The sequence below is a fragment of the Macrotis lagotis genome, chromosome 2 (assembly GCF_037893015.1).
Source record: "Macrotis lagotis isolate mMagLag1 chromosome 2, bilby.v1.9.chrom.fasta, whole genome shotgun sequence".
NCBI lineage: Eukaryota > Metazoa > Chordata > Mammalia > Peramelemorphia > Peramelidae > Macrotis > Macrotis lagotis.
Genome location: NC_133659.1, coordinates 271,886,727 through 271,958,815, shown reverse-complemented (window position 1 = coordinate 271,958,815; position 72,089 = coordinate 271,886,727). Strand labels below are relative to the sequence as shown.

Sequence of the window (72,089 nt, the reverse complement as noted above, 5' to 3'; positions counted from 1 at the left end):
ACTTTATAGAAAGATTCTCTTTCTAACAATGCTTGTCCAATATATAGTACTCTAGTTAACGTCCTCCCATAAATTTTCCATAAACAGAGATCCATAGGAAGTACTTGGAAGCTTTTTAAAAAAATGCTTAACACCATTGATATTACATAGGCAGTAGGTAACATAATATCCCAGTTGTCTTTCTGTTTCTTCTTACTTTTCTTACATGGATGACCTACACACCTGCCAACTCCTTTTCTACTGAGATGTTAGATGTTTTGATTCTCAAAAACTTCAGTTTTGGCATATATTATAATTCAATTCACCTATCACACTCCTCTCCACATCCCTTTCAGTGATTAACAATTTTAAATTTTTGGAAATTTGTATTCCTTCACTCACTGCTATGCATTAGCAGAGTAATAATTGCATTTTTAAAAATGGGCTTCCTTTCAGAAAATACAAACAAAAACTTGGGCATCGCAAAAAGTACTCTTCAGTTTCCCGAATGCAAATGTAATGTGGTCTCCTCTTGACATTCAATTTGGGAATTAAATCATCATGTGTTGTAAGTTTTTGCCAAAACTATCTGAATTAATAATTGAGATTTATGAATTTATAATCTTTTTCATTTTTATTAGTTCACTTTTATGGTTAAATTATTATTACTTTTAAAATTATTGTTATTGTTAAAATTCAGTGGTAAATAATATTGAGGATCAATGGTTCCCAGGCTATTTTAGCTAAGTTTCGCTATGGGTAGTTTAAGTTGATCACTACTGGAATGGATTTGGATATTTATAAGGTCAACCAATTGGTTTTATTTGGTTACTGGAAATCACAAAGCCTTAATAAATTAGTTTGTCTTTTTTAATTTATTTTTATTAAAGATATTATTTGAGTTTTACAATTTCCCCCCCAATCTGGCTTCTCTCCCCCCAACCCCCACAGAAAGCACTCTGTCAGTCTTTACTTTATTTCCATGTTTTGCCTTGATCCAAATTGGGTGTGATGAGAGAGAAATCATATCCTTAAAGAAGAGAAGAGAAGTCTAAGAGGTAACAAGATCAGACAATAAGTTATCTGTTTTATTTCTAAATTAAAGGGAATAGCCCTTGCACTTTGTTCAAACTCCAGAGCTCCATCTGGATACAGATGGCACTCTCCTTTGCAGACAGCCCAAAATTGTTCCCAATTGTTGCACTGATGGAATGAGCAAGCCCTTCAAGGTTGAACATCACTCCCATGTTGCTGTTAGGGTGTACAGTGTTTTCTGGTTTTGCTCATCTCACTCAGCATAAGTTCATGCAAATCCCTCCAGGCTTCCCTGAAATCCCATCCCTCTTGGTTTCTAATAAAACAATAGTGTTCTATGACATACATACCACAGTTTGCTAAGCCATCCCCCAATTGTAGGGCATTTACTTGATTTCCAATTCTTTGCCACCACAAACAGGACTGCTATAAATATTTTTGTACAAGTAATGTTTTTACCCTTTTTCAACACCTCTTCAGGTTATAGACCCAATAGTGGTATTGCTGGGTCAAAGGGTATGCACATTTTTGTTGCCCTTTGGACATAGTTCCAAATAGTTCTCCAGAAGGGTTGGATGAGTTCACAGCTCCACCAACAGTGAAATAGAGTCCAAAATTTCCCACAACCCTTCCAACAATAATCATTATCCTTCCTGGTCATATTGGCCAATCTGAGAGGTGTGAGGTGGTACCTCAGAGAAGCTTTAATTTGCATTTCTCTAATAATTAATGATTTAGAGCATTTTTCATATGGCTATGGATTGTTTGATCTCCTTATCTGTAAATTGCCTTTGCATATACTTTCACCATTTGTCAATTGAGGAATGGCTTTTTGTTTTAAAAATATGACTCAGTTCTCTGTATATTTTAGAAATGAGTCCTTTGTCACAATCATTAGTTGTAAAGATTGTTTCCCAATTTAATACATTTCTTTTGATCTTAGTTACAGTGGTTTTATCTGTGCAAAAGCTTTTTAATTTAATGTAATAGAAATCATCTAATTGGTTTTTGGTGATCTTCTCCAACTCTTCCTTAGTCATAAACTGCTCCCCTTTCCATAGACCTGAAAGCTAAACTAATCTTTGATCTTCTAATTTATTTATAGTATTGTTTTTTATGTCTAAGTCCTGTAACCATTTGGATATTATCTTGGTAAACTGTGTGAGGTGTTGGTCTAATCTAAGGTTCTTCCATACTAACTTCCAATTATCCCAGCAATTTTTACCGAAGAGGGAGTTTTCATCCCAATGGCTGCACTCTTTGGGTTTATCAAACAGCAGATTACTATAATCATCTCCTGCTTTTACACCTAGTCTATTCCACTGGTCCACCACTCTATTTCTTAGGCAATACCAAACAGTTTTGATGCCTGATGCTTTATAATATAATTTTAGATCAGGTAGGGCTAGCTACCTTCTTTTACACTTTTTTTTATTAAGCTCCTGGCAATTCTTGACTTTTTATTCCTCCATATGAATTTACTTACAATTTTTTCTAACTCATTAAAGTAATCTTTTGGAATTTTGATTTGCTTCTATTTTTTCTATTTTTTGATTTTGTTTAACTGACTCTTGCTGTCTCGTGGAGTCATTAGTTTCCTATAGCCTCCATTCTTTTTTTTGGAGGGAGGGGTTTTCTTCATTAACCTTTGCAACTCCTTTTCCAATTGGTCAATTCTACTTTTGAAAGAGCTTTCTATTTGACCAATTGAGGTTTTAAGAGAATTAATTTCTTTTTGAATTTGCTCATTTGAGGATCTAAGAGAATTATTCTCATATTTTATTGGTCCAATTGATGATCTGAGAGATTTATTCTCCTTTTGTATTTGTCCAATTGTACTTTCTAAGGTTTTGTTTTCTTGTGCAAGGTATTAATTGTCTCTCCCAAATTTTTAAGCTCCTTCATTATTTCTTCAAGGAAGTCTTTCTGTGCTGGAGACCAGATTGTATTCTCCTCAGAGGTTCCAGTTCTCTCTGAGTTAGGATCTTTCCCTTCCAGGAATGTTTCTATGGATCCACCTTTCCGCTGACCCTTCTTCATTTTGCTAAGACCTTGAGTTGGGGTGGGTGGGGGGACTGGTTCACTTTGGCCTAGGATAGCTAAAGGCTTTACTCATTGAGTGCAGTTTCTCTGGCTGGACAGGAGGAGGTGTTGGTTGCTTTCTCTGGAGTGTCTGTGACCTTGGTTGAGGCATTCTCCCTTTCCTTGAAGGGAGGGGTTGGAGGTATTGAATTCTTTTGCCTTCAATCACTTGTGGGCTTTTCACTGGCCTAAGGTCATTCCTCAGCTGGGCTGGTTCTTCTGCTCACACACTTGGGCCTAAGGCAGAAGTAGTTTGCATTTGTTTGTTTGGGAAGAGGTCTCAGTGGCAATAGAGGTGTGGATTCAGAGTTCCTCAGACCAGAGGAGCCCAGGGATAGTGTCTGCAGTTCTTCTGCACCAGAACTCTCCCCTCAGCCCTGTCCCCAAGCTCCAGGGGGACAGCACCAACACCAGCACCTCTACTCCTGACCCAAGCCCCTGTCGTCCAGTCCCACTGCTGATCCAACAGGTCCGGCTCTCTGGCCCTCAGACTCCCAGCTCCAATTCAGCTGTTAATCTGGCTGATGCTCCAATTCAGCTGTTAATGTGGCTGATCCAGAGCTGATCCTCCCTCTGAGCCCAGACTCACCTACCTGAATTGGGCCAAAGCTGCTGCTGGAGACAAATCTTGAGGTAGATGTTCTTTCTCCTGGCTTTTCGTTCTGGTTTTTGTGGGTTAGATTTCTTTTAAGAGGTTTGTTTCATGTGATAGAGGGGGAAGAGATCAGGAGACTTTATAACTGTGCCTGTCTTCTCTCCACCATCTTGGCCAGAAGTCCAATTAGTTTGTCTTAATAAAGTTGTTCAGACAAGTGAATAAATTCTAAAGCCAATTTATTAATATAAACAGGAGCTATCATCATCAAGTTGACCAGAAAACTCACTTAAGTCAACCAATAATTATTTTCATAGTGAGAACCTTAAAATTTTTAAAAAGATAAAGTCAGAAAATTGTGACCCAAATAGAATTAGCTTAAGAAATTTGAGTGAAGATAATTGAAATTGTATTTAAACTATTTAATGCACACTACCCAGGATATTATATACCAAATAATTTTTTAAAAAGAATATTCATGTCAGTTAATCAAGGTAATTTCTTTTCTCTTAACTGTCCTTTCTTAAGTTAATGATTTTTTTTAATTTTCCAATTACATATTATGAATATACATGCATATTTATAGGTGACACAATTTTCTTCCACCTTCCTTTCCCATCCCACTCTCCTCAGCAGCAGTCTAGTGAACATTGTATAGGTGCATTAGTAATTAACTTGTTTGATTATTAGTCATTATTTGTATGAGGAATTAAGACTAAGGAAAAAGAAAGAAAACCATGGGACAAGGAAAAACAAAAGAGAATTTTTTAAAAGGTGAACACAGTGTTCATTGAGAATCTGTAGGGTTCTTTTATTTGTTAGTTTTCATCTAGATGTGAATGGTTTTGTCCATAACCAGTCTCCCAGGGTTGTTCTAGCTCTCTGAACTGTTGAAAGGACTGCATACTTCAAGTAGATCATTTTATAATTTTCTCCTTAATGTGTACAATATTCCCTTGGTTCTACTCCCTTTTCTAAGTATCAATACCTATAATTCATTCTATGCTTCTCTAGAGTCAACTATTCATGTGTTCTTATAGAATAATAGAATTCCATAATATTTATATTCCATTATTTGATGAATCATTCCCCAATTGATTGATATCCCTTCAATTTCCAGTTCTTTACCATCACAACAAGAGTTGCAATTAATATTTTGGAATATATGGGATTTATGAATTCTTTTGAATATAGGATAGGTATTAGTATTGCTGGGTGAAAGCATATGATCAGTTTCAGAATAGTTTGAGTAGTTCACAACCCAATCCATACTACATTAATGCCCTAGTCCTCCCAAACCTCTCCAACATTGATCACTTTCTCTTTTTGTCATGTAAGCAAATCTGATAAGTGCAAGGTGGTATCTCATAGCTGTTTTAATTTTCATTTCTCTAATCAGTAATGTCCAACCCTTCCAAGTACACTCTCACACTCTGCCCCTATTATATTACAAACTTCTGGTTGGTTGATAGGTTGATTCTCATCACCATGTTTTGGACAAATTATATTGTATCATCTTGTGGCTGATCAGACCAATATGAACACAGAATATTCTACCACTGATGGTGCACAAATAGTCCATGTGAACAACTGTGGTCATCCACTGCATCTAAAGTCATCACCAGATGTCTTGAGTATGTCTTACTATGCTGGATCATGATGACTTTGGAAAAGAGAATGAGGTGGTTGATTTCATGCAGCTCTACCTCACTTAAATCTAATTTATGCATGCAAAAAAAGACATCACTGAATTCCTCAAAGTCCTATGGTGACAAGCAAGTGATGAAACTACAGGTGAGGATTCACAAATTTCTATGTATCAAGTAAAGAAATTTGACTTCTCATTTAATTATATTTAGTGCTTCTAAGTACTGGGGCACCCAGAAAGTCTCTCTTAACAACTTTAGAATTGATTATAAGGCATGGAAAACACTGGCATATGATTGCCTAGCATAGGGTGCCCTCATCAAAGACAGTGCTAAGCTCCAGGAGCAGGGAAAAATTAAAGTATTTCAAAGGTGAACTGTGGTAGATCAGTTTTAGCTCTAATTGTTCTCATCTGACAAATTAGGACAGGCCGTAATTTTTTTTCATACATAATCTTCTTGGTCTTTTTTGGATGACAAAGAACAAGAAGAAAGCATACCCATATCCTCTATGTACAATCTCTTCAAATTTATTCAACCCTTTAACTATCCTAAGAAAAATATAACTTTCAAGAGTTATAAGCATGATCTTCCCTTGTAGGTTTGAATACAGCTTAATATTCTTGATTCACATTTTTTTCCACTTTCCATTTACTTTTTTTATATATCTATTTAAGTCTTGTATTTGAGGATTGAACTCTTTGTTTATATCTGGTCTTCGTCCAATTCAATGAAAATTCATGTTTTCCCCTGGCAGGATATACAGAATTTTGTGGTGTAACAAATTCTTGGTTATAATCCAAGGTCCTTTGCAGAAATATCATATTTCAGGTTCCTGTTGAAGATGATAAGTTCCATGTAATTCTGATTGTGCTTCCTTTGTATGTAAATTGCTTCTTTTTGGCTGATCGAACTATTTATCATTTGGCTGTGATAGTCCTTGGAGATTTGTCATAGGATCTCTTTCTGGAGGTGTTCAACATATCCTTTCAAAGATTATTTTGTCTTATTGATCGTCTATATTTGGACAGATTTCCCTGATAATTTTTTGAAAGACTTTTTCCAAGCTCTTTTTTATCTAGGTGTTTTAGTTAATCAATAATTCATAAATTATTCCTCCTGGATCTATTTTCCAGGCTCTTTGCTTTTCTTAAAAGGCACTGTACATTTTCTTCAGTTTTTTCAGTCTTTTGGTTTTGATGGATGGAATCTTGGTGTCTCATGGATTTATTAGTTTCTACTTGTAAATTTTAATTTTTAGGATTTTATTTTCTTCAGCTAACTTTTGTGATTCCTTTTCTAATTGGTTAAGTTTATTTTTGCTAAGTTGTATTCCTTTTTCTAGTTAGTTGATTTGAGTTTTAGATAAGTTGCATTCCTTTTCCAATTGGTTGATTTCATTTTTTGAAGAGTTAAATTATTTTTCCATATTGTTATTTTTACTTTAAAAGGAGTTGATTTCTTTGATCAATTTTTATTAATTTTCCTGGGCATCTTTCATTTCATTTTTCCATTTTTCTTCTTCCGCTGTTCCTTGGTTTTTTAATTCTTTTAAAGTTCTTCTATGAGATTTTGGGTTTGGTTCCTTTGAGACTGTCATTGTAGGCAATTTGTCTCAGCTTTCTGAGATGATATTTTAATCATCTCTATATGTAAATAGTTTTTTATGGTTAGCACTCTTAGTTTTGTGCTCATTTTGGTTGTTTGAGATCTTTTCCTGGGATGTAGAAAGTATAGACTCAAGTTTTTTGTGCTGGGGTTAGGCTGGCCAAGATGTAGCCAATGCAGCCCATATATTACCTATACAGAGGTTTGTTTCCTCCTTTACAGTCAGACTCTGCCTATACAGTAGTTTGCTTCTAACCCAGTATTGCTTTTGTCCCAGTATTCAGACTTTGTCTAGGTTTGGGACCCTCCCTGCTGCCTTGCAATTTAGCTGTTGGGACTTGGGCTGCACTGGGGTTATAAGCCTCCTGCTATCTTTCCCACTTTTCTACCTAGCTAGTTTTACCTAGTTCTCTTTCTCCTCTGAAGAAACAAAGCTTCACTTGAAGATCCTCCATGATGACTGCAATTGAAATTTTTTTGATCTTTATCTTTTTATTTATATTTGCATTCATTTATTATCATGTATCCATCTATTATTCATTTATTCATTCATCCATTCAGTTATATATTCATTCATTCATTTAATTATTTAATTAACTTATTTATTTATTTGCTCTGGAAGCATGCTAGATTCATATCACCATCTTAGTTCCACCCTGGAAGTCAATTGTCCCTTTTCTTTGTATTGTGAGTAATGCCTTTCCATTTATATTTCTCATTTATCAATGTCACTTTAAAAATTTAAATACATAAATTGTATTATAATCCCCTTCTTCATACGTTAGATATTACTAAAGATTACTGCCCTTGACTGCTTTCTAACAACATATAGGTATCAACACTAATTTCATCCATATGCTATTATCTTATTACATTCTAGAATGAATTGTGAGAGTTATCATCAATTCATAATTAAATACATATCATGTAAATTCTGAAAAGTCTCAATAAAAGATCACACATAAATGATTTTATCCCCTTTAAAAATGATACAACTGGGCAGCGGCTAGGTGGCGCAGTGGATAAAGTACTGGCCCTGGAGTCAGGAGCACCTGGGTTCAAATTCGGTCTCAAATAGTTAATAATTACCTAGCCATGTGGCCTTGGGCAAGCCACTGAACCCCAATGCCTTGCAAAAACCTAAAAAAAAAAGTGATGCAACTGAGAATTTCTTTGTTTCTTTTGTCCAGGTTTTTCCCAATTTAAGTTTAGTGTTTCTTCTGCTACACTTAGCTAGTTTCCAAGAGATTCCTAGAGTATATATTTATTAGTGTATGGATTTATTTAAAAGATCTGAGAAAGTTAAAAGGTACAGCTTAAGTATACATGAAAAAATGATGGTGCAGAGTGTCTAATGGGATTTCTTATAAGTGTTTTTCAATTAGCATATTTAGCACATGGAAGTGGGAATAGGTAATGCATGGGGAGAATTTGGTTCAGTGTTTCAGAGAAGAAAAGTTAATTAACAGTCACAAGGATAAATTATTAGTTTAGATTAAGTACTCGCTACCATAAATTTCTCCTCAGATACTGAGGAGACAATATGGCACTGTAGAAAAAAGATTGAATCAGGATCTGCTATTTATTGTCATGGTAACCTTGTTCCCAAATAACTTAACTTCTCTGGGCCTCATTTTCCCTATTTGTAAAATCAATGCATTACACTTTTGATGTTCCTGTTATAACGAAATTTACTACTATTCTAAAATAAGTTCAGTGGAAGACAAGTTCTAACAAGAGAATCTGGAAAGAATATGAGAATTTGGAAGGAATTCAAGTCCTTTTTGGGATATGGAATTTTCCCACACTATTGATACGTAATTGTATAGAGCTCTATATGTGAATTAGGAAGATTTGAAATCACATCATGTTTTGATAATTATGAGTTATAAGGCTCTGTCAATCCATTAAAGTTCTTTCTCCCTCAGTTTGTTCATATATATAAAATGGAGATAATTTAACATCTCCCTTCCAAGGATGTTATGATGATCAAATAAAGTAATCTTTTAAATGTTTTTCAATGTTTAAAGTTTGCTATAAATCTAATTATTTTCTGTGATTTAAAACACATCTAATAAGTTCCAACTATTACTCCTACAGACAGCAAGAATCAGAGACAGTATTTATAACCCGTTCTAAATTGTGTCTTTTTTTTTTCATTTTCTAGCCTAGTTATTTTAAAAGGCTTATCACCAATGATCACCAGATGAATTTTGTTTTGTTTTACTTTTTTAAAAATTTTGGCCACAGTAACATTAAATAACTATTAAGACCTTCAGGAATTGCAATCTCCATTAGTTAATAGAATGACCATTGTAAAGAAAGTATTGATCATTCAAAATATTTGAAATAAATAAGCTTATTTTAAACATGCTAAAACATTCAATAAAATTTGATTGATTTACTAAGTGCCTAATATATTTCAGGTGAGGGAACAGATTTTAGAAACAAAAAGACAAAAACAAAACAGAAGAAACTTATGTTCTACTTTGAATTCTACCATAAGCTTTATAAAGAAAATGTGAAAATATGAAATAGTGATGATTCTTTCAGGCTCCTGATTCCTTTAGAGATGTATTGCTTCATGTAGACCATAGAAAGTAAATTTAAGATTTCTTTAAAGATATATTACCTCATGAAATCTTCAAATGACATTTTTGTAGTAACTCCATTGAACTTATACATATTCAAATTTTTCCTCAGCTTAAGCCACTGTATTAGTCACAAACAGTAGAAAATAAGAGTGATCCTACCAAGTGGGAGGTAACAAAAAAAACAATGAGTAAATGAAGAATTATGATATAAATACTGGAATTTCTATTTTTATATAGAATAGAAAGGATTGTTTCTTGAATATTACATTTTTTCATGTAATCTTCAAATAATTCTAAGCTCATCACACTGAAGAAACTTTGAAAATACACAGTATACTTGAGATCTAAAATTATGTATGGTGATATGAAACTAATGATGATCAAATGGTAGGGTAGAACCAATATTACAAATCATTTCTAGTTCACTGTTTGTCTTGATATTTATGATATTTGTAGGGAAAAATCCTATTGGTATTTCCTCTAGCTTTCAACATCTTGTTGTGTTTACTAGATACCAGAGAGGGGATGATGTAGAATTAAAACTCCAGAGATAAGTAGACCATTAATGATATTACTAAAAGGAATAACAATTTCACTTATAATTCATTATGGGGGAACTGTGTATGGAAAATTTATTTTTCATATTCTAGTTCATAATAAAATATTAATATTTCACAATCTCTACTAATAATGAACTCTGACAGAATATTTCAAGATTTTTTGTTTTTTCATTCATTGCATCTCATCCATAAATCTGACAAATCCCAGAAAGTGGTTTGAAGAAATGTTGTATGGTAGTTAGTGCCATGAAATTCCAAGATTGTGTGGAGACAGAGTGATTGAATTTAATGTCTCTGTGACCTTACATTATCAAAAGAGTCGTATCCATCTCAAAGTCTATAAAACAATGTAATATTTTACATTATTATGACAATCTTTGTTAAGTATAGGGAGGTCATCCATGAGTGACAATATTTGTTCTTCCTTTTCCATTACATTGTTGTAAGCAAAACAGTTTTTAAACTGCTGAACTCTAAAAGGGTGAATTAATATAATAAGCTCAATTTGATAAAGGATATATTCTAAAGATGGAAATAGTATTGATGTGGTGGTGGTGGTAGAATACAACAAATTTTCTAGTATGTGGAGTTGTGCTGATGAGCATGATTGTCATTCTTATTTAGTCTCTCTTTTTTTGTGGGTCTTTTATACTCTCAATCTTGAATATAATTCTTTCTCTAAGTGCTCCATTGTCTCCTCTTCTGACATTTCCTCTAAAGAAAATGGATGCTATAAGCCTCATTTCAATTCTAATACCTTTGACATATTCTTTTAAAAAATTATAATCTTTTATCCAGTTGCTTATAAAAATAACTTCAAGGGAGGAGCCAAGATGGCGACAAGAGTGGATCTTGTCTTAGGCTCTCTGTCATAAATCTTAAAAACTAAGGATTTTAACTAAATTTTCGACAGACAGAACCCACAGAGGGACCCAGTGAGGCAGTTCTCCTACTCAAGGTAAGCTTGAAAAGAGCAGAAAGGCTCTGGTCCCCAGGGTTGGAGGGGTGGCCTGCCAAAGGGGTGGCCCACCAGAGCAAAAGAACTTCAGCCTCCCGGAGGCAGCCCCAGGGTGCTGGGAGCTGCAGCTCACAGCAGGGAGGGAGTTTCATGAACTACACGCCGGGGAGCATCAGGCACAAATTGGGGTCACAGCAGAGGACCTCTGCCAGAGCAAGCAAGTGAAGTCTAGCCCTCAGGGCACATAGCCAGCAGCTGGGCCACTGCATTCCAGATCCAGGAAACAGAAGCAGGCAGAGCCTGTAAGCTGGAGCCCCCAGGTCATGAGCCCATTGAACTTAGGAAGGGGAGTGAAAAGAGAGACTGTAGAGCTCTGCCCCTGGAACTGGACTCTGGGACTCTGAACACATTCAGATTTTGATTGCAGTCTAGGGCCCCCCCATAGAACAGCATGGGCCCCCTCCACCACAGCCCCATAGGAAAGGGGGGCGCATAATGTCATTCACAAACCAGTAGGGAGGACAGAGCCTCAAAAACTGAAACCCTTGTAGGAGTGTCCCAAAAGCTCAGGAAGTACCCCAAAAAACAGGCTTAGGCTGGGAAAATGAGAAAGCAGAGAAAAAAGAACACCATTGAGAAATATATTATCTATGATCCCAAAAAGGATCAATAAACTCAGTCTCAAGATGAGGAAACACAAGCTCCTGCATCTAAAGACTGCAAGAAAAACAGAAATTGGGATCAAGCTATGACAGAGCTCAAAAAAAAGACTTTGAAAATCAATTGAGGGAGTTAGAAGAAAAACTGGGAAAAGAAATGAGAGAGATGTAGGAAAAACATGAAAATGAAGTCAGCAGCCTAGTCAAGGAAATCCAAAAAAAAAAAATGCTGAAGAAAATAGCATGCGAAAAACCAGCTTAGGTCAAATGGATAAAACAGTTGACAAAGTTATGGAGGAGAAGAATGCTTTAAAAAGTAAAATTGGCCAGATGGAAAAAGAGATAAGAAAACTCTCTGAGGAAAACAAATCCTTCAGACAAAGAATAGAACTCAGGGAGATTGATGAATTTATGAGAAATCAGCACTCATTACTTCAAAACCAAAAAATGAAAAATTAGAAGAAAATGTGAAACATCTCATGGAAAAAACAACTGATATGGAAAACAGATTTAGGAAAGATAATTTAAAAATCATTGGAATACCTGAAAAGAGCCTTGACAACATTTTCAAAGAGTTACTACAGGAAAATTGCCCTGATATCCTAGAAGCAGAGGGCAAAATCGAAATGGAAAGAATCCACCGATCCCCCTGAGAAAGAGATCCCCCCAAAAAACTTCTAGGAATATTATAGCAAACTTCCAGATCTCCCAAGTCAAAGTGAAAATATTACAAGCAGCCAGAAGGACACAATTCAAATATCATGGAGCTGCAGTCAGGATCACACAGAACTTAGCAGTAACTACATTAAAAGCTCATAGAGCATGGACTATAACATACTGGAAGGCAAAAGAGCATGGAATGCAATCAAGAATCAACTACCCAGCAAAACTGAATGTTCTCTTCCAGGGAAAAAGATGGACTTTCAATGAATCAGGGAAATTTCAAATGTCCCTGTTGGAATGGCCAGAGCTGAACAGAAGGTTTGATCTTCAAATATAAGACTCAGGTGAAGCATAGAGATTGGAGGAGTAAAGGAAAATATGAGGGACTTAATGATGATGAACTGCATGTATTCCTGCATAGAAAAATGACACTGATAATACTCATATGAACCTTCTCAGTTAATAGAGCAGGTAGAAGGAGCTTTTATAGTTGAATCACAGGAGAAAGCTGAATTTGAAGATAAAATATGGTGCAAAAATGGATTCAACAGAAAAAAGGGAAATGTAATGGGAGAAAGGAAAAAGGAGAGGGGGAATAGGCCAAGATACTTCATATAATAAGATTTTTCTTTATTACAATGAGCTATTGCAATGATATGGAAGCAAGGAAGACAAGGGGGACTGAGGGAATCTTTGCTCTCATCAGAGGTGGCTAAGAGAGGAAACAGCATATATACTCAATGGGGTATAGACATCAGGAGTAAGAAGGACAAGGGGGCAGGGAGAAGGGGGGATATGAGTTATGGAGGAGAGGATGGACAATGGGGGAGAGTGGTCTGTTATAACACCTTCTCTTTTTTAATTCTTGAAAGGGGCTGGGATTAGATGGCCTGTCTGGGACCATAGGGCTAAGTGGATGCTGGGTCTAAGGGGTGGTAGAGGGGCTCGGGGCCTCTTGGTCCCAGGACCAGAGATCTGTCTGCTGTCCCACTCAGCTACCCTACAGCAGAGTCAGAGTGAAAGGAGAGAGAGAAAATATAATGCATGGTAGTGGAGAAATACGAAAGGAGGGAGTTGTGATCAGCAATGGCAATGGTGGAAAAATATGGAAGTAACTTTTGAGATGGACTTATCATAAAGAATGTGATCCATCCACGATGGAGTTGTTGGTGTTAGAACAAAGACTGAAGCACATTTTTACTATTATTATTATTTGGGGGGATGGTTCAGGGCAAATGTTGCTGGGTGACCTGCCTGGGGCCGCATAGCAGGGTGATCGTTGGGTATCTGAGGCCAGATTTGAACCCGGGTGCTCCTGGCTCAAGAGCCAAAACTCTGTCCACCACCCAGCCACCCCTACTATTATTACCATTTTATTTTATTTTGGGGCTTTTTTTCCTTTGCATGGTTTTTGCAGGGCAGTGGGGTTGGGGTGGCTTGCATTTCACATGGCTAGGTGATTGTTGGGTGTATGGGGCTGGATATGGGCTTGGGTGCTCCTGGCTCCAGGACTGGTGCTCTGTCCATTGTGTCACCTGGCCATACCTCCAATTATTACTATTTTTTTTAATTTTAATTTTTTTTCTCCCCCCTTTACTTTATCGCTCAACCAAGTGTATATTTTGGGTGGTAGGGGGTATTTTGTTTACTCTTAAACAAGAATATTTTATTAATGTATAAAAAACATTATTTGTACAAAATGAGACTAAATAAATATTAAATATTTAAAAATAACTTCAAGATTGCTTTTTTTTCAAATTATTAGTTTCAAATTTTCTTTTCCAACTCCTTTTTGAGAAAGTAAGCAATCTCAAATAGCTCATTGCTTTTCTTCCTTTTTGGGATATGTCTTTAAACCTTAGTTTATTCATTGCTAAGAGCAATTTCAGTATACATATTGGTTTTCTTTCTTAGGAAGTTGTAAAAAATAATGATTAATTTTACTTTTAAACTCCAAACCACCAAGCATTTAATTACTGTCATAAAGTAAAATTAAAATAAATAAAAAGTACTGCAGCTTCACCCACTTCACTCTTCTATCACCCTCTCCCAGAATGAAATCCTCGAGTCGTCTCCAGTTTTGACATATTGTCAAATCCTATTGATATGACCTTCTTAACATTTTTCTTACAGGTTCCTTTTTTCTGTTCTAATATTGCAACAAAAATGGTGTAGGTCCTCTTCACATCAAGCCTGGACTTTTGCAATTGCCTACTGGTGGGATCATCTACCTCATATCTCTCCCCACTTTATACTATATATAACATTTAACTGATAAATTAATCTTCTTAAATCAAAGAGCTAGCCATGCCACTTTCCTATTGATTTTGGAAGTTTTCAAATGTATAATGTTTTTTTTCTATTTTTTTAGCATTTTTTTATTTTAAATCTTTTGGTTCTAAATTCTATCCCTCCTTCCCCCCTTTTTTTTCCTTACTCCTGGACTGGTAAGCAATCAGGTATAGGTTATACATGTACAGTTATGTAATTTTGTACAACAAGATTCAAATAAAAATAATCAAAGAAGGTAATTGAAAAGTAACATACAGGTTTTACCCAAACAATATCAATTTTTTTTTCTAGACAGCGTAAGTTTTCTTAAGTTTTTTGGGATTATCTTAGATCATTGCATTTGTGAAAATAACTAAGTCATTCACTATCCTTCATCAGAAAATATTGCTGTTAGTTTACAACTTTCACCTCATTTTGTTTACATTTCTCTCAGCATCAATTCATGTATTTCTAAGTTTTTCTGAAATCATTCTGTTTGTCATTTCTAACAGCACAACAATATTCTATTACAAACTTATATTACAGCTTATTTAGTCAATCCTCTATTTGTGTATATTTATTAGATGTCCAATTCTTATTCACCAGAAAAGGAGCTGCTGTAAATATTTTTTGTATAAATACATGCTTTCCCCCCTTTGAGGGAATGTTTTTGGGGAAAAAACCCTTCAGTGATGTTTTGGGATCAAAGAGCATTATGTACAGTTTTGCAGTTTGGACATAGTTCTAAACTACTCTCCAGAATGATGAGATAAGTTCACAACTCCATCGACAATGTATTACTGTATCAGTTTCTCAAATGACTTCCAGCAGCCAACATTTTCTTTTGTGTTATATTAATCAATCTCATGGATATGAATTGGTTCCTCAGTCACTCTCCCATTGCTTAGAGAGTATGTTCTGATGAGAGAAGAGGTTTTTATATATACAATTGTGATGTAATATCAAAGTTATCAAGAGAACAGATTTTAAAATACTCAGGTATTATAAAACTTCATCAAAGGAGGTAATTACTTCACTGAAGATCAAAAAATTCATCAGTACTTAATGCATAAACTTAACAGTACCTATTAGTACTTAATAGTTGCTATTGTTCAAAATTCATTACCAATTTGGTAAATGAATCTCTTTGAAATTAAGAAGAAAATGCTCCATTAATATATTTATCTATCTGTCTGTCTATCATCTATCTATCTATCTAATTTTTTACCTTGGGGGGCAGACAATTAGCTATACAAAACCAATTCCCATTTCATCAGCTATGTCTGACACAGTATGGTAGTTCCATAACATTTCTTTTGAAAGGAATAGGGTTTATTTTTTATTCCTTCACCTCAAAGATGAATAATTATTGTTATATATCTATAAGATTAAATTGTCTGTTTTGCAATATTATTGCTATTTCATATATGTGATAATAAATCTTTTCAAATAAATTATAGATGTGGGTAAATGAGACTCTGAGTAATGATGTGACTTCTCCAGGATCACAGAAGTAGCTTGTGGCAGAATCAGAATTCAAACCCATGACTTCTAATTCCATGACTATTTTTTTACCCATTGTATTATAGAGCTTCACATGTAATTTCAAGTTAACAAATTCTTGCACAATTGTATTGAAGTATTGTTTAGACATGACATTTTTTCAAAAATATGAAATTATGCCTTGAGAATTTTAACATTATTATTGAGGGTGCTCTGACATTGTATGGAATATCAGAAAGACATTTATGCTTATATCTTGATATATAAATAAAAAAACAAAATCAATCCAATGCTCATGAAAAAATCATTATATTGAGGAGAAAATACATGTAAGAGGGCTTTGTTATAGAACAGATGAAAAGATCCAGTTTTTAAGCTGTATCAGCAAGCTAGATGATTCCTTATAAGACAATGGAAGGCCAAATGATAACTTTAGGGATACAGAGGCTATAGAGGTACACCAGATAGTAAGACAAATGGGGAAGCTGGGTGACCTACTATCTTATTAGAAGAGTGACTTTGTTTACTCAATGCTAATTCAAACTGTGCAAAAATGTGGCTGACCAGTAGCTATTAAATATCATGGTGTTTTATAAGAGAGTTATAGAGAAATCTGAGTCATGTCCAATGGAGGTGAAGTTGGGTAGAAGATAAATATTTATTCAATAAGGAATAATTTGAATTTGATGGGAATTCAGAACTCGGCAACAAGGGCAGGGGTAAAGAATCAACATGACTACTTTTGAGTAATGTTTTGGGTCACAAAATTAGTTAAGTATTGGGGCAGATGACCTTTAAGATTTCTTCCAACACAAAGATGATTTAAAACATAATGCACTCAATAAGTTCTGGGTGCCTTATACAATCTTTTGACAAAAATCCTTTTGACATCTGAAGATAAAAGGAAATCTTAACAATCCAGCTATATTACTGTTAAAATCCTCATGCATCAGATTTTATTGTTTCTTCCCTAAGTTCATAATGCTTTTTTATAAGTTTTTGATTCTTTTTTGATTTTGAGCCAACAAAATATTCTTTAAGAATGTTTATACAAGGATATTCTTGGGTGATGTTACATGCTACATAATTTTTATTAGTTTCTGAAAAAAGCAATAGTTACTTTTTCAGTTCCAGAAATTTGAAAAGAATTCTAATTTGAAAAGAATACAGCAATGGTGAGTGATATTAACCTAGAACTAGAAAGCATTTTCTCTTGATCTTTAGTATTCAGCTGCTGGTTGTTGGGTGAAAACAATGCATCTTATGAGTCAGAGTTTATTATCCACTCAGTTCTTTAAAACATGCTGATGTTTAATGCTGACTAGGCCCTTTGCTTTCTGACTTACAAAGGTGAATTCTGCTGATCATCTGAGATAAATATAGGAGTGGATACTTAAAAATATTATTTATACCTTACTTAGTATTAAAACAAAGTTACATAAATATTCATGAATTTCATTTCAGCATGAATATTCATGAGGCAATATGGTAATTTACCACAGTTCTAGAATTTACTGTATCTCCTCAGTCCTTTCTGATTTTGATATGCTCACTTTGCCAAGTTTATCTATGACAATATATAACTATGATTGTCTGAGAAAGAAGCAAAGTAAGTTTGTGGGTTCAGGTAATCCAAGCAGAAAACTTCAGAAATTATATATTGATTGCATTTGAATGTCTAAATTATTAATTCTCTCTTACTATTAAGGACTGGTGACTAAAAGATGATAAACCCCCATTTCATATTTCTTTCCTCTTTTGACTACTTAGAATTGCCACACTATATTATTTGTCTTTGTTTATTATAGTACCTTAGAAGACAAGCAAGAAGCAATTGTCAAATTTTTTTCATTTTACAATTAAGGAAATTGTAGTGTGGGGAAGATTAAAAATTTGCCAAAGATCATAAAGGTCATACACATGAGAGACAGGTTTTGACTTAGGAGAAAGTGTTCTTTTCATTGTATTATTCAACCTAATGCATCATTAAAAGTCATCATTTACACAGTCAAATTGAATAGCTAGGGTTACAACAGTGCTTCATAATAGGTATTCAACAAACATGTAATGGATTATTTACATAAAAAGAGTTATCTCCAAGACTAAATCATTTACATCTAGGTCTTAAAGGAAATTAATGAGTCAATTCAATATTTTGGACCATAGATGTAGAAAATTAGATTATTGAGAAACAAATAAACTAATGTGAAAATCAAAATAATGTAAATAAGGAAAACAAGTAAATGGGAGACTTAAGTTACCTAATAAATTTGGTTGTTAAATATGGGGCAAAAATCACCAGGCTGAGGGAACCATGCAAATGACAATTAAAAGGGATAGGAGCTGGAAAATAGTTCAACATGGAGGGTGAGTGTCAGAGAAAAGGACACCATGACTCCAGGTATAGTGATTATAGGGTAGACTATGCTGAGAAAGCATGACTTTCATTGCTATAAAGGTTGAGATCAAGCCTTAGGAAATGACTGCTGCATTGATGAATCTGTAGTTGGTAGCCCAGGAGAGTTGCTACAGACAAAAAAAAAAAAAAAACAAACCGGTTTTCCTTTTTTATTTTGTGGTAGTGATCCTATAGGTTTCAATTGTTTATAAGAATAGTTAATATTTATATAGTACTTTTAAAATTACCAAGAATAAGATTTGCATATTTTATTTGATACACAAAGCAACCAGTGTCATACAGGAACAAGTGTTATTAGTGTATCATTTTAGACATAAAACAATGAAATGAAGTTGTTTGTTCAGTATCTGAGAACTAGTAAGTATCTAAAGGAAGAGATGAACTTGAGTCCTTTTGACTACAAGTTCAGTGTTTTATCCACTCATTGTGCCAGGTCAGGAAATGGTTTTGTATTAAATAAAATAAATATCTTAAAATAATTTTTTAAAGTAGGTAGTAAGGAAATTATCATTTTTAGTTCAAGGAACAGACCTTTTAAAAATGTGATATTTCATCCATTTCATTGAAACTTTCCTCAGTATTTCTTAACTTTTGCTCTTTATTACCCTCTGGATCTTCTAAGACTCGGTCTTATGCTGAAAAGAAATCTATCTGTTATCTATTTCATTGGTAGACTTCCCTTTCATACTAGATTTAGTCTTTTAAACAAGCATGATTTTGTTAGGATCTAAGATCAGAGTTCTCAGAACACCCCGTAAAATTTGCGGTCTCTAAGCAACCAACTGGCATTCTCAAAAGTATATGAAACAGACTATATGAATGAAAAAAATTAGAGTTAGTGGATTAGAGATCCTTGATTTGTGCTCAAAACTGCTTGGACTTACTGTTGTCATTGGAATGATTGTGGTAGACGTAGACCAAAAATGACTCCTACAGAAAATTTAAAAGGGATTAATCAAAAGAATGTATTTTGCTTCACTTGTCAATAACTGCCATATGATACACCATGCATATCTTTTCTTGTTAGGACCCTTGAATTTCCTGTATAATTCCTTGCTTTTGCTCTGATCTTGTTTCTACCAGTTATCTTACATGATATGGTGGTGAAGGATCTAAATCTCTGTTAATGGAACCAGAAAGATCTAACTGTAAATTCTACTTCAGAAACTTACTAATCATGTTACCCTGCACAAGTCTCTTAATCAGTTTGTCTTAGTTTCCTCATTTGTAAAGGCAAGATAAGAATATCATCTACCTTGTGGGGTTCTTGTGAGGAAAGGAGATAATAATTATAAAGCTTTTACCACATGATAAATAGTATATGAATATTAATATTTCATCACCTAAGAGCCTAGTTCTAGGGTCTACCCTATTTCCATGACTCATGATGTCTTATTTTCAAGATGATTCAGCCCTACTCTGTAACACATCTTCCTAGTTGGTATTCTCAAGTCCCATCCTTTTTTTCATATTATGAACTCTTTCAGTCACTCATCTTTTTTTTTTTATATATACACAGATGCACAATAGATGAATAAGGAAGGGAACATTGATTAATGGAAAGATCATCTTTGAATGTGAATATTCATCCATTCATCTGTCAATCTATTTGTCTGTCCATCTGTCTTTCTGTCTGCCTATATATTTGTCTGTCTGCCTATCATCTGTTATCTTGTTTATCTCTTAAATAGAGATAATAATGAACTCCCTGAGAATAGGGGCTCTCTTTCTTCTTTCTTTTCTCCCAAAATTTATTATAGTGTCTGGCATATAAGTGTTTGATAAATATTTATTGACTGACAGGCCTATTTAATAGTGTTGTCCTAAGAAACAAATGAGATAATATGTAGCAAGCACTTTGCCAAAGACCCTAATGTCTATTCCATCTCTGCACCCTTGATCCTCTCAATCTCTTATTCCAAGATAGGTTCAGTTAAAACCATGTAGACATGGGACAGAGTTGTAGGTTGAAGAATTTAGTGGGTTAAATTTACACAGTTTCTCTTAAGAGTTCTGCTGTAATAATTTCTTTGACATCAATTTCTAGGACCAATTTTATGTCCGTATGACATTTCTCCATCAGTTAAGTTTGTGTTTCAAGGATGAGAAGTGAGAGAAACATTGCAAGAAAGGGAAAAAAACAGCCTCTTAATACATTTTTTATTTTTTCCTACCATTGTAAATGCTTATAGGAATGAACTTTGGCAACAGCACTTGGATCTTACAAGAAAACAATGGCCTGAGGGATGACAGTTAGTCCCTAGCAAGTTGAAAATGAAAACCACTTCTCATCAGAAGTGTAACACTGTGAGTATTTGCACAGCATTTTTCTGAAATTGAGATTGTCATTTTGAAGCCTGTAGAAGCAGCAAAGGTTATTTTTTTTATTCTACCCAAAATTATATCCACTGTTATAGCAGTAGCTCGAGAATTCTTTAGTGCAGACATTATCATTTCCACTTAAAAATTCAATATTGGCTATTTTTATCAGGGTAGCATTTTATAACAATGACTATTATATGATGCTAATTTGTAATAAACCATAATTCCTAAGAAAATGGAAGAGATAGATTGACATCACTTTGCAAGGAGAAACATAGTCTTTTAAAAAATGTTTTTATTTTCATTCATTTGTACATGTATATTTCCAAGTTACAAAATTTCCCTCCACTTTCTCTTCCACCCAACTCCCCTCGGCTTCCCCTCAGGAATAAACAGTTTGGCATTTTACATACAAATTTTGTTAAAAATATTTACAAATTAGTAATTTTGGCATGAGGAATTAGGATTAAGGGAAAGAGATACATAATATAATTTTTATAAAGTGTTTGTTAGATTTTGAAGGGTTTTTTTCTGTGTATTTTGTTTTTTTTCTTCCCCTCATTAGGGATATGAAGCATAGCCTTTTATCCTGAGATTTTAGTCTCAAATTCCACAAGATCAGTGATTTATCTGGTTTTGGTTTAATTTTGAACCCCACACCACTTGTAGCATAATTGGCACTAATTACATACTTGTTGACTGATAAGTTTATGAGCTTAGTGTAGAAAGTAATATCACTCCCTATTTTCATGAGGCTATTCGGAGTTTTTCCCAGAGGTAACCTTTGTTGGGATCATCTCAATCCTCTGACCCTTGGATCATATTGATCTGGTGTGGCTAAGGCAACCACAGGTGGGACTTGAAATCCAATAAATCTAGGAGCTTTTTAAGATTTAAATGTCTCATTAATTATATATTGTTCAAAAATTGCATGCAAATGATGTTACTAAAAATGTTTCTCCATCCCTTAACCAAAGAAAAAGAGAATCATCATTTGGATTTAGTTTCTGAGTTCAATGTATTACCTTTAGAGTATTATAGATCTTTTTTTTTCTTTTTTCATGGAAAATAAAGGATTTGAATTTTAACTAAATATATGAAGCAAAATCCCTATTAAAACATCCCTATATATCTTGGGGTATGGAATGGATATTATTTTATTGGAATTGTGGAATGATTTTGTTTTTAATTTTTGAACCTAAGTTTGAACTGCTTGATCTGCTTTATGTAAGTTGGGCAAACTGAAAAGAAATATCACAGAATTTTGTAGTCTTTCATCTTTCAGATTTAACCAAGGATTTTGCCCTCTAAAAATGGATTTTCCTGTTTTTTCAATGTTGTTAGTTCTTTCATTTATTGTGTTTTCTCTGTTCTGTTCATTATACCCTTATATTCATCCTTGAATAGCCAATGAGTCTATACTGAGTCCATTGTCTCCCTCTCCTAGGCTTTTTCTGTTACACTGTTAAAGCATTTCTATTTAAAACTGACTACTGCATTGGGGTTGCTAGGTGGTGCAAAGAATAGAGCACCATCCCTGGAGTCAGTAGTACTTGAGTTCAAATCCTGACTCAGACATTTAATAATTACCTAGTTGTGTGGACTTGGGTGAGCCACTTAACCCCATTGCCTTGCAGAAACTAAAAACAAAACAAAACAAAACAAAAAACCTGACTACTGCAAGTCTCCAGCAAGATTGTTGATTTAATACATTTATAATCCTACATTCTTCATCTTGAATAAAACTTTCTGGTTAAGTTTTGAAACATCACTTTTTTCCTACTGGATCATGGTCCATAACCCTGACACCTTTCCAGAAAGACTCCTTTGTTGTTTGTGGCACTAACACCTGCCATAGAAGACCCTTTTCCCTGAAAACTCTACTTAAATCTGAACTCGTTAGTATTTCATCTGTCCATATTCTCCTATTCTGTTCTAGCTAAATGAATAAACCATTCTAAGGAGTTAGAGCCAAGTTGGAGCCAAGATATGATTCACTTGAGCTTTCTCAAATTCTCCTCCAAAGAAAACTTTAAAAAAACTTCTCAAATGAAATACTGGAGTGGAAGAACTAATAAAGAGTCTGAGTAAAACAATGTTTCCACCAAAAAAACTTAGGAGATCAACAGGAAAACTCTGGCTCCCCAGGTTAGTAGTCAGCCCTGGAAGGCAATGTATTGCAAGGCTCTACTCTGGGAAGCCAGTAACAAGCCTTGGGAGTGAATATAGCAAGAGTTTTGGGAGTTCCCAGTCCACAGATTGTTAGGGGTTTCATATAACTGGTCAGAAGGAGATTACAGAGGACTATTTGTTTGAACTGGGTGCAAGACACTGTTGTATTGCCCAAACAGAGATGCAGATCACAGTTCCAGGGCTGAGAAGAACACTAGGTGCCCATAATTTGAAGTCTTAAGGGTGTAGAAGCCCTGGTCTCAAGACAGAAAGGAGCTATAATGGTTATAGCCATAGGAGAGTATGGACTCTATCTACATTTCCAGGGACTTAAGGGGGGAAAAATAGCTTTTGTGATTATAGAGGAGTAAGAATCCTGCTCAGAGTTCCAGGGCAGTTGTGTTTAATTCACAGACAAGAAAACAAAATGACTACAACACTCATCATCTCATAGAACCTTAGAAGATTCAAAAACATATCGACCTATAGAATTAGTTCTGTAAATAACAGCACAAAAATGACTGAAGCTTGGGACAGAATCTAACTTGACATAAATTTCAATGTAAAGAAATTGGCTGGGAAAATGAATAAATACCAAAAAAGTACTTGACCATAAAAATAATTAGGAATGAAGACACGCACTTTGTGAATCTCCACTTGGAGTCATTTTGATATTTTTATTCTTTCTTAAGTTTGTGCCTTGATCCTCCTTGTCTTTGCAATTCTTTTCTATGATCAGGATCTGTTTTTAATGCTCTGCCTATCTTGTGACATTTTTACTATATGTAAAAGCTGAACTCTGCTCCTGGAGTGAAGAGGCCTCTGTTCTAAGAGTATTTTGCTAGAGTAGAGGCCTTAATGCTAGCTTACCTTGGGACTTGGGACCTCACTACTGGACCTGAGGTGAAGCCTGCCACTGGGTTATTCACTAAATCCTGTTCCCCTACCATTCCTATGCTGCAGACCTTTGATTCTGACCTCTCAAGATATTATATATTGGACCCTGTGCTTTTTCCACTGAGACAACTAGTAGTATAAGGATCTTCTTGTTGTTCATTCTTTGCTTTGAAGGAGGACCAATGACATAGGTATGATTCCAAGGTTGTGTCAAGGGGAATTTTGGAGTCCCTGTCACACTTAATCCCCTTGATGGCAAAATTGCTAACTCTTTTCTTTATAAGAAACTTTAATTATTATGAAGTTTAGTTTAATTATTTAAATTGCTATATGGAATAGAAAAAATGCTTTGCTCCTAGTAGAGTCATTTAATATCAAAGAGAATAAAACTAATTTATTTCATGCAATTGAAGATATATAAAGTCTCTTCCCATACCCATATCTATACTTTTCCTAGTTAGAAATCTGTTAATATTTCAACCAATGATTTTATGATATGAGGAAAGGATCATAGGATTTTGTATCATAGCACCTAGGTTTAAATAATGTCTTTGATATATTATCATAGGTTATTTGGAAAATCACTTTATCATCTTAGTTTCTCTTTATCCTATTTTACTTATCTGTAAAATAAGATCTTTAAAGACCTTACCAGACATGCTGATATATTTCCTTGCTCCTATGGCATGTGGACCACAAACTTAACAATATCTGCTGGTCTTAAATCAAGTATATTAGAATTTTTCTAATGATGTAGCACCTACTACTGGCTACAATACATAGTATATATATAGTTTGACTCTGGTAGTAGATAACAGAATAGTAGCTATGTTTCTATTTCTGCACATTAGTTTATAGCACCAACTTTGTGCTGTCATATTTCCAAGCATTCTACTTGCATTGTCCTTGATCTTTTTTCATGTAAACTGCTAAGTATTTATTCATTCCAGAATTTTTCAGATTTCTGTATTTTTCTGTATTATTTTAACCCAAGTGGGTTAAATATACTTCTTTTTTTTCCATTCTTTTTTCTTTTAATATCTTGTTTTCATTTTCCTTTGCACATATATGTACAGACAGATGTGTAATACCCACCTCCCCTACTCTGTGTTCATTTTAAGAAATATTTTTAATTTATATTTTTATTTATTTACACATTATTATAATAATCTTGTTATAAAAGTAAACATAATCCCACTCCCCCTAAAAAATAAAAAAAAATCTCATGAGAAATAAAATGAAAGAAAGAGGAAAAAATGTGCTTCAATTTGTGTTCAGATACTATCACCTCTGTCTTGAGAAAAATGCATTATTTATCATAAGTCCATCAGAGAATTTACTTACATATTTTTTCCCACAGTTACTAATTGCTGATTTTAATTCCTTCCATTCATTCCTTCCCACTCCCATTTATTCTATTTTCTCCTTTTACTCTGGTTAGGCAAGTGGTGCAGTGAACAGAGCACCAAACCTGGTGCCAGGAGATTCTGAGCCCACACTCCTCCCCAGAGACCCAGAAACCACCCAGCCATGTGGTCCCAGGCAGGCTACACAATGCCACCACCTTGCAAAAGAAAATGTGTTGTATCTGACTACCCTCTCCCATAATTTACTCTCTTCTCTATCACTTACATTCTCCCTCCCCTCTCCCTGTCTCCTTTCTACATCCCTTTCCTCTTTTTTTTCCTCTGGGGTAAAATATTTCTATACCCTATTATGTGTGTATGGTGTTTCCTCTCTGAATCATTTCCAATGAGAATGAAGGCTCATTCATTCCTGCTCACCTTGCCTCCTTCTACTTCTTTGCAGAAGCTTTTTCTTTACTCTTTTACTTGAACAATATTAGCCCATTTTACCTCTCCCTTCCCTTTCTCCCAGTACATTCATTCCCTTTCTGCCCATTGACTCCATCCTTACAATATATTATACCTTCAAATTCAGCTCCCTCCTGTGCCTTGTCTATAAATGTTCCTTCTAACTGCTCCAATAAATGTGACCATTCACATGAATGATCGGTATCATCTTCCCCTGCAAGAATACAAGCAGTTCAACCACATTAAATCCCTCATAATTTACCCTTCTCATCCATCCTCTTATGCTTCACCTGAAACCTATACTAGAAGATCAAATTTTCTGTTCAGTTCCAGTCCTTTCAACAGGAATGTTTCAAATTTCTGTTTCATTGTGTGTTCAGCTTTTCCTCAGAAAAGGATGCTTCACTTTTGATTGGTAGTTGATTTTTGGTTCCATTCCAAGCTCTTTTCCTTCTGAAATATAGTATTCCAAGCCCTATGAGCCCTTAATATGGATGCTACTAAGTCCTTTGAAATCCTAAGTGTAGCTACACGATATTTCAATTGTTTCTTTCTGGCTATTTGTAATATTTTCTTTTTGAATAGGGAGTTCTGGAATTTGGTTACAATATTCCCAGGGAGTTATGAGTTATTATTATTATTATTATTATTATTATTATTATTATTATTATTATTATTATTAATTATTTGTATTTCTTTCAGGAGATCGATGGATTCTAGTTTGTCCTCTGCTTTTTGGATATCGGGGTAATTTTCCTATAGAATTTCTTTAAAAACGCAGAGAAGGCTCTTTCCTTGAACATGACTTTCAGGCATAGAAATAATCTTTAAATTGTCTCTTCTGGATCTGTTTACCATGTCAGTTGCTTTTGCATTGAGATATTTCATGTTTTCTTATAGTTTTTCATTCTTTTCTTATTGCTTTATTGTTTCTTGATTCCTTGCAAATTCATCAGCTTTCTTGAGCTCCATTCTACATTTGAAAGAGTTGTTTTCTTCAGAGAGCTTTCTTATCTCCTTTTCCATCTGGTCCATTCTGCTTTTTAAGCATTCTTTTCATATAATTTTTTTTTTTTTACTTTTTGCAAGGCAGTGGGTTTAAGTGGCTTGCCCAAGGCTACACAGCTAGGTAATTATTAAGTGGCTGAGGTTGGATTTGAACTCAGGTACTCCTGACTCTGGGGTCTGCGTTCTATCCACTGTGCCACCTAGCTGTCCCCTTCATTTACTTTTTGACCTGTTCTGTTTTTTTTCATTTGACCTATTCTGGTTTTTTATATGTTGTTTTCTTCAGTAATTTTTAATTTCTTTTTTGTATTTCCTTATCCAAGCTGCTGACTTGATTTTCATGTTTTTTCCTGCATTGCTCTCTCATTTCTCTTCCTAATTTTTCCTCTACCTCTCTTACTTGATTTTCAAAATTATTTTGAGCTCTGCCATAGCCCAAACCCAACTTCTATTTTTCTTGGAGGCTTTAGATGCAGAATCTTAGTCTTTGTTATCTTCTGAGTGTGTGTTTTGATCCTCCATGGGACCAAAGTAATTACCTATGCTAAGCTTCCTTTATTTCTGTTTACTTATTTCCTCAGCCTGTGTCCTAGTTTTGGGGTGTTTGCCAAGCTTTTGAGTTGTTATTGGGACATCCCTAAAAGGACCTCAGTTTCTTCAGTGTCTTATGAGAGTCTCTAACTGCTCTCTAAGCCTGGGCTTTGGTCTGTGGATGACACCAAGCACTCCCCTCTGTCCTGGAACTGTGAGGAAGGTCTCTGCTCCTCTATGGTGGTATGGAGGTGCAGAGTGTGGCCTGGACATGAATATGGACAAAGTACAAGAGTTCCAGGGACAGAAGAGAGACCTTGACAGTCTCCCCTCACACCATTACTTTTCATGGGCTAAGAGCTCTGGAAGTAGCTGCTGGATGATTCCTTGTTGGAAAATACCCTGCTGGGCAGTCCCTGGGGCCTGCTTCTCTTTCCTGGGATCCAGGCTGCACCAACAGCAATGCTGGTCTGGGATCTGTACTCACTTTGGCAGAAGTTTCCCTGTTGATCTTTCAAACTTGTGCTTGGTGTTTCCTAGGTTGACAGGTCAGGAAACTGCTTCTGCTGCCACAAGATGGCATCTGTGGGACCCAGGGACCCCGTGGGCTGTTCCCAGAATGATGAAACTCCTTAGTTTCAGTGGTAATCCTAGCTGCACCACTGCCACCCCCACCAACCCCATGAAACAGAATTTTCCCATGATCTTCCAGGTTATCTTGGGTTAGAGAATTGCCTCACTAGATCTATCTATGGGTTCTTTCTCTCAAAAATTTAATTAGAATTATAATTTTAAGGCTTTTGGACTATTTTGCATGAGAGTTCATGGAGAATCTTGACCTCATTCTGACATTTTAAAATATATTTCAATTAAATATAATTTTCTTAAGGTTCAATCCATTTTTTCCTAATCTGCAGGTCCAGGTCAATCACTTGCTCCCTTTGTACCCTAGGAAAATTATTGAATCCAACTCTACCTCAGTTTTCTAATTTATAAAATGAAGGAAATTGAATTTGATTACTTTTATCATCCCTCGTGTTTATGAATCTATGAGTTGGTGATAATACTAGATTTTTGCAAATCCTGAATCTAATCGTTGAGTTGTGGTAGACCAGAGATCAATCAATTCCTTGAAAGATTTCTTACATCATTCTCAGAAACCCCTAATGTTCATATTTCAGGGCACTATAAATTTAAATGAAAGAGTGAAGAAGAAAAATTTTGAAAAATTTTTGAGGGCTCTCATAATGCATACAATTATAAAACTTTATCTTTGTTCTTTTTCATCCAGAGAAGATAGCTCATAGACATCTGGTCTATATCAGATTTTATTTAAAATATATTATTTCTCACTTATAAGAATCTTATGAATGATGAATTATTTTCATTATTTTACAGAGAAAGCATGGAAGTTAAGAAAACATCTATTGGCCCATGTTCCTTCAAGTCTTTTTATTCTCCTCTTAATCCCCTCCAGATATTCACTCAACTGAATAATCATATAGTTTAATACTGCCTCATTATTTTGCAGTTAATAAATCTTTCAATTAATCATAGAGAATTCTAAAGATTTCAATTAGACCTAAATGACTTCTAATGTATAATGCCTATCAATTTAGGTGATGAAAATCCAAGATTCCTATCATTCATCTACATATCTATAGCTGAAGCCTATGGATTTCCTCTGAAGATAGCTGAGAGGTATTAGGAAACTAGTTTTCAGTTGAGGAGACCCTCTTCATTAGAGGATTAATGCAAATAAGAACTAACTGCTTTCTGGTTTATTAGCAAGTAATTCCACTCCTTTTTGATTAATTGTAAACACTGTATCATTCTATGAGATAAACAGAAAATAATTAAAAGAGAGAAGGCATTAGAATTAATAGACATTGGAGAAACTTTGCAATAAGTGATGAGATTTTAGTTAGGTCTTAAAGGACGTCATTGGGATCAGTAGTTGCAGAAGAAGAGGTAAAGAGTTCCAAGCATAGGAAACAGTCAAAGAAAATGAAGCATCTAACATTATTTCGAAACTAAAAAGAATCAATTTATAATAATTTAATCAATGAATACAATATGTCAGATGTAATCCATAATGTAAGAGATATAGTGACAATGATCACATAAATATTTTCAAGGAGCTTATCTTCTATAAGGGAAGATCATTTCTCTATCTATCCATCTATCTATCTATGTATCTATGTATCTATCTATCTGTCTGTCTGTCCGTTTCACTATCTACATATATATACTCACATATGCACATATAAACATAGGCATATATGTTAACATACAGATATTCAATTTTAAATATATATATGTGCATATGTGTATACAATTAAATATTTCTTCAATTTCTGCCCATAAAAAAGTAGACTTTATTACCCCTACCTTTAGTTGTTTTGCTCATTATACTATCAATGATCATATATTTCCTTCTACTTTCTCATTTTCTCATAATCTTTAACAAATGCTTCTACTTCTCCCAAAAAAGCTTGTTGTTGAAAAAAGTTTTAGGAAAATCAATCTAGGAGTTATACATTGTAGTAAGTATCTGTGATTTCAGATATCAGTAGAGGTTGAAGCTTATTTCTTTTTTGCATTTAGGAGTTTGAGATGTAATAGACTATGCCAATTGGGGATACATACTAGATTCAGCATTAATATGTTAAGTCCCTGGGAACAGGGGTCACCAGATTGCCTAAGGAAGGGTGAACATATTTAGGTTGGAGCAGAGTGGAAAAAAGCCTTTAGAAGCATTGAAAACAGGCCAATGAATAACCAATATATTTTAATTTGTGATAAATGTGGAAACAGTAAAAATAAAAAGGAAAGGGGGAAAAAGAAAGGAAAGGAGAGAGGGTAAGTGAAGGAAAATTGTTTAGCGTTCATTCTGAGTTTAAAATGATTTTAGAGTAATATTAAATAATAGCTATTCTATTTCATTTTCTTCATCTTTGACAGTGGTAAAGAGTAAAACAAAAACAGAAATAAGAAATATTGTGGGTCAAAATTATTTGATTTCTTTTAGAGCAGTATAACATTTGAAAAAGACAATGCAAGAAATATGTTAGTAGTAAAGAAGACCAAAGTATTACCATTTTATAATCTTAAACATATATTATTTTAAAATCGTTTTTTAAATTTAAAGTTCCTAAGTACATTTATCGAACTGAAGATCCATGCAAAATCTGTTTTAAGACAATTTCTCTTGACTTTTGCTCCCAAGCAGAAGAAGACACAATGACCTTCCTGACTAACTATTTGGGACAGAATCAATTTGTGTTCTGTCTCCTCAATGTGTAATTGAATGATCACCACTCTGTGCTCTAAGTTACATGATCGTAATTAATTACATCACAATTGACCTGCTGTTCGGCTTTTCAGTTCTCCCTTTGCCCTTGCCAACCTGGGCCCATAATTTCACAGTAACAAATTGCCGTAAGGAAAAAGAAAAAAGAATGAGACCTCAAGTTACAATGAGGAAGAGAAAACAAATAACAACATCCCAGAAAGAGGATTTATCTACAAACTAGTATTTGAAGCTTACTTTACTACAATGTAATTAATATGGACAATCCTTTGAGAAAACTTGACAAGACAGCATTAGGGTAAAAAGCATAAGTGATACACATGCAGAATGCTGATGTAGGAAGTTTTGAGTGATGCCTGAATGTAACTGATAATGAGATGACTAAAAGAAGAAAAAAAGTGAAGCTACTGATTAAAATAGTCCTCCAAAAGAGATGCTACAATAAGCTTTGTTTAGGTTGTGTCAGAAACTTGATAGATTTTCTAATAAATGTCAGAAACCATTGTGCTAGTACCACAAGGCACAGTGAAGAAATCTAATGTGCATTGGCAGTTCCTGATCTTTAAGCTCTTTCCTGAGTATCATTTTCATAATTTTGTGCTTCATCTTTTGATGTATGTCATTCTGCCTAACTTTCTTAGGATTAGAATGATTTCATATACTTTGATTTCTGTTGCTGAGTAATGGAAACCTCTTGTGGCATCTTAAATTTCTATTTTATTATGCCTTATTGTTATTCTCTCATATTCTTTCCCTCTGTATTCCAGAGCAACATTCATTTTAATTTTAAAAATAAAAATTAAATAAAAAGAGGAAAAAAGATAAAATATGAGTAAAATGAATCAGCACTTCAAAAACATCAGATATTATTTGAATTATTTCATGCTTACAGATCCTGAGCTTTGTCAAAGAGTAAACAGCTTCTCAAAGCTTTTCTTAATAATATCACAAATACAATTAGGATTGCTTTGTAACTTTTTCTTTTCTCTTTAATCATTTCAGTAATTATGTAAAGAGTTTTCCTTGCTCTAAGTGCATCAATATGCGTTAGTTCCCATAAGTATTTTAAAGCATCATTGTAAGCTTTGCATTGGCCATTTCTTAAAGCACAGCAATACTCCATGATATTCATGCAACATGCTTGCTCAGCCATTGCCTAAATGACTCTCTTCATTGTTTCCAGTTCTTTGTTACCACAACTTTCTTCTTGGCAATGACTTGCCTGGTCAATTTAATAGCAGTAGAATCTTGGTGTCAAGAAATTTGGCAATTTTAGTAAATTAATTTGTCTAATTCCAAATTACTTTCAAGAATTCCCAGCTCTGGGGAAGCTAGGTGGCACAGTGGATAGAGCACTAGCCCTGGAGTCGAGAGTACCTGAGTTCAAATCTGGCCTCAGACACTTAATAATTATCTAGCTATGTGGCCTTTGGCAAGCCACTTAACCCCATTGCCTTGCAAAAAATATAGAAAGGAAGGAAGGAAGGAAGGAAGGAAGGAAGGAAGGAAGGAAGGAAGGAAGGAAGGAAGGAAGGAAGGAAAGAAGAAGAAAGAAAGAAAGAAAGAAAGAAAGAAAGAAAGAAAGAAAGAAAAGAATTCCTAGCTCCACCAACAAATCATTAGCATACTTGTTCTCTCTTTCCTCCTCCAATGATAAATATTTTTTCATCTTTGATGTATATGAAATGAAACTTGGGAGTCATTTTGCTATGCATTTCTTTTATTATTAGTGTTTTAGAGCATTCCTACAGATAGTTGTGGATAGTTTTGTGACTTTTTTAGAGAAATATTTCTTCCTATTGTTTTATCAATTATCCTTGGGTAATGGCTTTTCATCCTATATATTTCTATGTTTTGTGTTTGTGCACATATGTGTTCGCATGCATATGTAAGCAAATATACATTTCTGTGGATACATTCATTAATATATATGCATGTAAAATCTGCTTGCATATATGCATATATCAATACATAAACATTTCTTGGCTACAAAAACTTTATCTGAAAAAATATGCAAATTTTTCATTCAATTATTTTCTCTTATGCTAGATACATTAATTATATTTGCACAAAACTTTTCAATTTCACAAAATCAAACAAGCTAGTTTATTCTTTTAACTTTGGCATGTCCCTTGTTTGGCTAACAAGTCAGTTCCTATCTAAAGCTGAAAAAGAATGTGATATTCTTTTTCTGTATTTTAAATATATAATTACTTATATTCAAATCATATTTGAATTTGTTGTATAATATTACGTCAATTGTAAACTTAAGTCTAATTTATACTTTTCAACATTCTAGTTTTTAAAGAAGTACCTAACAAAGAGGAAGTGTTTCTTTAGTATATATTTTGGTGTTTAATCAAACACTTAATTATTGAATTCTAGCATTCTCATTATTCTGTTGAGACTCTTTAATTGATCTTTTTAAAATTTTTTTTTAACCAGCAAAATTGTTTTGATGATTGCTACTTCATAGCATGGATTATGGTATGGAAATATTATTTCTTTATCATTATTTCATTGCTTCATAATCTAATATATTTTTTATTAAAATGATTTTTTATTATTTATCTCTGAAAAGTTTGACTCTGATAGGTTATTATTAAAGCAAATTAATAAACTACCTTCTATACTATTGTATTTTTATTATATTGTAAGTTGGCATTAAGAACAGTTAAAAACATTCTTCCAACTTTTTAAGACTTTCTATTTTCCTTTCAAAGTCATTTTGTATTTTAATATGTACATTTATTGTTATTGTTACCATGGGATCATTTTTCAGTCATATTCTATTCTTCATAAGCCCATTGGGGTTTTCTTGCAATATATATCCGTGAAGGGTTGCCATTTACTTCTCCAGATAATTTGACAGATGTTGCAAACATTGTCAAGTGACTTACCCACAATTTATATGTGTGGAAGATCAGATTTGAATTCAGTAAGATGAGTCTTCTTCAGGCCAGTCCTGGCATTCTATTCCTTATACCATATAACTGCCTAAAGACAAGAATGGAATATATACATATATGTATCTTCATATATACTATGCAAATATTAATTTTATAGTGATTTCAAAGGGATCTAGCTTCTACCATTGCTCTTACGATACAGAAATTCTATTGCTTTTTAAAGGTTAATTTAGTTGTTTGTAACTTTGCTGAAATTGTCTGATTAGTTACTTCTCTGTTTCCTAGGATTTGCTAAATAAACGATCATATAATTATCAAACGAATTCTTTTGTTTCTTTTTCATATAATTATATATATATATATATATATATATATATATATATATATATATATATATCTTTAATTTATGTCCCTTAACATTGTTTCTCATATTTCTAGGCTTTTATCAGACCATATAAAGAAATGGTCCTCCTTGTTTTACAATTGCATTTATTGGCAGAGTTTCAAATATACCTAAACTTTATATAAAATGCAAACATTTAGCTATATGCATAATTGATTTAACATTAAAACAATTCCTCTTTGTTTATGCTCAAAGAGGTTATAGTCTACTATTCTTTCTCAAATAATTTATTCTACATTCTTTGAAATAAAGATGAGATTTTAGATATTTTGTTTTTAATATAATAATTGTTCTAATATAAAATATTTGTACATCCCTATTATATGACCTACTTTATCATAATTATTTCTTGAATAATTTGCTGTACTATTTTTGATAATGTTGTATTATAATGTTTGCATTTTCATTTATTAAAATTATTGACCTATAGTTCAATAGTTGCCTTTTCTCCTTTGTCTTTTTTTTTGGCTTAGTAATTTCTTACAAATATATTTCCAGGAGTAAATTGGTAGTGATTTTTAATATTTTTTGAGAATAATTTCTTTATTTATTCCTTATAATTATTTTTGTTACCCTTTAAAAGTTTGAAAAAATTCTCCTGTCTACAAAGTTCCCTCACCTCCATTTTGCAATTCATGGCTTGTTCTATTTCCTTTTCCGAAATTTGTTTATTTATGACCTCTAAGTGCTCTTCTCTAAGGTTGACTACCTGAAAATATGGACAAAGAAGAACTTCTAGATACTGAGGAAACTGAAAGGATAATAATATTTTAGGATAATCCATGGAAATTTTCATTCTGTATTCATTCCAAAAACATTTATTAGATGTCTTCTCTATACAAATAGCTTGCTAAATGATCAGGGGAAAAGAAGAAAAAAAAAAGAAACATTCTTCCTGCTACTATAGCACTTATCAATTATGATCAAGAGAGACACTCATATTGAGTTTGTATCACCTCTCACCTTCACAGATGTCAAAGGACTTATTATGAAACAGTTTCTTCTTACAAGTTGTAACTTTTTCTCTATTATTATAGAGGCCAACCTCTGGTTTTGTTGTCATTCTAGGCTCACCTATATATAAAATACATTTTGTTTTGATACAACAAACATGGCTTTACATCCAAGAAAACATGCTGGAAACCAAATTCCTTGAAAATACTTTAAACATATAAGTCATTCCCCAATTGATAAATGGTCAAAGGATATGAAAAGAGAATTTTCAAAAGAAATTTAAGCTAAATATAATCATAAGAAAAAATGTTCCAAATCACTTTTTATTTTTTTATTTTTTTTTGGTTTTAGCAAGGTAATGGGGTTAAGTGACTTGCCCAAGGTCACACAGTGAAATAATTATTAAGTGCCTAAGGCCAGATGTGAACTCAGGTCCTCCTGACTCTAGGGCTGGTACTGTATCCACGGCACCACTTTGCTGCCCCCAAATCATTACTGATTAGAGAAATATAAATTGAAACAACAATGATGTATCATCTCACAACTCTTAGATTAGCCCACATGAGTAAAAAGGGAAGATGATCAGTGTGGGAGAGACTGTGGGAGGATTGAGACATTGCTGCATTGTTGGTGGAGTTGTGAATGGATCCAACCTTTCTGGAGAGCAATATGGAACTATGCCGAAAGAACAATAAAAATGTTCATAACCTTTGAGCCAGCAACTTCAATTCTTTGTCTGTATCCAGAAGAAATTATAAAAAAAATGGGAAAAGTCCTACATGTACCAAAATATTCATAACAGTTCTTTTTGTAGTGGCAAAGAATTGAAAATTGAGGGAATTCTCATCAATTGGGGAATGGCTAAACACATTATGGAACATGAATACTATGGAGTACTTTTGATCTATAAGAAACCATACTGGGTTTGACTCTAGAGAAGCATGGAATAATTTACAGGATCTTATGCTGATCAAAGGGAGTAGAAGAAATAGAACAATGCACACACATCAACAAAAACATTAGGAGATGAACGACCTTGATGGAAGGCAGCTCATCTTGGAAATACAGAGAACTAGGACAACTTTATTTGACTGGTTATGGACTATATTATACCCAACCAGAGAAAGAAAAACAAAACAAAATGAAATATGCAGAAAAAAATCCTTCAGAATCTGATGAACATTTTATAAAAATTATCTTTTCCCCTTAATCCTAAATCCTCAAGCCAAAAATTATTGATTTGTAAACATGTTTAACAAAATATGTATGTTAAATGCTAACCTGACTGTCCCCTGCTGAGATGGGGGTTGGGGATGGGAAGGGGGGAGGAGGGAAATATTGTAACTTAGAAATATGCATCTGCATATGGATGAAAACAAACAAATAAATAAAAAAGAAAGAATATACTTCAAAAAATTACCCAATTCATTGACAATCTAACATTTTCAACTTTTGTATCTTAAATGAGTTTCAACAGAGAAGATAATGTTCTTTTACTTTACCTTAATGACATCAGTATTGGTCTTTTTATTTGATTTCTTTGATGTATTTTATGATTTTGTTCATGTTTTATACTTCTTAATGTCATGGTTGAATAATACCATTTCAAAATTGTCAATTTTAAAATTTTCTTTGACAGTTTAAAACTTAGAAATTAGGAAATATTTCAAATCAGATTTTTTATTGTTTTCATGATTATATGAATTCATCAAAAATATTAATTTTGCAAATTAAACTTTTTCTCAAAGAAATATTTGCTATAGAGGCCTATTATTACCAGGACTCTCCTATCTGTGCCCATTGTGAATTTCATTTTCTTTTGTTCTTTTTGCTCTGTTTATTTAGTCCAAATAAATTCATATTAGTATATTCAGGTTTTTTCCTCTGAGTAATTCGTATATTTCATTCCATGCCCGCATGTTTGCATATATGTATATATCACAACCTATTATGTGCTTATCTTTCTTTCAGTGGATGTATGTGCATCTAACTTTTTCTGATTACACAAAGTAATATTCTGAATATTTGTGCCTTATGGTACTCATGGGCAATTAATCTTCTTTGAGAGGAAAAATAACTAAATAAGTCTAGGGACTTTTGAAAATTGAATTTATGCTACAGATATATTTATCAACTTCTTCAGAAACATATTGTATCTTTTGCTTTCTTTACAATATTTAAAAACTTTAAATTTAAATACTAAATTGAAAAAACAAAACATTGTCATGTGCTTGGCAGACCATAAGATAATTTACTCTATAAAACAATGAATTTCCATTTCAAGAGTCTGTATATTAAAAACTGCTCATTGTGTTCACAGTTGTTCATCTTTTCTTTGTTTCCTTTTATTTTCTTCTGTTCTCCCCTGTGCACTTTTTAATTCATTATTTTACCATTCCCCCCCCATGGCTACAATTAAGCATGGATAGATATATGTATTTGTATATACATACATACCAGCATGTAAATAGATAGATAGATAGATACATATAATTATGTATATTCACACATAGCTATATATTTGGTTTGTGAGTGTATCAGTTTTATAACATTACCTGAAAGAAGCAAGCACTCCTCAATTCTCTACTATATTTCCACACACTATTTTGCATTCCTATTCTTTATACTACTGTCCTTTCAAGAATCCCACCCTTATACACTTTTCTATATACCCCTTCCCCAGTGATCTACACACCATTCTATATACCCTCTTATCCTATGATATCCTGTTTATAATTTTTATTTTTCCTAAGTTACAAATTAATTTACATGTATGTTTATGTACATGTAAATGTATACAAATATGCAGGAGCATATGTATAAACACATATAGAAATTTAGGTATATGATGTGTGCATATATCTATGCATGTATGTGTTTGCATGATTCTCTCTTTAATTCATTAAAAAAAAGAATATATTTTCTTTTTTCTTTGTTTGTTTGTTTTGATTTTTAGGTTTCTGCAAGGCAAATGGGGTTAAGTGGCTTGCCCAAGGCCACACAGCTAGGTAATTATTAAATGTCTAGACCGGATTTGAACCCAGGTACTCCTGACTCCAAGGCAGGTGTTTTATCCACTAAGCCACCTAACCGCCCCAGGATATATTTTCAGAACTACTAGCTTTCCTTCCCCATCTAATTCCTCTGTACCAGTTCTTCCTCTCATAACTCCTTTTTTTTAGGTTTTTATGCAAGGCGATCAGATTAAGGGACTTGAACAAGGTCACCACAGCTAGATAATTATTAAGTGTCTGATTTCAGAGTTTAATTCAGGTCTGCCTTACTCTAGGACCCATGCTCTAACCTATTGCAACCATGCACAATTGACAATCTTGGACATATGATTTACATTTCCATTTATAGTCAGCAATTAGTCTTTATTGAGTCCCATGTAATTATTTACTTCCACCTTATATTTCTCTTGGTACTTGCATGTCAAATTTTCTATTAAGTTCAGGTCTTTTTGCAAAAAAAACTCTGAAACTCTGATAGGATTATGCTTAACTTTGTTGGATATAATGTTTTTTGACCACAACCCAATTCTTTTTCTCTTTTCTATATAGTGTTCCAAGACCAGTCACTACTTTTAATGTAGCTGCTATTAGGTTTTGTGTAATTCTAATTGTGCATCTGCTATATTTGAATTGTTTTTTTCTTCTTGTTCTTAATATTTTTCCTTAACCTGGGGATTTTGGAATTTTAGATATGATATTCCTGTCAGTTTTCCTCCTAGCATCCCTTTCAGGTGGTAATCTGTGAATTTTTTTCTATTTCTTCTTTTCCCTCTTGTTATAACCCTTCAGAAAATTTTTCTTTAATTATTTCTTATAGAGAGAAAAGCAGTAACTCCCCTGAGCTCTCCATCCGACTCCTCCAAAATTCTTTTAATAATGATGCTAAACAAATTCTAGAGTTGCAGATTTCACAAAAAGGAGTGAAGCAATTTTACAGCCTAAGACAACTTGGAAGATCATCTGGGAAAGCTGACTGCACCAGGGTGAGAGAGGGGCACAGTACAATGCATGTCATGTCAGTACAATTGGGTCGAAGTAATCAAGAAACAGGCAGAGGGACAAATGAATCAGGGACAGCAGCAGTGGTTTCCACATCTCTCAGTCCGCAGATGCCAGAGAGAACTTGGAAGGTCAGCAGGAAAGGTCTGTAACTTCTGGGTGAGAGGAGAGCCCAGACCAGCCAGGACAGAACATGACAAAACTTCGCCAGCTCCCTCAAGCCTGAGGCTTCCTTGGATCAGCAGTGGCAGCAGCTGCTGCTGGAACTCTCAGTCCACAGATGGTAAGGGATCGAACAACTACTGAAAAGATTACAGCACTGGGGCAGGATTCTTTATGCTGCTTTGCCCATCCTCAGGTCTGAGACACTGAACTGGGTAGCAGTCACAGGAAGAGGAGGACCAAATGAAATATTTGTAAAGATACTGAAACATAGAAGTCAATTAATTCTCTTTCCCTTCCCTTCCTTTTCATTTTCCTCTCCTTTTCCTTTTCATTCCCCCTTTTATTTATTTTTTATTTTTTATAGTTTTTGCAAGTCAATGGAGCTTAAGTGACTTGCCCAAGGCCATACAGCTAGGTAATTATTAAGTTACTGAGGCCCAATTTGAACTCAGGTACTCCTGACTCCAAGGTCAGTGCTCTATCTACTGTGTCACCTAGCCTCCCCCTCTCTCCCTCTTTTACAAATCCTACATTCCTGCCATATATTTCTACTGGCTGTTAACTTACTTATTATTCCATCTCCTAACTGTATCACTGCACAACTTTGGAATTCATATTTTATCAACACTGCTTCTTATTATCCTCTGAACTTTTCAAGGTTTTGGATAGTTGCTACCTCATACTGGAAGTCTCATCTGATGCTCCCACTTCTTGCTATCTTCTACTTCCTCCAGTAAACTTATATTTACTTCTTTCTCCATGATGCATTTCCCATTAAAAGAATGGTCCTGGAAGGTAGGAATTATTATTATTTATTTTTTCTTTATATTACTAACTCCTAGCATGATGAGAATAACATGACTTAGTTCTGCTTTTCAGTAATATCACCTTGCTTCAGTTCTTGTGCCTGTGCACCAAGACCTTTCATCAAGTTAAATGTTTCTACTTTGGTCACTTCAGGAGGTAATTAAGGTTGAAGTATAACATACTAAGCAAATTCTTAAATTTCCTGTGATGTAGATTTCTAAAACAGTCTTCTTCAATTAATGTTGAAAACAAAAAAAAAATAGTGAAGGGTTGCTGTGAACCACGTTTTTTTTTATTTTTTTGTAAAAATTCCTCATGGTGACATAACCAAATGAATTTTCTGTCAACAAATGGAGAACAGCTATCATGGGTGCTTCATTTATAATGTTGAATCATGAAAAGCAATTATTTTTTACAATCCCCTTCAGAAAACAAATTAGAATTAGTCTCAGATTTCAATGTGTTTTCATAAAAGTAGTTTGCATAATGTATTGTAAACGAATCTCTATTGAAAAATATTTTTGCATGTAAAAACAATAGCACAAACAATAGCTTTCTTTTCCTTGCCTGGAGTTAAAAAGTAGCTTAAGATAAATTAATCAGATAGCTCATTATTTGTAATTATATAACAGGGAATTCAATTCAGCCAACCCCAGAGTCATTCTTCTCTCTTTTTTAAAATATAAAGAAATGTGTCATGTTGGAAAAGTTGGAGGGATTCAAAGAAGTATTCATAGCTTGTCCTGAATTTTCCACTAACTAGTCATATGAACATGGATAATTCAAACATTCCCTTGCTATCATGTTTACTTTATGTATAATGTATAAGTAGTGAGTAGAGATAAGAAGCTGGTGGTGAGAAGCAGATTTATTAATTTCTAATTAATTTCTAAGTCTGTTCCAGTTCTAAAATTCAAATTTAGAATAATCAGTTGTCTTCTGAGAAATTACTTATATGAAAGAAACTTGGTATACTTGGCTGAGCACACATTCTGGAGTCAGAAAGACTTGAGTTTCACTTCTTTATCAGACACCATGATATCTGCTAAATAACTTAATATCTTTGTGCTTGAGCTTTCTTATCTGTGATGTGAAAGGATTATATTAGGTCACCTCTGCAATTCCTTATAACTTCAAATCTATAATCTTATGATATTTGGAACTGTTTGGGATAGTAAAGATTATGTAGTCAATTGGTATCCCCTTCAAATAGAAATGGGGTCACTAATAATGCATGAGAATATTACTGGTCTACATATTGACTGAGAAAAGCACATTAACTTTGTTCATGTTCTATTGCTCCTTTATTGATTTTGTTAACTATTTTCCAATTGCTTAGTGCCTCTGGACCTGCAACAGTATATTTGACACCTTGGAACCTGTCTAATTCTTCAATTTTAAAAATGAGAAAATTGAAATTGGCAAAGTCTTTTCTTTTTCTTTTTCTTTTCTTCTCTTTTTTCATATATCCATTATGCAGTAGTAAGTAGAAGAGCCTGAAATCAAGATCAAGTCCCCTAGTTCTCAATTAATTTTTTTCTATCATACTGATTTGGTGTTATAATTCTCTGAAGTTAATAACCTGGGATCAAATAGCATCTCTATCTAGTAGAGTGCTTCTGTCTCAGTTGCAATCACTGCCACTGAATAGGAGTGTCTATGATGTAGTGATAGATTCTGCTTATTAAGAAGAGTAAAGGAATATTCTTCTCTCCCATCCTATAGAGAAAATAATAAGAGACACTTATCAGTGTCTGAATCTTATGAAAACAAAAAATAATGGTAATCCATATGCTAAATTTAGCACTCTTAAGGTTATGCTGAGGTGAATCTCTTTCTCACTCTCTCTCTCTCTCTCTCTCTCTCTCTCTCTCTCTCTCTATCCCTATCTCTATCTCTATCCTTATCCCTATCACTATCCCTATCCCTATCGATCTATATCTATGTCTATATCTATAATCTATGAATAAGGAGTATATCTGATGCTATATAACATATATTATATAGAATAGATAATACATATATATAGTATAGCCATTTTATTATAGATCATTATATTATATATGCCATATATTTATATGTATTATATATATAGATCTACATAACCAACCCTGACCTAAACTTTCAAGTTACCAGCTGCTTATGGGATACTAATATCTGAATATCATAGGCATCTCAAATTCAACAAAATATTTAAATATAATTTACTCCAATTCTACCAGATTCCTATTGCAGTGGAAAGTATATAAGTATATAAGAGGCAGAGGAGAGAGGTTCAAAACTTGACTTTGTGTTTCATACTTGTGTCCCTCTGGGCAAGTTGTTTGACCTCCCTGTTCTTCCTCAATCTACTGGATGGCATATAAGATAACTTTCAGTTCTCAATCTATGACATTATCTTCTACATAAATCATGGAGATTGGCACCTGTTAAGCCATTTTCTTTTTGTCAATTTTTTTCATCCATATGTATATTTCTAAGTTACAAAATTTCCCCCCACCCTCCCTTCCCACCCCCCTGTCCTCAGTAGGGAATGGTCAAGTTAACATTATACATATATATGTGTTTGATAAACTTTACAGATTAGTCTTTTTCAGTATAAGGAATTAGGATTTAAGGAAAAGAGATAAATAAGAGATAATTTTTTTTATAAAGCATTCATCAGAATCTGAAGGGTTATTTTGTTTTTGTTTTTGGATGTGGATAACATTGTCCATAGCTGATCTAATAGGATTGTCCTAGATCTCTGAACTGCTAAGAGGATCTGCTTTCATCAAGACTGATAATCTCACAATGTTCTTATTGTGTACATTGTTCTCTTAATTCCACTTCCTTTACTCAGCATCAGATCCTGTAAGTCATTCCATGCTTCCCTAAAGTCTGACCAATTATGATTTCTTTTGGAACAATAATATTCCATAAAATTCATTGTTTAGCCATTCCCCAATTGATGGACATTGAGTCAATTTCAAATGTCATTCTACATCCTCCCCTTACCCCATATCTCATCAGTAGCCAAGCCATGCATAATATTTTCTTTCTTTAATCTGGGATGCCTACTTTTATTTTCTCTATTCCAATTTAGCACTTTCTTTCATCTCACTTTGGATTGTGCTTCCTTCTAATTGGCCACCCCTCCTGCTTCTCTGGGCAGCTGTCAACATTCCCTTACTCACACCACAAATAGTAACACTTTTATCATTGGTTAAAAGGATCCTAAATTTAGATTTGGAAGGAAACATAGAGGTCAACAAGTCAACTTCTATCATTTTAAATATGGGACCAAAGAAGTTAAATTATTTACAGAGCAATTGCCTAATGTGTTATTCAAAGCCAGGTCTTATATAGAAACCTATAAATCTAGAGAGAAAATTTTGTCTTTTCACATTTGCAAGGAAAGCAGAGAACTTTTTAAAAAGTAAATTGGAATAATATCAGAGTTGTGAAGTTGTATACTCACAAGTTAACTATTGAATAAATAATGTATTATGAGAACTCACTATAATACAGCTCATTCTAGGGAGTTCTATGCTTCATCATTTGAGTAAATTGCATAAACAACTATTTACTTTAAAACATATACAAGATTAGCCACTGTTACGATCTCTAACTACAGTTTGTTTAAAAATCAGTGGTAATTCTGAAGTATTGTGGAATAAATAAAGATAATTTTGTCTTCACATCAATTTATTGACCTAGAATAGTTTTACAAGATTCTCTGTCATCAAAATTATAGTTAAACTTTAAAAGTAGATAAAGAAGAAAATTAATCTGTGAAATTTATTCAAATAGATTACAGTCTAGACTGACTTGGGAAAATCAGCATTAAAAATTTAAATGAAACCAACTCCTATCCATTAAGCCACAATGTATGATAGGTTTCTGTATTTTTAATCTGCTAGTAGGGGCAGCTTTGTCAGGTAATTAATAGAGTGCTGTACTTGAAGACAGGAAGATGTAACTTTTCATCTTGCCTCAGACAAGTCATCTAACCTCCCTCATACTCAGACTTCCTTTCCGCAAAATGGGGATAATAATATCTTCCTCCAACATTGCTTTGAGGTTGAACTAAAGTGACATTTGTTTAATTTTTCTTTAAGTCATTGAGAAAAAATAATATTCTCCCCAAATACAGGAAAAAAAACATTTAACATTCATTTGTTTAAAACATTGAGTTCCAAATTATCTCCCTTTCTCTCTCCTCACATTCAACACCCATATTGAGAAGGCAAGCAATGTAATATAGGTTTTATATGTGTAGCCATGCAAAACATTTTCATAAAAGACATGTTGTAAAGGAAAACATAAATGCCAGGCAAATCTTAAGAAAAATAATTATTTTCTAAAAAAAAGTATTCTTCAATCTATGTTCAGACACCAAGAGTTCTTTCTCTGGGGATGGATAACATTTTTCATTATATGTCCTTCAGAGTTTTCTTGTAATATTGTATTACTGAGAATAGATGTCATTTACAAATTATCATCTTAAAATATTGCAATTACTTTGTACAAAGAACATTTCACTATGCACTAGCTAATGCCATTCTTTCCAGTTGTGTTCTGAGAGCATCCCTTGCTCATCATTTTCCTTAGCAGAATGCTATTCAACCACAATCATATAACCACGGTTTGTTCAGCAGTTCCCCAATTGAAACCTATCCCCTCAGTTTACAATTCTTTGATACCAGAAAAAAAAGACCATTATATTTTATATATGTAGGATCCCTTCCCTTTCATTTTTTAAATTTCTTTTGGAATATAAACTTTGTAGTGTTATTGCTAGGACAATGGATTTGCGTGTTTTTAAAGTCCCTGGAGCATTTTTACAAATTGCTCTAAAGAATGGTTGGATCAGTTCACAACTCCACCAGTAGTGTATCAATGTCTCATTTTTCCCACATTCCCTCCAACATTTCCCATTTTCTTTTTCTTTCCTATTAGAAAAAGAGCCATAAGATAATATTTCAGAATTATGTTCATTTTCATCATTCCAATCAATAATGAGTTAGAACTACAAGGCTACAGATAGCTTTGATTACTTTATTTGAAAATTGGTTCATATCTTTTGATCATTTATCAAATGCAGAATGCATAATATTTTTATGTTTGACTGAGTTCTCTATATGTTTGAAAAATGAAACCTATATGAGAGAAACTATTTTCAATTTTGTTTTCCATAGTTATTATTGCTAACTCTATTTCCTTTCATCTTATGTCCCCTGTTTATTCTATCTCTCTTCCTTCATTCTGTCCCTCCTCTAATCTGCCCATCCATCTTTTTTCCTTCTCATTCCCTCCTGCTTTTAGGGGGGTAAGACAGATTTCTGTAATCATTCCAGTGTTAAGGCTTTTCCCTCTTTGTGCCAATTCTGGTGAAAGTGAAGTTCATTCATTCCCCATTACTTTCCCCCCCTCTTCTCCACTGTAAAAACTTATTATCTCTTTTATGTGAAATAATTTACTGCAGTTCTATGATTCTATTTCCCTTTCTCCCACTAAATTTTTCTCTCATTCCTTAATTTTGATTTTTAGATATCATCACTATTTTCATATCGTTCCTGTGCTCTAAAAATGAGAAAGACTTTTTAAAATACAAGTATCATTTTTCCATATAGCAATATAAGCATTCTATACTTATTAAGTTCCTTTGGATTTCCCTTTCCTATTTACCATTTTTATGTTTCTCTAGAGTCTAGTATTAGAAAGTCAAATTTTATATTCAGGTCTGGTCTTTTCCTCAAGAACACTTGAAATTCCTCTCTTTCATCAAATGCCTAATGTTTCCCCAGAAAGACTTTACTCAGTTGTAATTCTGCTTCCTTTTTCCCTGTGACATATTACAAACTTTCCAGTTCTTTATTGTAAAAGTTTATGAATCTTGTGTTATCCTGACTCTGTCTCCACAATATTTTAATTGCTCCATTTTAACTACTTGAAAAACTTACTACTTGATCTGAGTGGTCTTATATTTGACTGTAATATTACTGGAAGTTTAGATATGGGGATCTCTTTTAGGATGTCCTGAGTAAATTTTTCAATCTAGAACTCTCTGTTCTAGAATATCAGTCAATTTTCCTCAAAAAAAATTTTTGAAAGAAGATGTCAAGTCTCTCCTTTTTTGATCATGGTTTTCAGGTAGTTCAATAATTTTTAAATTATCTCTCCTGCATCTATTTTCGAGATCACTTGTATTTTTTCCTATGTCATATTGTCTTCTGTTTTTTTTTAATTCTTTAGGCTTTGTTTTATAGTTTCTTGTTTCTCATAAAGTCATTAACTTCCATTTTCTCAATTCTAATTTTTGAACTTTTTTCCATTTGTCAAATTTTGCTATTAAATTATTTTTTTCTTTAGTTAATTTTTGTGTCCCTTTTTCCCATTTAGTCAATTCTGCTTTTTAAGGCATTGTTTTCCTCAATGGCTTTTTGTACTTCTTTTAGAATTTGGGATAGTCTGTTTAGTTTCTTCAGTATTTTGTTTCACTAACTTGTCTTTTTTGTATCTTGAGTTTTTTCTTGCATTGTCCTCATTTGTCTGCCCTGATATTCAAAATAAAATCCTTTTTGTAATTCTTCCATTCCTAAGGCCAAATTTATATTTTTCTTGATCCTTTAGATGTAGGATTTTTGATTTTGTTATCTTCTGAATGTCTGTTTTGATTTTCCTTGTCACTTTGAAACTTTCTTTGGTAAAGACTTTTTTCTGTTGTTAATTAATTTTTCCAACCTAATTATTTTATATTCAACACATTTTAAAGAAGGGCTCTGCCTCTGGGATAGAGGGCACACTGCTTCAAGCTTCATGGGCTTTTTTCTAGTTATCTCCAGAAATATTTCTAGGTACCTGTAAATTTTCAGTCTTCCAAACTTATGAGATCTAAGAAGAAGTCTGTTTACTACCACATTTTTGCTCTTGTCTTGGAATGACTATGCTCCCTTTTCTGCCCAGGAGCTGTACCAATCATCACTGATCCACGGTGTTCACCTGCTTTGGGGCATTAGTGTTCTTCCTCACCTTGGGAGTGCTATCCAGGACTGTGACCCAAATTCAAATATGGCCAAAGTCTGCATCAGTGCTAGTAAAGAGACCCTTCTAATTTCCTTCTGAACAGTGGTTCAACCATCTCATTTTCTGGCTCTCGAGTAAATTCCCAGAACTCTGGAAGCAGTTGCTGACGATGACGGCTCCCAAAGGTTGCTCATGATTTGATGGAGCAGTCTGTGTTGCACTGTGCTCCACTCTCACCCAGGTGTGACCAACATTTTCTGCCATCCTTCTAAGTTGCCTTCAAGGTCTGTGGTTTGAGAGGTTAGGAGACTGCCACATCTCCTGGATTGCTGGAGCCTGGTTAGAATTGAATTATGTTTTTCTTCAATCTTGGTGCAAAAAACTTTTTCTGTCAACTTTCTTTTAAAAAATATTTATTTAAGGCAATGGGGTAAAGTGACTTTGCCCATGGCAATTATTAAGTGTCTGAGGCCAGATTTAAACTAAAGTCTGTAAAGGGTCAGCCCCTAAGGGTGATTTACATTTACACATGTCTTAGGTGAACCTTTGTCACTAGAGATATGCTTGTATTTTTGCTCATTAAATGGATTTTTTGGCTCACAAGTTAACCCTGACCTAAAACATCTGTGGCTCTAGAGGTGTGTGGGAAGCTTTCTGATAAGGTATCCCACAGACTTTGAAGGAAAAATATCATAAATTTAATCAGGGAAGCTATGTGCCTGGGTTTCATCGTTTCATCTGATTTGTCATGTCTGAGATGAGTTTTGTTATAAAACTCTGAGTATTCAACAATAAAGCTGAGAGATTGTTTTCACGACCATAAGTGTTGTTGCTTTCTTGACATCTAAGTGTTCTAAGCTTCAACCTGGCTCTCATGTAAATTCTCAGACACACACCTGAGTTGTAGCAGGTGATACAATTTCTTGTTATTCCAGAGCAGGTTCTCTATTCCCTGCAAAACCTAGCTGCCCCATCTGTCAACTTTCTTAGTTGTCTTGGATTGTTGTCCATATTTTTGTTTTAAATAATAAGTTCTCCATATATATCATATCATAGATAGATATACTAGACAATATCTTCAGGTTAATACCATTTCCTTATATTGTTCAACTACTGTGTTTTTTTATTTACTGAAATGTGAATTATGGAATGTCATTTAAACTCTCTGTTTTGTGAAGACACAAAGAGAAAGAGAAACAGAGAAGGAGACAGAGAGAAACAAAGGTGATATATATATATATATATATATATATATATACATATATGGAGAGAGAGAGAGAGAGAGAGAGAGAGAGAGAGAGAGAGAGAGAGAGAGAGAGAGAGAGAGAGAGAGAGAGAGAGAGAGAGATTTTATTAAACTCATCTATGGGAGAGGATATTATTGATTTCCCTATCTTCATGAGAAGCAACATGATGTAGCAGTACTCCTGGAACATCTGGGTTTGTTCTGCCTCTGACACATTCTGTGTGACTCTGAGAAAGTGGCTTAAATAACTTTTAAGTGCTCTAGGCAGCAGTCTAATGAAATAAGATGCAGAGGAGTTGACCTATGCTGATAGAGGGTTTTTTTTAACAAGGCAATGAGGTTAAGTGGCTTTCCCAATGCCACACAGCTAGGTAATTATTAAGTGTCTGAGAGCAGATTTGAACTAAGGTACTCCTGACTCCAGGGCTGATACTCTATTCACTGCACCACCTAGCCACCCCGATAGAGGGGTTTTTAATGTCAAGAATTTTTTATATTATGGAAATGACAGAACCAGTAACAGACTCTAAATATTTTTTCCTCCATTTTACATTTTATTTTTAAGTACATGTTAGAATGTTGAAGTTTGTATTTCAAATCAAGCCATTTCCCCCTATGCTATAAGAATACATCTGGTAACTTTGGGAAGACATTAAAGTTGGTCCAAATCTATAGGGAAGATATTGGTCAATGGTAAGTAATGTGGCCTACCTTGGACAGAGAATTCATTCACTTTAATTTCTCTTGTGGCCCGCCCACAGAGAATAGCATGTAGTCCTCCAAGATCCAGGAATTGAGGAATATGAAGGAAAAGTAGAGGAAGATATCAGTGATTCAAAGGCTATGATTTTCAAAAGAAAAAAAAGTTTATAACACCAGACAGAGCCCTATTTACCTGCAAGATAAAAGCAGAATATTCTCAGAGGGAATGGCAGGAGGCTTCTGTTTAGGGGTTGCCCTGGTTCTGTTTCATCACTTTGATCACACTCTGCTAGTAAAGAAAAGTCTAATGCCAAGATGAGACCTACAAGGGCCTTATGGAAAGCATGCCTCTCCAGGGGCAGGAGGTGAACTCCTTCAGCAGATTCAAATATGCAGTTCTTAAATGAAGTCAGGTACATGAGCTCCCAATCTCCAAAGCATCACTCCTACCCAATCCAAGGCCCAAACATTTGATGTGAGGGTAGAGTGGAATATATTAATTTGTTTTCCCTTCCTGTTTTATTAGTAGCTAGGTATATTCACACATGTAGAAATTAACAGGAAATATATGGGAATCTATTCAGAAACCATGCCACTAGTTTCTCCTAAAAGCATTTTAGTTGGCCTTTGTTCTCTTAGATTGCTCACATAATTATCCCTACAATCCTGTGAGTCAGGAATTCTTAAACATTTTTTATGTCATATACCTCTTGGTAGTTCTGGTAAAGCCTATGAATCCTTCTCAGAAAATAAAACTTATTACCCACACTGTATATCAGGAAAATGATAAATTGCAGTTCTAATTTATTTTTGAAGCTATACATACACATATACATACATATATATATATATATATATACCTACACATATATTTAATATATAATAATACATTATGATATTTGTATCTATATACATAATAAAATTAATAAGACTAGTAAAATATGTTATATGGTAACATATTATAAATATATATATATGGATATATGTATATACATGTGTGTGTTTATGTCTGTTTGTGTGTATGTATATGTGTGTGATATATGAAAGGACCATACAGGTAGTGGTTTGAGAGGTAGAATTTGAATTAAGGCCTGTGACTACTACCTTTTTCATTTGGCCTTGTTTCTTTTATCGACTACAATGTCTCTGTTGTGGGGAGAAATTGTCAATGATATGACTGACCATATATAAACCCTGAAACTATTATTCTTTTTTGTTATTTAGTTTCTTACAGTAAAATAAATTTCAAGTCTTCAGTTATTGTGCTCAGAATGTGTTTGTTTTTTACTTCTCACTGTCTTGTTGTTGTCTTTTAAATCTTATTCAATTCTTTGACACTCTTATTTTAGTTTATTTGTGGGTTTTGTTTGGAATTCACATTATTTTATCCTGTGGCTTCTAAAGATCTGTCAGGCCACCAAGAAATTACAGTCAATGGATTCTCTGTCCAAAGTAGGCAACATTACTTGTCATTGACCAATATCTTCCATATAGATTTATACCAGTTTTTAATGTCTCCTCAAAATTACCAGATGTATCCTTGTAGCACAGGGGGAAATTGGTTTGATTTGAAAAATTGATTTCAACATTCTAACATGTATTTAAAAAATAAAATACAATTCTTCCAGATATGGGCATTTGACTTGTTTAGCTCTTTTATGAATTCAGTCTGAGAACTCAGAGACTACCAGAATATTCTCAGTTTTGATTTTCCCAGTCATTTTAGGGGAATAATTATGGAAAATATGTAACTGAATCCAGATGTAATGTTTATATTGCCCCCCATCCACTCCTCAGAAAGGATTCATTTGAATACAAAATTCTATCCACTCCCTCCACTAAAAGAAAAAGAAATAAAACAATTTAAATAAAGAATCACTAACTTAGAGAGAATTTACTTATGCATTTATGCTTTTGGTTTATGGCAATTCTTAAAACACCACCAGAATGAACAAATTGAAGCTATTATGTTACATAGTTCATGGAATAACAATAGGTAAGTATAATCAACATGAAGAGGAATATGCATTACTCTAGTTATACAATCCTGAGGTCATGCATTTATAGCACCAAAAGGCAAATGTAATGTAGTGGGAAAAGCCCAGTTCCCAAAATGAATGGCAGGAGACTTCTGTTTAGGGCTTGCCTTGGCTCTATTTCATCACTTTGATCACATCCTTCAAGTAAGGAAGAGGATAATAACAGTATCTTATGGGAACCTTGCCTCACAAGGGGCATGGGGTGAGCTCCTTCAGCAGATTAAAAAATGCAGTTCTTAGATGCAGGTAGATGTTTGATTCCCCCAAGCTCTTAAGTTTCAGCCTAAGGACTAGGTTCAATTTTCTACCCTGCCACTAAGAAACACCATGACTATAAGTAGGTCATTGAATCTCTGTTAGTCTCAGTTGTGTCATCCATAAAATGGACTTATTCTGAGACTCAACCTGGCATAGCAATGAGAAAGTTAATGTATGGGAGATACAAAATTTAATACTGCTTATCTGATTCCTCACACTGCAATTAGGTGATGCAATGTCAGATTGAGCCTGGAGTCAAGAAGAATAATGTTCTTGACATCAGATCTGGCCTCAGAAACTTCATACCTGTGTAACTGTGGCAAGTCACTTAACCCTCTTTGCCTAAATTTACTCATCTGTAAAATGACGTGGAGAAGGAAATGATAAAATGCTCCAGTGTCTTTGACCAGAAAACACTAAGTGGGGCACAAAGATTGGGACACAATTGAAATGACTAAATGACAACAACCAGAATTATTTCCAGGCAACTATCTAAGATTAATCATTACAAAGGGGTTGTTGATTTGCTTCAGAAGAGGGAGTTTACACAGTAAGAATTTTCTTCAACAGTGAAATCACAGATCAGTGGCATTCCTCAGAAACATAAAATTCAGCTACATAGTCTCAAATCCCTTCTAAATAATCTTGTTAAGGTTTTTATGCAGCATCACTAAAATGTTGATGTAATCAGTGCTTCTCTTTCTCTGCCTTCATCAGCAACAGATTTTTTTTCCATACAGGGATCTAAATATTTATATAGCAGCAGCACCTGTGGACAAATAGAAGGGGAAAAATAGAAAGTGTCAGATTTTATATACTTAGGCTGAAAGTTCATGATTGTATCCAGGAAAATAGAAGCATCATGATCATTAGAAGGAATTCTGTCCTAAAAGGCAAAGATATTGTCTTGCCAAGAATATCTCCATTACTAAACTATGGTTTTTCCAGTAAAAATGTATGGCTATAAAAGTTGGACTAGGAGGAAAGCTGAGTGTCACAGAATTGAAGTTTTCAGATTGCAAAGCTGCAGAAGTCTTCTGAGAATCCTTTGGACAATTATAAAATCCAATCATTCAATACTTAAAGAAATTAATTTATGCTGTTCATTGGAAGATCAAATACTAAAACTGAATCTTTAGGCAATGGGATTAAGTGATTTGCCCAAGGCCACACAACTAGGTAATTATTAAGTGTCTGAGGCCAGATTTGATCTCAGGTCTTCCTGACTCCAGGACCAGTGCTCTGCACCACTAGCTGCCTTAAAACTGAGTCTTTAATGCTATTAGTCTTAATGGAAGAAGACACGACTCCTTGGAAAAGAACCTAATGTTGGGAAAAAATGAAGGAAAAAGGAAGAAGACAGCAGAGATGAGATGGACAGATATGATCATAGAAAGAAATGAACATGAACTTGGACAGATTTTGAGATAAAGTAGAGGTTAGAAGGGCATAGCTTCTTATGGTCATGAAAAATTTGATACACATGAAGGACTGGACAGCAACAAGTGGGTCTAGAGTAAGTTTCAAGAAGCAAAAATAGAAACACAAAATGAGACAAGGAACAAATAATCACTACTTTAGGTTGAGAACTGGCATACTTGTTTCCTGGTGTTATTATTTGAGAACTTTAGGACTTCTAAGATACTGAATACTGACTTATTTAAACCTGCATATATGTCTATTCCTCTCTAGATTATATGCTTTGTCTATCCCTATGTCTTTCTATCTGCCTTCATAGCATCTCTTAGACCGGAATCATCCCTTTGGGATCAAGCTGAGATTTTAAAGTCTGTATGAAGGCTTTGGGGAAGATAGGTGGTCCAATGGATACCTTATTATGCCTGAAGTCAAGAAGAGTAGTCTGTCTGAGTTCAAATCTGACCTCAGACACTTATAGTTATGTGACCTAGGGTGACTCACTTAATACTTGCCTCAATGCATGATCTGTAAAATGAGTTGGATAAGAAATGGCAAATCATTACAGTATCTTTGCCAAATCAAACCCAAATGTAGTCATGGAACTAGACTGAAAACAACTGAACAAAAACTACAGGAATTAAGCCTTTTCCACCAACCCCAACCAATATTAATGTATCTATTGCTCTTCTAAGCATTAATACATTTCAGTCCTCAATTGTGGTCAAGGTAGTTTACTTAGGTCAATATCTGCCCAAATTAAATGTACATTCTCATTCTTGGTTTCTCTCATTCTTCATTGCTGATGAACAATAATATTATATAATCATGGTGGATATCTAGACAAGTATATACTTATTATATTTCCAAAGTGAAATTACAACAGGCAGAATACTGAAATGAAGAAAAGATTGATTGCATTTTATGGTAAAAATAAAGAGCATTGTTTTGAGACAGACCACTTGAATTCAAACTCTACCTCTCAAACTACTGTCTGTGATACTGCACTATTCACCAAAGCCTCCTTGAGTTGCAGTTTCAGTAAATATGGAGGTAATTGTACCAAATAGCTTCTGATGTTCCTCCCAGTTCTAGAAGTATGAATCTGTTATTTAGATATTACTGTTACTTGATACAACATTCTCATGATCCTAACTGCTTCCCTTTGCTTCAGTCCATATAAGTCTTTCTAAACTTTTCTGCATCCATTTTGCTTTTCATTTATTATAGCACTATAATATTCCATTAACATAATATACCTTGACATGTTCAGACATTCTCCAATTGATGTGAACCCTTCAATATTCAAATCTTAACAACCATAAAAATAGATGCTATTAATATTTTTGTATGAATAGGTAATTTTGCCTTTTTAAATTATCTCTTTAGGATATAAAGCTTAGAACCTGGATCAAAGGGTATGCACAGTTTTATAACACTATGGTGATATTTCTAAATTACTTTCCAGAATGGCTGTAGCAATTAACAACTTCATCAATAGTGTGTTAGTGTCTCAATTATCTCACATGTCACACATTTCTCACATTCCCCAATTTTCATATTTCTCAAATTTATTATATTCCTGTGTTGTCATATTAGCTAATCTGATAGGTATGAGATGCTAACTCAAAGATGATTTAGTTTACATCGCCCTAATCAATAGTCATTTAGAGCATTTTTTCATGTATGTATAGATAGCTGTAATTTTTCTTCTAAAAAATTGACCATTAATATCCTTGAAATTTTATCAATTGGGGAATGACATTTATTCTTATAAATATGACCCAGTTCTTTATATATTAGAGAAGTGAGACCTATAAAAGAAATATCTGTTTTCCTCTTTTCTTTTAAATTTGGTAGTATTGGTTTTGTTTCTATAAAACATTTTAAAAAATTTATATAATCAAAATGACCTATTTTTAATTTTGTTATATTCTTTGTCTTTTGTATTCATAAATTATTTCTTTTTTAACAATCTAAAAGATAAATTATTCCATGCTCTTCTAATTTGCTTAGAGGATCATCCATTTTAGTCTAATCTTGGCATATAATGTGATATGTTGGTTTATATCCACTAAGTATCATTCAGTTTTCCAGTTTTTCTAGCATTTTTTGTCAAATAATGAGTTATCCCTAAAGTTTAGATTTTTTTGATTTATTATATACTCATCATTTTTGCAATGTGTTATGTATCTATTCTATGCCATTTATCCACTACTCTATACCATATTGTTCTAATGATTGCTGTTTTAAAATACTGTTTGAAAATTGGTATGGCTAGAATAACTTCCTTGATAATTTTTAGTTCACTGTTTCCATTGATATTCTTGACCGTTTTGTTCTTCCAGATGAATTTTGCTTTAATTTTTTCTGGCTCTAAATTTTTTTTTAGTAGTATGAGTGGCATAGCACTGAATAAATAGATACATTTACTTAGAATTGTAATTTTTATTATAATGACTTGGCCTAGCCGAGAGCACTTAATTTTTAAAATTTTTTTTATCTATTTGTTTAGAAAAGTATTTTGTTCAGCCATTCCCCAATTGATGGACATTCACTCAATTTTTAATTCTTTGACACCACAAACAGAGCTACCATGAATATATTTTACAAATGTTATTTTTATCCTTTTTCATGATCTTTTCAGGGTATAGACCCACTAGTGGTATTGCTGGGTCAAAAGGTATGCATATTTTTATTGCCCTTTGGGTGTAGTTCCAAATTGCTCTCCAGAAAGGTTGGATCAGTTCACAGCTCCATCAACAATGTATTAGTGTTCCAGATTTCCCACATCCCTTCCAACATTGATCATTATCCTTTCTGGTCATATTGGCCTGTCTGAGAGGTGTGAGAAGGTATCTCAGAGAAACCTTAATTTGAATTTCTCTAATAAGTAATGATTTAGAACATTTTTTCGTATGACTATGAATTGCTTTGATTTGCACATCTGTAAATTGCCTCCACATATCCTTTGACTATTTGTCAATTGGAGAATGGCTTGCTTTTGATGAATTTGATAACATTCTCTATATATTTTAGAAATGAATCCTTGGTCAGAAATTCTAGTTGTAAAAATTGTTTCCTATTTTACTACATTTCTTTTTATCTTGGTTAGAGTGGTTTTGTCTGTGCAAAAGCTTTTTTAATTTAATGTAATCAAAATTATGAAGTATGTTTTTAAATATGTTCTCCATGCCTTCTTTGGGCATAAACTGCTTCCCTTTCCCTAGTTCTGTTAAGTAAACTATTCCTTGATCTCCTAGTTTGTTGATAATATTGTCTTTTATATCTAAATCCTGTATACATTTTGATCTTAACTTAGTATAGGGTGTGAGGTGTTGGTCTAATCCAAGTTTCTGCCCTACTAACTTCCAATTTCCCCAATAGTTTTTTTTTTTTATTTTTATCAAAGAAGAGAGTTTTTATTCCAAAAGTGGACTCTTTGGATTAATCAAACAGGAGATTGCTATAATCATTTCCTGCTATTACAGCTAGTCTATTCCATTGATCCACCACTACTTCTTAGGCAATACCAGACAGTTTTGATGAGTGATATTTCTATTATAATTTTAGATCTTATAGGTTTAAGCCACCTTCTTTTTCACCTTTCTCAATAAATCCCTGAAAATTATTGACTTTTTATTATTCCATATGAATTTACTTACAATTTTTTCTATCTCATTAAAGTAATTTTTTGTAATTTTGATTGCTCCAGCACTAAATAAGTAGTTTAATTCAGGTAGCATTATCATTTTATTACATACATTTGGCCTATCCGTTAGCAGTTGATATTTGCCCAGTTTTTAAAATCTGATTATATTTATGAGAGTAGTGTTTTGTAGTTGTTTTCATAGAGTTTGTGAGTGTGCCTTGGCATGTAGAGTCCCAAGTATTTTATATTATCTGAACTTATATTGAATAGGATTTCTCATTCTAGCTGTTGCTACTGTCTCTTGCTAGTAATTATATAGAAATGCTGAGAAATTATGAGGGTTTATTTTATATTCTGAGACTTTGTTAAAGGTGATAATTGTTTCCTAGTAGGTTTTTTAAATGATTCTTTAGGGTTTTCTAGGTGTACCATCATGTCATTTGCTAAGAGTGAGGATTCTGTTTCTTCCTTCCCAATTCTAATTCCTTTAATTTCTTTTTCTACTTTTATTGCTGAAGTTAACATTTCTAAAACGTTATTGAATAGTCTTGGTGATAATGAGCATCTTTGTTTCACTCCTGATCTTACAGGAAATGATTCTAGCTTATTCCCATTTGCATATAATGCTTGTTGATGGTTTCAGATAGATACTACTTATCGTTCTAAGGAACAATCAATTTATTCCTATATTCTCTAGTGTTTTTAGTAGGAATGGGTGCTGTATTTTGTCAAAGACTTTTTCGGCATCTATTGAGATAATCAAATGATTTATTGTAGGTTTTTATTGATATAGTTAATTAAATAACAGATTTCCTAATATTGAATCATCCCTGCATTCCTGGCATAAATCCTGCTTGGTCATAAAGTATTATCCTAGTGATAACTTGCTATAATCATTTTACATAGATTTTATTTGAGATTTTTGCATCTAGTCATTAGGGAGATGAGTATGTCATTTTCTTTCTAGGTTTTCATGCTTCCTGGTTTAAGTATCAGCAATATATTGGTGTCATAAATAGATAAGCAGAGTTCTGTCCTTACCTTTTTTGCCAAAGAGTTTATTTAGAATTGCGACAATTTGTTCCTTAAACGTTTGATAGAATTCACTTGTGAATTTGTCTGGTGCTGAAGATTTTTTCTTAGGGATTTCAATAATGGCTTGTTGAATATATTTTGCTGAGATAGGATTATTTAAGTATTTAATTTTCGCTTTATTTTACCTAGGCAATTTATATTTTTGCAAATGTTCATCCATTTTACTTAGATCAAAAAGGTTATTAGCATAGTATTGGACAAAATAATTTCACATTGTTACTTTAATTTCCTCCTCATTGTTGGTGAGTTCACCTATTTCATTTATCATACTGGTAATTTGGTTTTCTACTTTCTTTTCTTAATCAAATTAACATGGGGTTTATCAATTTTATTGTTTTTTTTCATAAAACCAACTCAGTTTTATTCAGTAATTCAATAGTTTTTCCTTCCATTTTAATTAATTTCTCCTTTAAATTTTAGAATTTCAAATTTGTTATTAAGTAGGGGTTTTAATTTGTTCTTTCTCTAATTTTTTAGTTGCATGTATAGTTTGCTGATTTCCTCTTTCTCCAATTTATTCACATAAGTATTTAAAGATATAATATATCCCCTGAGAGCTGCCTTGGCTGTTTCTCATAAGTTCTGTTATGTTTTCTCATTATTGTCATTTTCAAGGATGAAATCATTAATTCTTTCTATAATTTGTTGTTTCATCCACTAATTCTTTAAAATGAGGTAAATTAGTGTCTAATTAGTTTTAGGTCTATCTCTCCATGACCCATTATTGAATGTGATTTTTATTACCTTATGATCTGAGAAGGTTGTATTCAGTATTTCTGCCTTTCTGCATTTGATTATTAGATTTTTATGCCCTAGTACATAGTCAATTTTTGTGTCAGTGCCATGTATTGTGGGGAAAAAAGTATATTCCTTTCTAACCCCATTCAACTTTCTCCAATGGTCTATCATATCTAGGTTTTTTTAAGATTCTATTTACCTCCTTAACTTCCTTCTTGTTTATTTTATGTTTAGAGTTATCTAAATTTGGGAGTGGGAGTTTGGGGTCTCCCACCAGTAGAGTTTTGCTGTCTATGTCTTCTTGCAACTCATTCAATTTCTCCTCTAAAAATGTGGCTGCTATACCACTTGATGCATACATATTTAGTATTGAAATTACTTCATTGTCTATGCTACCTTTTAGGATGATATAGATTCCTTCCTTGTTTCTTTTAATGAGACCTATTTTTGCAGGTGCCTTTTATGAGATAAAGATTGCTACCCCTGCTTTTTTCTATTCAGCTGAACCAAACTATATTTTTCTCCAACCTCTTACCTTTACTCTGTATCAGTTTCTCTGCTTCAAATGAGTTTCTTGTAAGCAGCATATTTTAGGGTTCTTGGCTTTAATCCAGTCTTCCATTCACTTAAATTTTATGAGAGAGTTCATTCCATTCACATTCAAAGTTACAATCAATAAATCTTTCTTGTCTTCTATACTATCTTACTTCATTTTATATTTTCCCCTTTTTTCACTTTAGCCATATTCCACAGAATTTTTTCCTGAATATCACCATGTTCACAGTGTTTGCCCCCTTGCATCCAATCCCTCACCCATTTCCCTTTGCCCCTTCTTGCTTTTGTTAGTTCCTCTTTTCCATCCCCCTCCCCCTTTCCCATTTTAATACTTGAAAGGTAACATAAATTTCTCAATTTTACTGAATGCCTGTATGTTAACTTTAGGTCTAATCTGATGAGAGTAAGATTTAGGCAATTCACCACCTACCTTCTTCCCCTCACCTCATCCAATCTCCTCCATCCTCCTATCTCTTACTATCACCCCCTTTTTAAGCAGACTTTATTTTTAAATCATTCTATCAAAGTCATGGGTAAGTCATGGATGTCTATCACTTCTGGTTAAGTATATTCTCTCTAATAGAGTTACAATTCTCGAGAGTTCTGAGAATCATTCTCCCAGATGGAGAAAGCCAGTTTCATCTTAATGGATAGCAGTTTTTTTTCTTTACCTTTTTTAAAACCATTTATTGTCTTCCTGAGTCTCCTATTTGATGTAAAAGTTTTCTTTTTAGCTCTGGTCTTTTCATCAGGAAGAGTTGGAAGTTTCTGATTTTATTAAATGTCCATCTTTTCCCCTGGAAGGGAATGTTCAGTTTTGCTGGATATTAGATTCTTTGTCACATTCTAAGATCCCTTGCTCTTCAGAATATCTTATTCCAGGGCCTTTGATCCCTTAATGTCGAAGCAGCCAGCTCCTGTGTAATCCTTACTGTGGCTCCTTGGTATCTAAATTGTTTCATTCTGTCTGCTTGCAGGATGTTCTCCTTTATCGGATAGTTATGGAATTTGACCTCAATATTCCTTGATATTTTCATTTTGGGAATCCCCTTCCATATCAGATCAAAGTATTCCTTCAAATATTATTTTGCCCTATGATTCCAAGATATCAAGGCAATTTACCATTGCTTAATTCTGTTTTCTTATGTCAAGGGTTTTTTCCTCTTCAATGTTTTCAGGAATGCCAGTGATTCTTAGGTTGTCTTGCCTGGTTCTGTTCTCAAGATCTGTGGTTTTGCTGATGAGATATTTTACATTTTCTTATATTTTTTGATGTTTTTGCTTTTTGTTGAACAGATTCATATTGTCTCATGAAGCCATTAGTTTACACATATTCCATTCTTTTTGTTAGAGAAGTATTTTGTTAGAGAAGTATTTACTTTTGTAACTCCTTTTCCAGTTGGTCAATTCTATTTTCTATTTTTGAAGGAGATTTCCATTTGCCCAAGTTTAATTTTGAGAGAATTATTTTCTTTTTACATTTGCCCAACTGAAGATTTAAGAGAATTTTCTTTTTATATTTGTCTAATTGTATCTTCCAAGGAAATTTTTTTGTTCAATTGTATCTTGTTGTGAGATGTTAAGTTTCTCTTACAAGGTGTTAATTTTCTCTTGAGTTTTTTCTCCAATTTTTCCATTTGATTTTTAAACTTCTTCCTGATTTCTTCTAGGAAATCTTTCTGGGCTGAAGTCCAATTAATATTCTCTTCAGTAGTCCTAGATCTCTTTGGATCAGGACCTGCTCCTTCAAATTAGTTTTCAATTGGTCCCCCTTCCTGATGGCCTTTCTTCATTTTCCTAGAATCTTGTGTTGGGGGAGGGTTGGCTCATAGAGGTTTGGTTTTGAAAACCCTAGAGGCTTTGCTCCTTGGACTTAGTAACTCCAAGTAGACTGGATAGTAGGGGGTGCTTTTTCTTTTTGTTGGAAGATCTGTGACTTTGATTTAAGGCCCTCTCTCTAGGCCTGGAGGAGGTAGGGGGGAGCAGTATGGTCTGAATTATCCATGAATAATGTAGACTGGCCTCTGGGGTGAGAATATTAATCTCCTTATTGAGCTGAGAAAGCTCTGCTGCCCACACCTCAGCCTGGGTGTGGGGGTGGGGGTGCTGTTACTGTGTTTGTTCTGGGAAGAGGGCTCTGCTGAAAGTATGGAGCCATTTGCCCCTAGCTAAGCAAATTCATGTCCAGCCACACTCTGCAGTTCTCTGTGCTGGAACTCACCCTCCAGCCACACTGTTGTTCCTTAAACCTCTGTTGTCATGGACAAAGACTCTGTGGTCTTTGGTTCTAGCTCTCACAGTCAAAGTCTTTGTGGCTATTCCTTGGTTAGGCTGGTCTCACCCCACCCCTGCTAGCGCTCTGCTCTAGATGCTCCCTAGAGCATCCAGGGTCACTGGAGACAGATCTTTTGGTAGATGTTCTTCTCCTAACTTCTCTTTCTGGGTTTCCTTGGTGAGATTTCTGTTAAGAGATTTCTTTCAGATAATTTCTGTAGGAAAACCAGGAGACCTTATGACAGTGCCTGTCTTCTCTCTGACATCTTGTCCAGAAGTCCAAAAAACTGTTTTCTAATTGTATTCAGATGCTTCCTTCTTTTTATTTTATTTATTTATTAATTATGTAATATATTAATTTATTCATTTTCATCCATAAGTACATGCATATTTCCATGTTACAAACGTTCCCTCCATCTTCCCTTCTGACATCTTGACCTTCAGCAGGGAATAGTCAGGTTAGCATTTTACATACATATTTTGTAAAACATGTTTGCAAATTAGTAATTTCTGGCACAAGGAATTAGGTTTAATTGAAAGGGATATATCAGATAAGTTTTAGAATGTTTTCATCAGATTCAAAAGGGTAGTTTTTTCCCGTGTGTTATATTTTGTATTGTTTTTCTTCCTCTGGTTGGGGATAATATACTCCATAACCAATTAAATCAGTTGTCATACCTCTCTGGATTGTTGAGAGGTGTTGCTTCTATCAGTGTTGCTCATTTCATAATGTTGTAATTGATGTGTGCATTGTTCTCTGGATTCTACTTCCATAACTCAGCATCTGATCCCATAAGTCATTCCATGCTTCTTTAGAGTCTGACCATTTATGGTTTCTTAGAGAACAATAGTATTCCATAGTATTCAGGTACCATAAATTGTTTTGCCACTCCCCAATGATGGACATCCCCTCAATTTCCAATTCTTTGATTCAATGAAAGAGAGTTGGATGAATATTGTGGAACATGTAGGACTTCTCCCATTTTTTATAATTTCTTCTAGATCTAGAATTTGAATAACTGGGTCAAGAGATATGAACAGTTTGTTGGTCTTTGGGCTTAGTTCCATATTGCTCTCCAGAAAGGTTGACTCTGTTCACATTGGCAGATAAACTTTCAAATATTTCATATTACATAAACTTTTTTAAAATCAAATCTCTCTTTCGATTTCATGCTTCTGTGTTTTGTTTGGATATATATATATATGCATATATATACATATGTGTATATATATATATATATATAAATATATATATATATACATGTATACTATTTTTCATGCTGTAATTGTTTTAAAGTTGATCATGGCCACTAGTTTTAAAATGTTCTCTAGAATTCTATAATTATAACACTATATTATCCTTTAGAGTAATAGTTTTGTTTCCGCAGTGCCTATTCTAATTCTTTCATTTTTTTTCTTCTTTTATTTCTTTATTTATGGTTTAGTGGGCCCTGTTTACATCTGAGTCTGTTTATTTTTATTTTTGTACGAATGATGTTTTTTATCCATTACTAAAATATTCTTGTTTAACAGTAAACATAATACCCCCTCCCCCCAAAAAATATAGACCCTTATGAGCAATAAAGTAAAGGAAAGAGAAAATGAGAAAAAAATTAAAATTAAAATTAAAAATAATAATAATAATAATAGGGGCAGCCAGGTGGCACAGTGAACAGTGCACCAACCCTGGAGCCAGTAGCATCTGAGTCCAAATCCAGCCCCAGGCACCCAAAAATCACCAGCTGTGTGACCCTGGGCAAGCCAAGCCAACCCCAATGCCCCTCAAAAAACAAAACCAAAACAAAATAAAATAGAATAATTATAATAAGAGTAGGGGCAACTAGGTGGTACAGCAGACAGAGCACCAGCCCTGGAACCAGGAGCACCTGGGTGCAAATCCTGCCTCAAACACCCAACAAAGCCCCAACTATGTAGCCCTGGGCAAACTACCCAATCCCATTTGCCCTGCAATCCTCCCCCCTCAAAACAAATAATAATAATGAAAAATATGCTTCAGTCTTTGTTCCAACACCATCAGCTCTGTCATGGGTGGATCATATTTTATATCAAAAGTCAACCACAAAAGCAACTTCCATATTTTTCCACCATTGCCATTGCTGATCACAACTCCCTCCAATCGTACTTCCACACTATCATGTACTGCATTTTCTCTCTCCTTTCACTCTGTCCCTCTTCTTAAATGTGCTATAGGGTAGCTGAGTGGCACAGCAGACAGATCACCAGCCATGTGCTCAAGAGACCCCAAGCCAATATACCAACCTTAAGGCCTAGCAACCACCTGGCCCTGTTGTTGCGGACAAGCCATCCAATCCCAGCCCCTTGCAAGAAGTAAAAAAGAAAATGTATCATACCTGACCACTCTCCTCCATGGTCCACCCTCTTCTCCATCACTCACATTCCAACCTTCCCTCTTTCCCCCTTCTCTCCTTCTTACTGTAGATTTCTATACACCATTGAATATATATATATGCTGTTTCCTCTCCTAGCCACCTCTGATGAGAATGAAGGTTCCCTCATTCCCCCCTTGCCTTCCCCTTTCGTTATCATTGAAATAGCTCATTGAAATAATAAAAAAATGTATTATATTAAATATCTTAGCCTAATCCACCTCTCCTTTTTCTTTCGCCCATTACATTACCCTTTTAGTTATTGACTCCATTTTACACCACATTATATCTTCAAATTCAGCTCTCTCCTGTGCTTCATCTCTAAAAGCTCCTTCTACCTGCTTTATTAAATGAGAAGTTTCTCATGAGTATTATCAGTATCATTTTTCTATGCAGGAATACATATAGTTCATCATCATTAAGTCCCTCATGTTTTACCCTTTTCCTCCACTCTCTATCCTTCACCTGAGTCCTGTATTTGACGATCAAATTTCTGTTCAGCTCTGGCCATCTCAACAGAACATTAGAAATTCCCCTGGTTCATTGGAAGTCCATCTTTTTTTACTGGAAGAGGATATTTAGTTTTGCTGAGTAGTTGATTCTTGGTTGCATTCTGAGTTCTTTTGCCTTCCAAAACATTATATTCTAAGCCCTATGAACCTTTAATGTAGTTGCTGCTAAGTCTTGTGTGATCCTGAATGCTGCTACACTTTATTTGAATTTTCTCCTTCTGGTTTCTTGCAATATTTTCTCTTTGACTTAGGAGTTCTGGAACATGGCTGTAATATTCCTTGGGGTTGCTTTTTTGGATCTTTTTCTGGGGGAGATCGGTGGATTCTTTCAATTTCTGTTTTGCCCTCTGCTTCTAGGATATTTGGGCAATTTTCCTGTAGGTATTCTTTAAAAATGATGTCAAGTTTATTTTCCTGGTCATGACTTTCAGGCATCCCAATAATTTTTAAATTATCTTTCTTAAATTTGTTTTCCATATCAGTTGATTTTTCAATGAGATGTTTCATATTTTCTTCTAATTTTTCATTTTTTTGGTTTTTTTGAAGTCTTGTATCCTGATTTCTTATAAAATCAGCAACCTCCCTCAGTTCCATTCTTTGAAGGATTTGTTTTCCTCAGAGAGCTTCCTTATCTCTTTTTCCATCTGGCCAATTCTGCTTTTTAAAGTATTCTTCTCCTCAATAATTTTTTGAACAGTTTTATTCATTTGACCTATGCTAGTTTTTAATATGTTATTTTCTTCAGCATTTTTTTTTGGATCTCCTTGACTAAGCTGTTGACTTCTTTGTCATGTTTTCCTGCATCTCTCTCATTTTGTTTCCCAATTTTTCTTCTATCTCCCTCGCTTGATTGTCAAAATCTTTTTTGAGCTCTGTTATAGCCTGAGCCCAATTTCTGTTTTTCTTGGAGTCTTCAGAGACAGAAGTTTTTACTTCCTCATCTTCAGATTTAGTATTTTGATGCTTCTTGGGATCATAGACAATGTATTTCACAATGGTATTCCTCTTTTTTCTCTGTTTACTCATTTGCCCAGTCTGTGCCTGGTCTTCCTGAGCTTTTGAGTATTATTGGGACACCCCCTCACACACACAAGGATCTCAGTGTATGAAGCTCTGTCTTCCCTTCTGGTCTTTGAATGACCACAAGTGCACCCTTCTGCCACAGGGATGATGTGGGGGAACCCTGCTGTTCTATGGGAGGCCTAGACTGTGATCAGGATCTGAATGTGGTCAGAGCCCCAGAGTCCTGTTCCAGGGACAGAGAACAGACCTTGGAAGTCTGTCTCCACTCCCCTACCTAGGCTGAGTAGTGAAGACTCAGTTGCCTGGGGTCTCCTGCTTGCTGGCTCCATCTGCTTCACAATTTCTGGATCTGGACTGCCATGCCAGGCTGCTTGCTGAATGCCCTGAGGGTTTGCCTTCACGCACTGCATCTGGTAGAAGCCTCCTTGCTGATCTTCCTAGTTGTGCCTTGTGCTCCCAGGGGTATAGGTCAGAAAACTTCCTCCACTGCTGGGGATGCCTCTGGGAGGCTGAAGTTCCTTCACTCTGGAAGTTGCCCCTCTAACCCCATGGAGTGAGGACTTTCCCCTATTTTCCAGGTTACCTTGAGCTGGAGAATTGCCTCACTGGATCCCTCTGTTGGTTCTGTCTCGAAAATTTAGTTAGAGTCCTTATTTTATAAGTTTTGAGAGAGAGCAACTAAGAGAGGGTCTTCTCCTGTTGCCACCTTGGCTCCACCCCTCTTCTCTTATTTCTTTAAAGATTATTTCCAGTACAATGTTAAATACTAGTGCTGATAATAGAGATCCCTTTTTCACCCTTAATTATACTGGAAAGGCATCTACTTATCCTCATTATAGACATTGCTTTCTGATAGTTTTAGATAAATGTTGTTTATCATTTTAAGATAAGCTTCATTTATTCCTATGCTGGCTAGTGTTTGTAGGAATGGGTGTTGTATTTTGCCAATGGCTTTTACAGCACCTATTGATATAATTACATGATTTCTGTTAGTTTTGTTATTGATCTGCTCAGTTATGTATAGCAAAAGAATTGAAATTACAGTTATGTTCATCACTTGCAAATGGCTGAATAAATTTTGGGCCGGGAAGTGAAACATTGGAGAACACAATAGCTTTGGAGTCAGGAGGATTTTTATTCTAATTTGACCCCAGATACTTATTAGCTGTATGACCCTGAGTATATCAAATAATCCCCATTGCCTGAGGTTCAGTATTTATAAAATGATCTAGAGAAGGAAATAGCAAGCTGCTCTAGTATGTTTGCCAGTCTTGAAAAGTTGGACACAAATAGACAAAGAAACAAATAACAAGTTGTTATATGATTATGATGGAACACTACTTTTCTATAAAAATGATAAATGGTGTTGATATAAGTAAAGTAAGTATGATCAGGAAAATATTGTACACAGGAACAGCAACATTGTAAGGATGAATCTGTGAAAAACTTGTTTACTATGATCAGATAACATTACGAGATAATTATAAAATACCCCTGATGAAAAATGATACCCATCTCCAGAGAGATGACTTCTGAATAAATATTGAAGCACAATTTTTTCACCTTCCTTAATTTTCTCTGTTTTCTTTTACTACATCGTTAATATGCAAATGGATTTTTCATGACTCAAATATAAAATTGAAACCATATTGCTTGCCTTTTTAAATACTGGGAGGATAAAGTGCAAAATTCTAATTTGTAACAAAATCATTATTAATTTTATTGAGAAATATCTAATTATATAATGTTATTTTTTTTTTTGCAAGTCAATGTGGTTAAGTAACTTGCCCAAGGTTGCACAGCTAGGTAATTATTAAGAGTCTAAGGTTGGATTTGTACTCAGGTCCTCCTAATTCCAGGGCTTCTGCTCTATTCACTGTACTACCTAGCTATCTCATTAATATTAATTTTTAAAAGATGTATTAAATCAGTTACTCTTGTCTTAATTGTACAAGAAAAGCAAGATTTTGGGAAGAGCAAAATCTACATATGTTTGGTCTAAGGAAATTAACCAAACAAACAACTTTCCACACAATTTATGTTAAACTAATGTAGAATGGGCATCCTAAAGGGATAATGACTTCACCACTGGACATCTTCACGAAAGGTTGAATGATCATTTTTGTGGGGGGGCGGTAAGCTAATACGGTATTATGGTTTATTTTGTTGGTTCCGTCTTTATTTGCTTAGGAATAATCACTGAAGAATCTTTAGAATTATTAAATTCTCTCTGTGATATGAAAAAAAAACTTAAAAACTTCCTAGTAAAAGCTTTTTTCTCCTAAAATTAAACAGTCTTCCTCAAAAGTACTGCTTATTTATCCCTAGTTTATTTTTGAAGTAATTTATTTTCCATTATTCTGAACTCAACAAATGAACAAATATGAACATTATATAGAGAGAGTTCAATAGGATATATGATATTACAAATCTGTCAAGTACAACTTATTTTTAATGCATGAGGTGAATCCAGTATATTATTTTCAAAACTGACCTTCATATTTACATTTCTTAAGGTTTGTAAGTAGCGTCTGGATGACTACTTGTAACGAATTCAAGAAACAGAATTCCTATTTACCTTTGGGTTAAACTAAGTGATTTATGAGTTCCCTTCCATAATTTAGGATTTGTGATCATATCATTTCAAGGAAATAAATAATTAATAGGTGTCAAAGAATAACTTCAGGACAAAATGAGAGACACCCCATAGTTCAGTATTGTTTGTGAAAATGGATGTAAGAATCCATTAAAATAATGTTCTGGTCACAGGTAGGGACATGAGATTAGAATTAGTATGTAAGGAAAGTAGATGATTAATCAAAAAGCCTCCTGATCCAGGGAAATGCAAATTAAAACAATCTTAAGGTTACCTTTTTTATACCTATCTGATGGGTGAAAATGATTAAAAAGGAAAGTGTCAAATGTTGGAGGTGATGTAGAAAAAAATTGAAATAATTATTTACTATTAGGGAACTGTGAATCAATTTGACCATTTTGGAGATAAATCTGAAATTATGTTCAAATAATTATTAAACTTCCTATACCCTTTGACCCAGCAATACCACTACTAGGTCTGTTTTCCAGTATTATTAGTGAAAAGAATAACCTATATGTTTTAAAATAATTATACTAGTTCTCTGTAGTGACAAAGAACTAGAAAATGTAGGGATACCTTTCATCTGGGAAATGAGTAAAGCTGTGGCTTATAATCTTGATGGAATACTACTTTGCTATAAGAAATAACGAGTTTGATGACTTTTTTAGGTTTTTTGCAAGGCAAATGGGGTTAAGTGGCTTGCCCAAGGCCACACAGCTAGGTAATTATTAAGTGTCTGAGGCAGGATTTGAACTCAAGTACTCCTGACTCCAGGGCTAGTGCTCTACCCACTGCTCCACCAAGCTGCCGCTTGATGATTTCTAAGAAGACATCATGTTATGACCTACACAAAATAATGAAGAGTGATGAGCAGAACAAAGTTAAAATTATATGTAATAACATCCCTATTGGTTTAAGAACATCTTTGAGTGAGTAAGTCAATCTGAGTATTGTAAATACTCAAATATACTCTAAGGAATCTGTGAAGGAACACATTATCTGCAACTAGAGCAAGAACTGATAAATTGAAGCATGGATAGATTAGTTTTACACACACATATGCATGTGTTTTGTGCATGTATATGTGTGTGTATATACACATATTTGTGTCTAATGGTATTCAGCTCTAGGGTAGGGATAGAAGGGAAGAAAAAAGGGGAAAAAAGAAAGTTAAATGATAACTTTATTATATATATATATATATGGAATAACAAGTTTTAACAAGTTTTAAATAACAGATTCACAGTTTCATTTGTATCTTTTTTCCTATCCTATTATGTTTAGGAAATGCTTACTATATTTTTAAAGTTATGAATAAAATTAATATTAAAACAAAATAGAATGCTTTAAGTGATATTGGCATTTTTCCGCAGAGATCTACATTGTCTACCTTGTATTTAAAGAAACATCCTGTCCCTGGTAGTTTTGTGTTGACAGGAATTTAATAGATATTTACCTGGAACAAAGAAGTTCTGACAGGTGCAGAAGCAAGGACTCCAAATGATCATTACAGGGGTACAAAGAAATAGATTACCTTGCCTAGAATGGAGGGACCATTCAGCAGCGTAATGAAGTGTAAACCAGAATCATTACTGCAGCATGTATATTTACCTTGGGGAATTATGCAGTTCCTAAGGACATTACTAGGAGTAGGTTTTCAGGCATGTCTTTTTGTGCTATGGAAAGAAAGTATAAACAGGATCTGTTTTGGTTTTTTTTGCTTGCTCAGTCAGCTGTATTGCCAAGGCATGGTTTGGAGTATGTGTTAGGCACTTAAAAAGGCAGCCTTGAGGGAGTTTGATAGTCTACCCGAAGACAAAGAATAGTTAGTGGATATTTGTTGGACTCAGAGTCCAGCATTATGACTCAATCAATTAATCAACAAGTACCTACTAAGTTCCAGACAGCATGCTGCATAATTGGTATATAAAGTAAAGGAAAAATATAAACCTTTTGTATATAAAGCTTATGTTCTAAAAAATTCACAGAAAGAGAGAGAGAGAGAATGTAAAAAGAATAAATACAAATTGTTACAAAGTCACTGAATAAAAGATAGCGAATGCCCTAACAGTTGTGCAGAGATAAAGACTTTATATAAAAACTGGCACCTGAATTGTGTCTTTTTTTTTAGGTTTTTGCAAGGAAACAGGGTTAAGCGTCTTGTCCAAGGTCACACAGCTAGGTAATTATTAAGTGTCTGAGGCTGGATTTCAATTCAGGTACTCCTGACTCCAGGAACTGTGTTCTATCCACTGCACCACCCTTACATTGTTTCTTGATGACAGAGAGGGACTCTGGATGGCACAGGTGAGGACTTTGTTCAGGAGAAAGCAGTGGTAATGTTCAATGAATTATTCAGTCTTGGTGGGGTGGGGGATGCTGCCTTATCAAGCTTCCTTTCAAGATGTAGTATTGATACATGAAGGGAAAAAGAAACATAAAAACCCCACATAGACAAAAACAAAGAAAAAAACAAATGAAGAAAGAAATGTACATGTATGTGTTTTGTATGTGTGTGTGTTTGTGTGTATGTACCACTGAATGTTTTTGTACTTAGAGAAGTGAGAATGAGTGTGAATTCTGGAAAAGTTTCTTATGTTGAAAAAGACACAGAGTTATAGATTGAACAGGTAATGCAATAGATACAGTGCTAGGTTTGGAGTTAGGAAGACTCTTCTTCATGAGTTAAAAATCTGACCTCATATTCTTACTAGTTGCCTGATTCTGGGCAAATTACTTAATTCTGCCTCAGTTTCCTAATCTGTAAAATGAACTGGAGAAGGAAATGATAAATCTGGATGGGGTCACAAAGAATTGTGAAAAGTTTGAACAACAAAACCAAAATAACTGTTTAACCGTATTTTTTGTATTTTATAGATGAGGACGTCTTCTTTCTCATCTAGAGGACTCCAAGTGTTAGTAAATTGCTAAGGATCACACAGGGAAGAAGCATCAGAGTTGTGGATGATTAGAACCCTTTTATTGGAGTACTGAAAAAGATGTGTGAGAACAAAAAACATCCTTTGGGAACTATTATATCATGCAATGATTGAAGGCCATTGTACTATCTATGGGGGAGGTGTCCTGGGGAACCACAATTTGTGGAGTGGGGCTCTTTTTTGAAGTCACCATATCTCCTGTCAATGCTTGAGTGACCTTTCAAGGAGAGAAAGGAATTCAACTGCTGTTGTCTAATTAACACCCTGGGAATGAATAGAGAATATTTGTCTTCCATTATATTTCTTACGAATGAGAAAGAATATAGTTTTCTGGGGGTGGTAGGATGGGTAGAGAGATCATTTGTTATTTGACAGTATTCTGGATGCTCATATGGAAAACCCAAACTCACTTCCATGAAAATACATTCTTTTCATATTGCTGTACTTTTACTATAACTTTGTAAAGTCAATACCCTAGAGAAGAAAATATCCTGAATTTAGAGTAGGATGACCTTTGTTTAGATCCGCATTTTTGCTTCCTGTGTGACTTTGCTCAAAACATTTCTATTTTGGGACCTGTTTTTTTTTTCCCATACAAAATGATTGCATTGAACTTGATCAGGATATCTTTACTTTAGGGACTTGATCTCTTTTTGTGCCTGGTTAAAACTTATGGACCCCTTCTCAGAATTATGGTATTACACTTATTTTGAAAACCAATTCTCAAAATATATTTTAAAAAACCCTCAAATTCATCTATTTGAGAGTCACTAAAGATAAGAGTCTAAATTATTTTTTGGTTCTAAATGTATGATTACATGTGCTTAAAAGCTGAGAAACTCCATAGAGGAGTCTAAGTCAATTATACAATTATTTATAGACAATAAGTACTTGAAAAAAAGATTCATTCTTTCAATCATCTATAAAGCTGAGATCCTAGATTCCTCTTTGAGAAAATGATGCCTTGGGGGAAAGTGTTATAGAAGGGTAACAGTAGAATAATAATGAGCTGCAGCAGTGCTAGCAGGTCTTATATGTTATATAATAGTAAGCCTGAACTTGTTATGAAAGGGCATTAACACAAGGATCTTCTCAATGGATAAGTGAAGTGCAGTGATATTATGTCAATTTATGTGGGCAGTAAACATTTTCTTTCCATCTGCTAAAAATAATGAACCCTATCTTTCTCAGGTATATGCAGACAAATGTGAATTACCAAGGGGAAATCTCAAATATCTTTGTGAACAAATCACAATCCAACTTTTCAGCTCAATTAGAAATCAATATTTTAGCTCTCAGGGATACACTCCATTTTGTTCTCATTTGAGATTCTTGGTGAAATGTAACTGCGTAGTAAGTCAAGGCTGGAGTAACTTGAGTAGTGGTAAAATTGGTAGAATTCATCCCCTTCCATATTTTTGGATCCCATTATTCTACCAGTCTTGTTATTATAAACATATATTTCTGGGGTTTTTTTTACCTTTTTCCTCCCTGACTTTAGCATTTTTTATCTTTGTGCAATTCTATAAATATTTTCTTGATCCTCTCCCCATATTAATTTACCTGAATTTATCATATTTGCTTTTTTCCAGAGGAAGAAAAGTCCATCCGGTTCTTATAAATCAGAACCTCCTTGATCATTTCTGGACAGCTGGAATATCCGTTTATAGCTTTAAAGGAAAATAAACATCTGATTGATGCACAGCTAAGTCCACATGTATTGCTGTTTCTTTGACAGAAATTGTTTA

The 72,089-nt window shown here is 34.0% G+C and overlaps 1 long non-coding RNA gene across 1 annotated transcript; it reads left to right on the top strand.

Annotated features, from left to right (window-relative positions):
- The first annotated feature begins 38,991 nt into the window (after nt 1-38,991).
- On the top strand, nt 38,992-47,769 carry LOC141511693 (uncharacterized). The gene is made up of 3 exons (XR_012475369.1): nt 38,992-39,191; nt 39,732-39,868; nt 46,829-47,769. It is a non-coding gene; the product is annotated as an uncharacterized LOC141511693 (long non-coding RNA).
- The last annotated feature ends 24,320 nt before the right edge of the window (nt 47,770-72,089 follow it).